General features: G+C 48.2%; 1 protein-coding gene across 1 annotated transcript; it reads right to left on the bottom strand.

The window, feature by feature from the left end:
* Positions 1–3,454: 3,454 nt before the first annotated feature.
* On the bottom strand, positions 3,455–28,068 carry LOC100766448 (maestro heat-like repeat family member 5). Its single transcript, XM_027404300.2, has 24 exons — positions 27,979–28,068; positions 26,879–26,968; positions 26,580–26,696; positions 26,228–26,347; positions 24,969–25,091; positions 24,802–24,878; positions 24,163–24,298; positions 20,326–20,421; positions 19,389–19,493; positions 14,213–14,348; positions 13,972–14,066; positions 12,803–12,952; positions 12,231–12,385; positions 11,213–11,357; positions 9,840–10,024; positions 9,489–9,626; positions 9,219–9,330; positions 8,865–9,008; positions 8,145–8,321; positions 6,613–6,768; positions 5,493–5,615; positions 4,010–4,112; positions 3,745–3,819; positions 3,455–3,555 (listed from the first exon to the last, which is right to left on the bottom strand). The coding sequence occupies exons 1-24, from the start codon at positions 28,066–28,068 to the stop codon at positions 3,455–3,457; spliced, it is 2,949 nt and encodes a 982-aa protein (XP_027260101.1).
* Positions 28,069–71,478: the final 43,410 nt, after the last annotated feature.

Consider the following 71,478-nt stretch of genomic DNA (forward strand, 5'->3'; position numbering starts at 1 on the left):
ATTTCAAACACAGTCTCACCAGCGTTCCTGTTGGGACACATCCTCACACGGGCCATCTGTGGCCTGGTGTGAGAACTTGCTGGCCAACTGTGTTATGTGGTCTTCATCAGGTCACATGGCATCAGGCTGTACTCCAATTGTCCCCTGAAGTGCACCACAGCCTCGCCTACACCAGGCATCAGCTGTCTGACTTGCCAAATAAGCCTGGAAGGCTTTGGGGCCTTGTTCCAGGCACATCTCCCCTCATTATTCTCAAACTTCTGTTTCTTTCCCTGTATTCACAGGCCGAGTCTTCCATCCCAGACTCTGTTGGAGTTGCTTCTTGTACTGGCTTGTCCTTAGGTTCTGTAAGTCACCTATATTATTAGTTACTTCTCTCCTTGCTGTGACAAAAAGATGACTTCATCCATGTATCTGTCGGTGAACACACGGCCAGCATGCTTCCCAGGACATTGTGAAGTCAATGAGTCACCTTCTTTGCTTTGGTTGTTTCCCCATAGCTTTTCATTTTAATTTAAATGAAGCCATGTAGCTCAGGCTGCCTGAAACTTGTGATCCTCCTGCCTCAGCCTTCTGAGTGCTAGGATGTTTTGTGCTTTTTGAAGTTTGCCCCCTACATTCTTTTTCCCCCAGAGGTGACAGCAATCCTCTCTACCTTGGAAGCTGTTCTTCATGCAGCCCATCTTATCCTGGTGCTGGCTTTTGTGTAGAGCTCCTAGAGAAAAGGCCAGTTAGATTTTCTGCATGCGGAGAGCCAATCGATCCCTTTCTAAAGGGACACTCAGGTAATTTTTTCTGTCTCCATTGCTTTTGCCTTTCTGCTTGGACATTAGTTTGGATTTATACTCCTGGGCAGCAGCTAAGAAATGCCACTGGCTGGGCAGTGGTGGCTCACGCCTTTAGTTCCAGCACTTGGGAGGCAGAGGCAGGCAGATCTCTGTGAGTTCAAAACCAGCCTGGTCTACAAAGGGCTAGTTCTAGGATAGCCTCTAAAGTCACAGAGAAACCCTGTCTCAAAAAAAAAAAGATAAAAAGAAATGTCACTGCACTCTCTTTCAGTGACATGTGACATTACTGCTGCTCAAAAGCTGTTATTCCTGAGGGTGGGAATGTCTCTTCCTTTCTAGCCATTTTTGAGACTTTGACTTCTTTACATTGTTCTCTGTTACATGGTATATATTGCTCTCTTAAGATTAAGGATTTTGGGCCGGGTGGCGCACGCCTTTAATCCCAGCACTCGGGAGGTAGAGGCAGGTGGATCTCTGTGAGTTCCAGACCAGCAGGGTCTACAAGAGCCAGATCCAGGACAGCCTCCAAAAAAATACAGAGAAACCCTGTCTCAAAAAACAAAAATCAAACAAATAAACAAAAAGATTAAGGATTTTGGGCTGCAGAGATGGCTCAGAGGTTAGGCTGTTCTCCCAGAAGGCCCGGCTTCAAATCCCAGCACCCACATGGTGGCTCACAACCATCTATAATGAGATTTTGTGCCCTTTTCTGGCATGTAGGTAGAATACTGTATACATACATAATAAAAAATATTATGGATTTCTTTTGTTTGAGAGAATTTCTCAGAATTTAATCTCATTCTCTTTAGCTCTTCCTGTTGTGCTATTTTTTGTCCTGATCTAATGTTTCATGCATGGGTGTTTTGACTGCTCTACCTGAAGTTCCTGGGAACTGAAGTCTACTGAGACCTTTCTGGCAGCTCCCATGGCAAGGCCTCTGTCTTTGGGCATCTGTCAGGGGTCCATTTGTGGTTTAACCCAGTCATCTGTATTAAGAGGACATATTGCAGGAGCACCTTACTGCAGGGAAACTCTGTCCCTGCCTCTTGGAATGGGTGGATGCTATTGTCCTGAAAACTCCTTGGAGTCCTGACCTAGTTTAGCCTGGGTTCAATTCCATTCCTGTAGGAGCCAGGGCCTATCTTCTAACCCTAGCCCCATGTTCTCATCAGTCCACAGTGATCGTGGGTTTCCCAGTGCCTTTCCTCACCATTCTTGTATCATCTCACTGTTTGCAGGTCTTAACTGTTCTTGAGCCTTTAGAATTTCCCACCAACACTTAAAATACAGTTATTGTAATGTGCCCAAGATGGGGCCATATTGTTCTCTTTTAGTGGGAGCATCTATCACACACACTGTTAAAGCTGGGGATCCCCCAACTCATGTCCCTAGTACTCTGGAGGGACATGGCCTTCCCCTTCCTCAGCTCAGCCTCTCATGGGCATCCCAGACAGTGGACTGACTGCCTTTTTTATGCTCTCTCTACTCTCAGCTCCCATGGCACACCCAGCCTCCAGCTTCGTTTTCCTGCTCTGGCTGCTTATTGTTGAGTGTTGTTTGTGGAGTCATTCTGTTCCAGCCACACTGAGATTTGTAGTTTGATGTCCACTATTGAAAATAAAGATGTAGCCCTGGCCTCCACCTGCTAGCAAGGGTCAGGAGCTGGGTGGTCTTTCTCTGTACTTAGGACTGACTGGGAAATTCTGGTCCTAGAGGGCATCCAGAGCCTCCTCAGCTCCTTCCCGCTTCTTATTCCTCCTCAATCCTGCTGCCTCCACTTTGAGGACATGGCTGGCAGGTGGGAGTGCCTATTGATTTCTGGACATCTGATATGACCCAGCACCTCCACTCTGAATAGTCACAATCCATCTGAGCATCTCTTAGGAGGCTATATGCCCTTGAAGAGCCACATCCAGGCACTGACTGTATCTACATTTGATTTCCCGTCACTGTCTAGTGGCTATGATCCAGGAATACCTTGAGTCTACCCTGGTAGCCTCCACAATATCCTAATGCCACTGTGGTAGGCAAGGACACTGGGCATGGCTGAAGGACCTGGATGGGCTTGGAGACGGTGACTTTGCTAGAGAGAATGGGTATCCACAGTAGAACCACCCAACAGCAGAGAAGCAGCCTGGCTGAGTGTGGGAAGGGTATCCCCCAAAAGCTAGATGTCCCCCCGCAAGTCCTGGGTATCAACTAAGCAAAGGTCCTGACCAAGTATGAAAGGTTCAGTGACCACAAGAGAGAGGTAGGTGATTAAGCAGGTTCACATAAGACCTCCCTGAGGGCAGGATGGATACACACAGGCAGATGAATAGGGTAGGCAATGGGTCAAGTGGGCACCTGGGACAGCCAAGGCCTGGTTGAGGACAAACGGGTTGGGGGAGGGGCTGCTGAGGGTGGATCCTGGGCTCTAAGGCTCTTGCTTGGGTACAACAACACCTGTTCTGAAGTCTCCAGCTCTTGCTGCCTAGTGGAACACTGTAGTAACTTCTGGAGCTCTGAGTCATGCTCCCTTCCCACCCCACAGCCTGTGGAGATGAGTTTAAGAGGAACACTAGCCTGGCCTGTTGCACTCATGTCTGGGAAGAGGCCAGAGATAACTCTGTGGCATTTAATAAAGATAGAACTCAACAAAGACAAAAATAAGGATGAGTGCAGGCTCAGCGCATCACGTAGTGGGACAGCTCCACAACGTCGTCCCAGTAGTTCAGGTAGAACTTTCGGGTCCTGGAGTCTGTGTCATGGCTGAGGGCCTCCAGATCTGCAGGAGAGGCCACAGGTCCCATTCAGGAGCTTTTTGTGGAGCTGAGGGGCCCGGTGTACCCACAGTCAGGAGAGGAATGTGGGCCCTACCCCCACCGGGAGAGGCATCCTTCACCAGAAAGCTCCCTCAGTGTCTGGGAAGGCAGGCCTCAGTTGCCCCGGGGGTGCAGAGGCTCCACTCACTCACAGTTCTTTAGGATGATCACATCGTCCTTTGTCAAGTAGAAACAGAGGTCATTGAAGTAGTCCTGAAGCAGTCCCCCTGGGGCAGTCAAGGAGGCGGTGGCAATGGCAACCCTTGCCCACTGAGAGCACTAGCCAGCAGGAACATCCCACCCCCCTCACTGACATAGAGCCACTGACCCTCGGGACATGTGAACCTGACCATCCACTGTGGCAGCCCAGGTGATGAGACATAGGGGTGGGGTTGAGGCTGCTGAGCCAGTACCTACCAATGAACTTCATAGCTGCAAGCTTCAAGGTCTTGTGGGGGCTGTCCAGATACATCAAGGCCTGACTGAGAAGCTGTTGGTAGTTGCCAAGGTTGCTTTCTATCTGAGGAGAGAAGAGAGGACCTGTGGCCACACTGAGGGTTGGTGTGGCACCTCACTTTAGAGACAAGGCTTTCCTGAGGCACCCCCAGCACTGAACTCCTCTTCCACTGCCTAGGGCCTGGAAGAGAGGAGGGAAGATACCAGAGTCCCATGGGAGATGTAGAGGGGTAGCCAGTGGTGATGGTCCAGTTCCTTCATTTGGTCCAATGACAGGAGCCCATGCCAAGGATCAGGGAGCACCCATATTTGTGGCCTTTGCCAGTTATCACTCTGGAGACCATCCAGCATGCCTCTGCCCATCCCTGACTGGTTGTCATCTCACCACAAACCAAAAGCAAATGTCCTACAGCTCCAAGCCACCAAGGTCTCCTACAAGGCCCATGTCATGAAGAGGGAGAGGCAGGCTCACCACTGGCAACTTCTGTACCCCTGCTGCTTCTCTGCTATTGAGGAAGCAAAGTTGCCTTGGGGGTTTTGGGCACTTGCCTTGGGGTGTGGCTATCATGCATAGCAGACATGGCACAAGAGCCTGCATCATATATGGGCTCTCCTGCTCTGTGTCCTTCAATGGCCTCTCCATTCCTAAGTGCCCTGTTCCCTGTCCTCCCTATTGTGCTTTATTCTTTAAACCTTGGACCCTGATGGCACCTGATACTTAAAGTCAGGACCGTGGTCGAATAGCTGAAGGCTGCAAACCTGGGTCTCTCAAGGGCCATGCTTCTATTGTTACTGTTATCAAGATGCACGTGGTACCACTGCATGGGATGGGTAAGCAGGCCAGGAGCTCAGTGCCCCCACCCTGTCCAAACATCACTTTGAGATCTTCACAGCTATAGTTCTAGGCCTGTGCCTAGTGGCCGAACCAGGATCCAGTGAGGTCTGAAGACTGAAGACACACCTGTCCTGCCTTGCCCATGTGACTCTGATCCTGTTTAAGAGTCTGGGAGTGTCACCCTGACTGCCTAGACCCAGTAAAGCAGAAGAACCTGGGGCCAAAGATTAAAGTGACTGCTGGGTGGCAAGGGGTGGCATTTACTACTGGTTTCCCACAGGTAGGCCCTGAAATGTCTGGATAGGGCTCAGCTGCCTTCAATCTGTACTGGAATGTCAGTGGGCACTCTGTCCTCAGAGGCCCCACTAAAGTGGCCTTGGGTACACTGTAGGCACATGGTGGAGTCTCTGTCAAGTTTTCCTGGACAGCCCATTTCAGAGATTACCCCAGCCCAGTTATGAAAGGAAAATGCTCCCCTACAGAGCCTCAGTACTTAAACACCCCAGGACTGCCTCCACCATCCCCATACCCCACCCTCAAGGCAGTCTGGGGTGACTTGACCACTTCTCTGGCCCCCAGACCTCCCCCTGAAATGTACTCACACCTTACCATATAGACAAAAATGTCATTTGCAGCGCCTAGCCCTTGGCCCCATGCCAGCTTGCCGAACAGCTCCTTCCGGAACTCCCATTTTAGCAAAATGGCACAGCGCAGGAAGGTGAACTTGGCCTTCTGTAAGTGGAGAACAGATTCCCTCTGCTTTCACCCGTCACCACCCCCTCATCCCAGACAGACCCCAAGGACAAGTTTCTGTAGCAGTACCATTGTTGGACTTCTGGATACCTGGGCCATGCAGTAGGCAGGGGGACTAGAAGGGAATGTATCACCACAGGAAGGGGTGACCCACTCCCCAAGTCCAGGGTGCCCTGCTCTAATTAACACAGACTTTGCAGAAAGGCTGCCCAGGCTTCCTTCTGAGGAACCAGCTCAGAATACCAGCCTCAGAGGGGTGGGGACTTATTCTAAGTTTGGGAAGAGATCTAACTTCCCACAGTTGATATGGGCCTGGGCCAGGTTTGTTGGACATGAGGCCTTACTCTCAGAAGCCTGGGACAGCTTGTTTCCAAGGCCAGCAGAGGCCAAGTTTGGTCTTTGAGTAGTAAATAGATGCCAGACTAGCTCCATGGAGAAGCTAAGTTAGAGGATAGCCTCCAAAACCCAAGGCCCTCGTGGCATGTCTAAGTGTTTCAGGGCCACCCCAGGGAGAGTTGTACAAGGTCTCTCCAGTGGTGGGGCTGGGGTGGAGGGTCATGGCACTAGGCAGGCAGGGTACAAGTAGGTGTTTCATTGCAGTCCATGATCACACCACTGGCTGGGGAGGGGAAGAAGAGGTAGAAAGATCCTGAATGCCAGACTCTTGCAACTGATTTTAGATGGCAAAGTAGAGGTCTTCAGCCAGAAGAGGCTGCACAGGGGCCTGGAGTGAGGGGTGGATGGGAGGGAGAAGTCTGATGCAGGTAGCTGAGGAAATACCACCAGGATGGATCCCACTTCTTTTCTCTGGCTACTGGGTTGGGCTACAGATGCAAACTGAGCCCAGATAGGCTCTCTAGAGCACTCGCCTCACTCTGGTCTCCACTTGTGAGAGCTGAGCCCTCCAAGTCCACCGCCTGGGTCCTCCTTTGGTCTTGCTTTCCTAGATGCCCCAGCTGAGCTGGAGCACACTCACCATGGCCACTTCTGGGCAGGGGTCAGCCATATGGAAGAGCAGGGGCACTGCAGCCTGGAAAGCCAGACTCTTGAGGCTCTGCCGTAACTTCTTTCCACCATAGTGAATGACATCTCCGAATAGGAAAATGGCATATTCTCGTACCTTTGCCCTTTCCTGGGAGAGATGGAATTCACAGGCACAAGACAGGCCAGACTTCTCCCATGACTTCTGGTTGCTTCACTTTGTCCTTGCTCAGCCCAGGGACAACCTACGTTGTCCCTAGCCCCATAGGCCAATGTCCACTCAGACCCCGAGTCTGTTGATGTCTCCTGTCCCATGGTGTGGTGGTTTGAAAGAAAATGGTCCCCAAAAGGAATGGCACTATTAAGAGGTATGGCCTTATTGGAAGAAGTGTGTCATTGTGGGAGTGGACTTTGAGGTCATTTTTGCTCAAGCTTCCAACAGTGTGACAGTCAACTTCCTGTTGCCTGCACAATGTAGACTCTCAGCTATTCCTCCAGCACCACCTCTCCCTACATGCCATCATGCTCCCCACCATTATGATAAAGGGCTGAGCCTCTGAAACTATAAGTGAGCCCCCTCAATTAAATGTTTTCCTTATAAGAGTTGCTGTGGTCATAGTGTCTCTTCACAGCAATACAAACTCCAACTAAGACACATGGCCTACTCATGTTCTCCATCTCCTCAGCTCCACTCACGATCCCCTTCGTCCTCTGGCAGCCTTCTCTGACTTATTCATTATTCCTGGTTTCTCACCTCTGGGTTTCTCTGCACATCCCTAGGGTAACAGCAATCATACCTCCACTCCTAGGCAGACCTGACTATTGAATCTGTGACATTCTAGCTCCATGACCTTGGGTGAGGATCCTTCCTTACACTGTTTTACCTTCTGTAAACAGTGTCTAACAACAGTGCCTTTGTCCTTGGGTTGAGGTGGGTACAGAACCCAGTATCTAAGGGGGTGACTGCTAATTCTCCAGTATTGCTCCTTCTACTAACTCCTATCCATGAAAGCAGAGCCATCTTCTGCCCCAAACTGCCTTCTCCTTGATTTCAAATGCACTGTGGCCACTGGCTGCCTACCTATCCCAGTTGGGTCTTATCCTAGCTCTCATCTCCCCGGTTCTATATTTATGGTTGTGAGCCTAGCCTTTAATGGCTAAGCCATCTCTCCAGCCCTTCTCCCTGGTGGTTCTAATCCGTCTCAGGGACATGTTGTGGTGGTCTTCCTGGGACTGTCCATGCCAAGTTCAAGCCTTCCTCATTCCCAACCTCAACCCCCTGAAATAACTTGGCCCTATTCTACCATAGGAGTTCATGTTCAAATGGAACTGTTGGTTCAGATGTCCAGGGAACAAGACTCAGTGCCATCACAGACTTCAACTACCACTAGACTACAGGGTCTGTAATCTCAGTGGAGTCTGGGCTTGGTACAGGTAGCAGATGCTAAGTGATACTGGCTTCTGATTGTTGTCTGCAACACTTCCCTGCCCTCTTCTGCCACCCACCCCACCCCCTGCCCCACTCACATCTGTGAACAGGTTGAGAAGGTGCTGAGCAATATCGAAGCTGACAGTACCAGTGCCCTGGACACCCAGATGGTGCAGGAGGTGGCCCATGATCTCCATCAGGCCCACAGGGTCCTTGATCTCAGGCTGTACAAACTTGTCCAATAGCTCCATCAACTTACTTCTCAGCACAGTTACCTGCAGGGAGACCACCACCCTCCAGTGGGACATTTGACCAGTTTTGCCAGCTGCCCCAGTGAGGCAGGTCATAGCTCCAGGCAGGTACTGGGGCTCCTGGCCTTCTCACAAGGTTAAGTATCTGCCCATGTCTGAGTCAGTGCCCATAGGGAGGAGGTCTGAGTGCTGAAGCTGACTGTTCCCAGGTCTACTCTCCAACTCCCCTACAGGTTGGACAGAAAAACAGACAAAACCACACCATGTATCTGGCACAGGCCAAATTTGCAGCTGCATTCCAGCACTGTCATGAGGGCCATGTCAGAATAGCCCTGCTATGGGGGGCTCAAAAGGGAGGTTATCATATGAGGGGCTCCTATCTAGAGGAGACAAAGGGTCCATTAGAGCCCCATCTGAAGCAATTCAGCAGGGCCAACCAGGCCTGACAGGTGCTCTCTACCACTCCTTGCAAGGACATAGCCTTCAGGACACTTCCTTTGTACTCAGCCCTCCCCATAACTCTGCTGGGATGGCAGAGGGCATCTCTCTCAAGCTCCTGCCCCTCACCTTCTTAGGATGAATCAGGGTGCTGCCTAGCCCCTTCAGGCTCATAGCTCTCACTGTTTGGTTGTGGTTGGAAAGGCCCATGTTCAGGCAGTTGTCCATGGCCTTCAGAGACACATACTGGGAGACATCTGGGCTGTTGAGAAACTGGGCAGGGGTCGGCACCATCAGCCCACCTGTTAACCACAGCTGCCAAGGAATCGGTCTACCCCCTACCATGGTAATGAGTTAGACCTAAAGAAGCACTTTCAACAGCTAGCACACCTGACACATGAGTTAGATGTATACTTTTTTTTTTTTTTTGTCAGAGACCTGGAAGGGACTTCCGTCCACTGTGGAGTCTGGGGAAAGGCTGACCTCAGTGATGATGCAGATGCCCACGATGTTGTCTCGCTCCTCAGTGCTCTTCAGGGAGATGTGCGCCTGCCCCAAGACAGCCTTGACCTCACAGTCATAGTGAACCATGGCCCTATCACATGTAAGAGGCACACACAAAGTCCATGAGGGCTCCATCCTCCAGCCAGGCCTCAGCACTGGCCAGATTGCTGGGTTTGGGATGCAGGGTCCAGAGCAGGGAGGCTGGACTGCTAACCTCCCAGGCAGAGGGTGTCTGCGCTGCGGGCTCACCTGGCCAGAAGGGTCACTCCCTTTGGGAAGGTTTCCAAGTGCCCAAAGAGCTCCCAGCCCTGGATCAGCTTCATGTCGGCAAACACTTCCCAGTACTGGTTGGTCCAAAAGAGGCCCTTGAGTGCTTCTAGGCAGGTCCTGGGCAGAGAGAAACAAGACAAGTGCCTAAAACCTACCCGCTGCCACCTACCAGGCTCCCCTTGCTCAGGAGTCTCTGTACTGGCCAGGTTGTATACTCTATCTATCCCACCCCTATCACACTTCCATCCAAAATCCTTTCCTTCTTGGGTCCTCCAGAATCAGCATGGTTCAGTGGGTACAAGGAGGGGGACAACAGGCAGCTTGGCTCACCTGCAGGGCCCGAGGGGCTTAGAGGCTAGATTGTCTTCCTGGTAGTCTGAGATGCCCTGCACCAGGCCCACTTCCAGCAGGTAGTAGAGCTCTGTGAGGAGGCCCAGAAGGATGCCTGCGAAAGCCCAGCGGACCGTGCCCCTGTACTCCGGGGTGTAGAGGAGCTCATAAATGGTGCCCAGTGCCTGCAGTGGGTGACAGCAGAGCCTGGAGGAGACCCCTGAGTACAAGAGTGGGGACAACAGCTACAAAGCCACTTTAGTCCAGGCCTCACTGCCTTCATCTGGCCTGCTGCTGCTCACCATGGAGACCCCTTGGATAAATCTCTGAAGATCCCTGTGGTATATCCCTGAGGATAAACCAGGATCCATTACAGTCTCTGGGGCTGGGCCCTGACTTCCTGGCTTTGTTCAGGCCCCAGGAACGCCTGGCTTCCACACTGCTGATGGTGCTTTTCCTGGTTTGGCTCCACCTTCTGATGAGTCGGATCTCTCCAAGTGCCCATCCTCCATCAGATCCTCCTTGATGAAGACCTCTCCTGGTCCCATTGTCTTTTGTCCCTATCCCTGAGTTTCTGGTGGCTGGCCACATCCAGCCCTGTTTCTTTGGGGTTGGGCTATGTATCGCCATAGAGTCCCCTGGCTTTTTCCCTAAACCATCTCCTAGCCAGACCTCGGGTACCACACCCACGGCCCCATGTGGTCTTCCCATGAATTGAAAGGTCTCATTTCAAGGGGCAGAAATAAATGGGTCACTGATAAGTCAGGCCCTTCCAAACCTTGGGAAAAGTCCAGGTGCTGGCCTCAACTCCCTACCAGTGCTGGCAATCTTCACCCCCACCCCTGCCCTGCTTTCTGCTCAGGGATCCCTCTGCCTTCCCTAGACCCTTCTGGAGGCATCTCATCACTCCTCCATCTCTCTCCACTATTCTTGTTCCCACAGCCAACCATGGCCCAGTGCATGGTCACCGTGTCTCTGAGTCTTGTTAGGGCAGCCAAGACTTTCTCCTACTTCTCATTGTGTCTAGGAACCACTTGCTGAGAGCACGTGGATTTTTAGTTCTGTTATGGTCTATGATGGGGCATCCCCATGGAGAAACAAGTGCTAATAGCAGCAGGGGTCTTCAGCCAGGTGGCCGGTCCATCAGTGGGTACCTCAGACACACAGCGGGGCCATGCATGCAGGGTGGGAGATTCATGAGCAGGTGAAATACATTGGCCACCTTCACAAATAACCACAAACTATGATAAAGGCCTGAAGGTGGGGCCCTTGGAGGCAGCACAGTGTCCTCGTGAGAATCCCACTGAAGCCCTGGATACTGCTACTGTCAGTGAGGAGACCATGCTGGTGGCAAGGCAAAGGGTGCTACTCACCGTCAGGGAGACCAGACGGGCTCGATATGTGGCCTGGAGGAGCCTCCTGGGTGGCCTCAATTTTAACTTTACGTAGAGCAGGGTTATGACATCACGAGGTAAACGGTAGTTGGTAGCCAGAGCCTTCCACAACAGTAGGATCCACCTGATGAGACAGGATCTAGGCCACCACTGGGAACACCACTGCAGAGAAGCCTCCCATAAATGCTGGCCGTTAGCAGGATGTGAGAAAATGAGCCACTTGGGAGCAGCAGGCAAGGGGCCCTGAGGTCCGTGTTCTGTGCTGCTTCATTGGGCATCTGCATGAGCCCCAGCCTTGCAACCCCTCTCTCCAGGACCCTGAGCAAATAGCAAACCCCTCATATGGTCTGAAGAGAAGAGGGAGCCAGCAGAGCTCATGAATCCCCAGTTTCTCTTGGCTCCCTGTGTGCTCTGAGATCAGCCACCGTCCTTGCCACCTCCCTCAGGGTCGACTATATGTATATTCATGAGATGCAGAATATGGCTGGCCACTTAAAAACTGACAAGCTTACAAGTCCTGACAGACTTACGGCTATGCTGCTTTTGCCAGCCCACAGCTATGCTCTGAATTAGTAAGGCTTTATTGTCAACACACTGCCTCTCAGAAGACCCAGGGATAGCTAGTGTGGTAGCTGGAAACAGAACCCACCAGGGCTCTGGACCACAGGGCACCTATGGATGAATGGAGGGTGTCACTGAGTATTTCATAGCCTCTGACTGGTCTCTACCTAGAGACTTACAGATTGGCCTCTGGTGACTGTGAATCTAAAATGGTGTCTATGCTGACCTGAGACTGCTGGAGCCTTGTTTAATCCCCAAACACCTTCAGAGGCCCTCTGGCCACAGGTCCAGAGTCAGGAAAAAGACAGAATCCTTGAGAGCTTATTCCTGCCTAATGTGTTCAGTAAGTAACTAAAGACCAGGCTGGATGACCACCACATGCCTGGATGATGTCCCTCCCATATTGGGGTGCCTGACCAAGGGAAGACCTACCTACCTATCTGAGGGATGACATAGGGACAAGACCACCTCCACCACCTCCTGAGTATGCTGGATCCCCAGAGCCTTGGTGACCTTATTTATGGTCTGCTGGACACTCAGAGAGTGGATCTTTGGCAGTTGCTGGAACAGGTCTTGCAAGATCTCAGCCACCTGCAAGGTGGAATGCAGCTTCAGACAGGGCAAGACCCTATGAGTTCCTGGTAGGACTTAGCTTTGTGGCTCAACTCCCATGCTCCATCTCTGTCTTAAGGAAGGTGAGGCGAACAAGGCAAGAGGGGGGCTGCGGTTGACCTGTAAGGGCACCAAGTGGATGGGACCTGGCATTCCCTAAGGGTGAATCTTCAATTTAGTTGGCCAAACTGAATTGGAGGGCAGATAGATCTGTCCTCTTCCCCAGGCCACCATGAGGCAGCAGATGGTGGTCCAGGAATCTGTTGGGCAAAGACAGCTGTCCAGGAGGCTTCTTAGGCTCATTGTCTCTGTGTACAGGTGAATGAATGTAGATAGTTTCATGCTCACATAGGCAGGTACACATAGCCTGAAGGGAGCCACACCCACCCACCTAACCTGTTCCTTCCTGCAGCTATGCTCCTCACAGATCATCAGTAGAAGCTGGGCAGCAAGGTCGGAGCGGAGGTAGTTACAACTGCCTAGGTTGCGCACCAATGTGAGGATCAGTTGTGTATGCTGTGCCACCGTCAGGTTGTCCCTGAAAACCTGTACAGAGTCAAAAGTTGGGGAGGGGGTAGGGGTAACCTCTGGCCAGCAGTGGCTCAGGCCAGGAAGCAATCTAGGGAATGAAGGTTGTGTGCACAGTCTTGTAAGTGCTATGAACCACAGACTTGCAGGACCCCAAAGGGCCTATTCTGCCCTTGTCTCAGGCTGCTATGACCTGTAGTTCCTCCACCCTGGGTCCATGGCTGAGTGGCTGCAAGTGTGCTGGCCATAAGCACAGCTGCCTCTGAAGACACTCTCTAAGGACAATGGCAGCAAATAACCTTGCAAAGACTCACAGCACCCAGTTCCTGCTGGGTCAGAATGATGAATAACTCTTGCCCAGCCATAGCCTTACTTCCCTCTCCTACTGCCCCAGAACAAAGGGACCAAAATTGCCATCTACTGTCTCTAAGGAGAGGCTACTAGGACAACAGACTCAGCCTCATCCATGACTCAGAAGACATGAGATACTGGAAGGTGTCACTGCCTCTGACCCAGCCTATCTCAGAAGCTGAACCCTCACTTGGAAGGTCAGAAAACTGAGGCTCAGCAAGATGGGAGGCCCACCCAACCAGTCATGGAGCTCGGACACAGACCCTGTCCCTCTCTTCTCTATCCTATGTAACAGGCAGGGCAGGCCTTAGAGGAACATAGGAAGGGTATGTCATGAAAGGTCAGAAGAAGTGCACCCCCTCCCTCTGGAGGGGCAGTGCTAAGAACAGAGTGTCCCAGGAGAGCAAGGTAGGCTGGCTGCCCCTGTCCCCAGAGGGAGGTACACAAGCGAGAACCTCTGACCCATGGGTTCAAAGGCTCTATCCAAGCTGAGGCTGGAAGGAGAGGTACAGATAATTTTCATGGAAAGAGCAAAAAATCCATCCCATCCTGTTTCTGCCCAACCTGCTTGCCTGGGAGGGACCCTTTGGCCCCATCTCTTCAGGGCTGGGAATGCAGAGGACAGACCATATAACCGCTGTGCTCTGGGGCCATGAGAGGCCCGGGACCAGCCTGAGCAACCTCACCTGCACCATGTGGTAGAGCTTCCCCTCCAAATGTCCAGACTTGATGGCTTCAAGGTGCCTCGTCTTGCTCAACTGTGTAGACTCCACCAACTTCCCTGTGTATGGATGTGTTCAGGAGGGCTGCCGGGCCTGGAGGTGGCCACTTTCCTCCAACACTGTTGTCCCAGCTCACAGCGAGGCCAGAATAGAGCTGGCCCTGAGCCACTCTGAGCCTCCCCTTCTCCAACCCTGCCCCACTCACCTTTCTGCTGGGACAAAAGCTGCATGAGGAGGGAGACACAGTGGTGAGAATGCTCTTGTGTTGACTCGTCTTTATCCCGCCACAGCAGAGTCAGAAGGCCTATCTGGTGGCCCAGCATGGATGGCACGGCCTCTTTCTGGGAAGAGGGGAGCAGTGAGCAAAGCCAGGCTAGCTTCCTTGTGTCACTTCTTCCCTCCATTCCTGTTCTCAGCTTCTTGTAGGAGATACACTGGCTGGGGTTTGAGAAGGGCTCCTGTCCCACCCAAGGGAACACTTCACCTCTCTGACCTGTCTTCTCACTGGGAAAAGGCATTTCTGTTTTTAACAGTAAGAGGCTGGGTATGCCTATCACTCCCTTCAGGCATGTGTGTGGGTAGGTGTGCCTGTCGATATGTATATGTGCCTGCATGCTTGTGTATACATATGCATGCAGGCATGTCAGTGTGTGTACATATATACCTGCATGCTTGTGTGCGTGTGTGTGTGTGTGTGTGTGTGTGTGTGTGTGTGTGTGTGTTAGTGTGTACATCTGAATGCAGGCATGCCAGTGTGTGTGCATATGTACCTGAATGTTATATGCATGTTATGTGTGCCTGTGTGTGTATGCATGCATGACTATGTGAATGTGTGTGTGCCTGTGTATGCACGTGTGCTTGTGTGTGTACATGCATGCCTGTATATGTATACATATGTACGCCCATGTAAATGCATGTATGTTGGTGAGTGCATCATCTCTCTTGGCTGCTTTAAGGTTTTCCTGTCTTTGCCTGGTCTTTAAGAATTTGGGCTGTGGTGTGTTCGCCTGTGTTTTCCTTTGTGCGTGTCCTGCTTGAGATTCCTTGACATTCTCATCTTTAGGTGTGTGTTTTTTTCCACCATCGTGGTGCCACCCACTCTGCCCTGATTGTCTCACTTCTCCTGGGAGTCAGTCTGCTTCCACACCACGTTGTTCCACGCCCACTGGGCTTTCATTCTTTTCCTCGGGGCCTTCTTTTCTCTTTGGTCTCAGTAGGTTCCTTTGTCCTGGATCCAATTCTGATTTCTTCTGTGGTGGCTGAACTGCTGGTTAATGGACCCAGTGCCTTTTCATGCAGATCTGTTTTGTTTGCAGTTCTAAAATGTCCTTCCAACTCTTGTGGTCACCACATTTACCCCGTAGCTCTTAGTATCACATTTTTCCCTTTAGTTGTGTATCCCTTTAAATTCCTGAACACAGCCGCACACTGTGTACCATTTCATCAGCTCCTTTTACCATATGCAAATCGGTACAGAAGAATATTGATGGAGGCCTCCTGCAATCCTCAGGGGGATGATAGGGAGGACATTCGCAGTCTCCACTCAATGTCAATCCTCTGAGATCTGGAGGAGCGAGCACATGGTTACAGCTTGACTTTGGTGATTCTCCTGTGCCCATGGAGGTTGAACCTGAACAAATGCCCTCTCCTCCTCCACCGGCTGAGCTGCTCTATACTGGCGATGAGTCTGTGGGGCTGGAAAGCAGCCTGATGACAAGAGTTTGGGTGTCCCGATCTGCAGAGGCTCTTTCTTCCTGCATGGGCCATACTGCTGTCCTCTCAAAGTGAGGCTTCTGCTCCAGGCTTGCAGGAAGACAGCCCCGAACACCCTGCTCATTTGCTGTCAGCTTAGAACCTTTTGTATCATTCACGAATCCATTGCTCTGTGAAGCCCATGTCGGATGCTTTTTCTGAAGTCTCCAGGCTGAGCCTCTCAGCTCCCTACCAGATCCTGACACCCAGACCAGCACGGTGGCCTGAGTGTGTAGCAGCCATCCACCCACCTAGCCAGCCCACCTCACCTGGAAGCACACCTCAGTGCAGACTCACAAGACACTTCAGTTGGTGACAGGTGCCACTGCTCCTGCCAACCCCAGCCTGGAACCCCAAAGCCAACTTTGCAAGACCCAACTCACAAACTTTCCAGTGACGCCTTCATCCATCTCAAACCTTGCTTAGTTCTAACTGCTCTGTGAGGACCCTCACAGACATTTTATTTTCAATGTTGTAGCTTTAACTTCAAGCATATGGAAGAATAGATCAGAATTCCTGTGTCCTTTAGCCACTGTTTCCTCTTAGTTACACTCTGCTCTGTTTGGTTCCCTTTGGCCTTCTCCCTTCTTCTGACTGGAGACACAAGACATTTGATCTCAAACACTCCATTGTCTATTTCATAAGAATGAGGACATTTATTCACAAATGCACAGTGCAACAGTCACTGTCACAAAAATGTTATTCAACATCAATACCGTTATCTAATCCTCAGTCCGTATCCAGACTCCATCGGCTGTCCTAATACAGTCATACTTCACATACAACACTAAACACACACACAGCACTCCTCACATTTCCAACACTCACACAAAACATTCTTCACATATACAATACTCCTACCATATCTATAACACTACAGAGAGAGAGAGAGAGAGAGAGAGAGAGAGAGAGAGAGAGCACTCCTCACACAACACTACACACACAGTCACACACATAACACTAAACACACACAGCACTCCTCACTCACACAACACTAAACACAGAGAGAACTCCTTACACAACAATGCATACAAACACACACACACAACACTAAACACACACACACAGCATTTGTCACTCACACAACACTAAACACAGAGAGAACTCCTTACACACACAACACTACACACACACAGAGCACTCCTCTCACACAACACTGCATACAAACACACACACACACACACACACACACACACACACACACACACACACAGAGCACTCCTCACACACATAACACTAAACACACATAGAGCACTCCTCACTCACACAACACTATACACACACACATTCTTTAAACACACAATATTTCTCACATGCATAACACTGCTCACACACGCGACACACATATAACATACATACATTACATTTACAACATACCTCATGTGCATACCTCACATGCATACACCTCGATACACAAACCTTACAACCGCACCATACAGAGCTCGATGAATGCTGAAATACATATCTACACCCACTTGTATTAAGAGAATCACATGTTCACCAGCCGCAGCTCTAGTACAGAGCCACGCTCTGTTTCTCTCTGATGGAAATCCTGGTCCATTTGCAGGAGACTTCCTGCTTCCAGACCCTCCATTTCTGTCATTTGTTTCTGAAAAATTTTATTTAGAATACTCCACAGAATCAAATTTCAAACCAATATTACTGCAAAAACCAAACCACAGAATTGCTATCAGTTTTATGGTAATTTTTATTTAAGATTTCAGTTACAGAGAAGTTACAAATATTAAGTGCAAAATTCAATCGCTTTGAAAATTTCAATAGATTCTTGTGTCTGTTTCCTCTTTCTGCTGCTGTGTGCAGCTGAGGCTGGGTGATTGATAATCAAGTTTGTTTAGCTCACAGTTCTTGACACTAGGAAGCTCAGCCTCAGGTAGTGGCTTCTGGGGAGGGCCTCTCACTGCATCGCTTTGTGTTGGATGACACTGGGCAGGGGTGCATGTCACAACAGTGTGTGGATGCCAGAGGAGACATCCAGTCTCTCAAGGGCTAACCGACTCCTGAGAGAGTTCAGTTTTAAGATAAAACCATAATTTCCTCTGGCAGGACTCACCTCCCAACACCTCCATTAATTTCCACACTCCAACACACCATGAAATGCACCCTCCCCATTCTCCCTGTGCCTGTGAGAACACACTCTCCATTGTGTTTCCTGGGGCCTCACAGCCAGTCCTGCCTGCCAAGGCAATCGCTCTCCTCAAGGTTCCTCTTCTCTGCTCTATCCTTGTGGTTCACACCTATGGTTGATGTGTGAATGGCTGAATGGATGTTGCCACATGTTGTTTGCCTGCTCTTATTGATGACATCTCTGCAGGGCTCCCAGGTTGGCTCCAGTATGAACAAAACCATATAGGTATTCTTGCAATATATATATATATATATATATATATATATTATATATATATATATCCTATTGGATAAATACCTAGGATCATCCTGTATGGTTAGGGGATAAGTATGTGTTTAACTTTCAAAGAAACTGCCAGAAGTTCTGCTAGGCAGTTTTAACATCCTACACTCCCAGCAGCTATGTGAGACATTTCCGGGACTCCATACCTTGGCCAACACTTGCTGTTAATTTTACCCTTCCAGTAGGTGGATGGCGGTACCTCATCATGGTTTTATTTACATTTTTTTTATGACCAGTTATGTCACTGACTTGGGGGTCTAGCCTCCCCAGATCCACTCCAGGGTAATAAAGAGAAAACCTCAGGGTAGAGGGAAAGATTCTTATCTGAGGGTTACTAGACTTTTCTAACTGAGGAGAAAATAAGCAAGCACACACTTTCCTGATGGTGACCTTCTCTTTTACTTCAACTTAAATGGACTCTCTTTCCAGACTCTCTTTCTCTTTATATACAAACATCTCTCTCTTGCCCAGTTACATATTTTTATATTCACTTACAGATCTCCACACAGCCATAGCTAACATCTCATTATACAGACCCTCACCGTGCACAGCACTTTAGACAGTTTCTAGGCACAGCTTCTCTGTGGCAGCATCTCTTTTGCACAGCTCTCTCTCATACTCACTCACACATACATACCTTTTTTACATTCATTCATTCATTCATTCATTCATTCTCTCCTGCTTCTTCAGCTCTCACACTTCTCTCTCCCATAGCAGTCTTCCCTTGCATGTCTCTGCCCTCTGCCTCTGCTGCCCCACCACTCTCTGCCTCACACCCCTCTCTCTTGCCTCTCCTCTGCTCTCCCTCTCGGCCTTCTGCCCCTGCTTCTCTCTCAGTCAGACTCTGGACAATTACAGGTTATTTTTTTAGGGCCCAGCCCATACTCATAACACAAGTCACATAGTTTCTCTCAGTCTGGGACTATCAGTGAGCAAGTGGCCTTGCATGTAGCTCTAAGTTGGTGAGTGTTGGAAGACAGTAAACAGTTGGCTGATTCTTTCAGGGCCCCTACTCTTCCACACTGCTTCAGTCTCTGCTCTCTGTTGGTTGTGGTCTTGGCTTAGGGATTTCCTCAGGTTGTCCTTTCTAAGTTGTAGCCACAGTCCCCAGCCTATGGCAAGACTCCACCATGCTCCCGGATGCTAACCTCTCTTACCCCCATCAGATAATCCCCAAGGCTTTAGGGTGTAGGGAACTCACAGCGAGCTTCAAAGAGTCCACCACATACTGCAGCAGCAGGAAGATGGACTGCACTGCCCTACAGCGCTCATGCCTCTGGTCAGAATTCAACCAGGTCTCTGTGTGCTGGGAGGAGTAGAGGAGAGCATGAGAACCTATGCCCACAGACCCCCATCACACCCAGCTCAAGATCAGCCAGAGTCTGGCCACCGATAAGGACGACAGCTACCCATCTAGATCACTGGCCTCTTAAAAGTGCCTGTCCATCAATCCACTCCTTCAGCTCTGGGGTGCCTTACAGCTTTGGGCCATCTGAGACATAGGGACAACCCAAGTGACCTTCTTATTCTTACACAGCCAGTATGATTCTTCTAACACCAGCCAAACAATCCTATGATAGACACCAGTGGGTATCCTTCAACTCAACTAAACTTCAATGCTGTCTACCTGGAAGCTGCATCAGATCCCATAGGTTAAGGACTCTCAAGAGTTTCCTGATTCTGGAGCCAGTTCCCGGCCCCAAATAGAACTGGCTCCATGTTTAAGTCCAACCCACTATAAAGTATGTCTGTCCATCTTTCATTACTATAATAAAGTACCCAAAGCAGACTATGGTGGTGCATAGCTCTGGAGGTCTTAGAGTGGTGATTAACCTTCTTATTGACAGTCCTTGGGTATTAAGAGGCACCACATCATAGAAACAGGAAACACATGTGCCCGTGTCATCCAGTCTCCCTCCACTTCTCATAAAGGCTTGGGGGTATGGCTTAGCGTTAGAGCACTTACCTAGAGTGTTGAAGGTCTGTGTATAAGGGCCTCTTTCAGTCCTTACCTAATATGCAGGCAGGAAGGCAGGCGCACACACACACACACACACACACACACACACACACTCACCCTCTCTCTAGTAGTTCAGGCTGGGGCTGGAATTTCTACTCTGCAGGTTCACAGGCCTTACCTGCAGGAGAAAGCAGATCTCATCCATGCTTGGGTTTTCAGAGATGAAGTTATGAAGGAGCAGGTCCAGGGCACGAATTGTCTTCTTGTACAGCACCTGGCAAGGGACAGGGACAGCTGGCATCACACAGCCAGGTCACCTCATGGTCTCCCCAGCTCCTCCATAAGGGTGCAGATGTGTTTGCTTCCCAGGGCCCAACTCTGGCAGGTGAGACTAACCATGTCATTTGTGATGGCTGGGATAGTGAGACCAGCCTCCAGACTTTTCACAGAGGAACGCTGGTGCGAGCATACAAGTCCCTTTAGCTGCTCAGGAATGCCCCCTCCAGCTCTGCTCATGGCCTCTTCTGCAGCCACTGACAATGCCTGCTGCTCTACTCTTTCCCGCTGACCTGCTGTTTTCCCAAGAGGGACTTTTGGCTAATGTTTCAATCATTGAAAACATAGCAGATACAAATGAAACACTTGTTTGTTTATTGGTTTTTTTTTTTTTTGAGATAGGGTCTCACTGTGTAGCCCTGGCTGTCCTGAAACTCATTCTGTAGACCAGGCTGGCCTTGAACTCAGAGCTGTCTGCCTTCACCTCCTGAGTGCTGGGATTAAAGGGGTGTGCCATCACCAACTGGCTTTTTTTTTCATATTTTTGATAAAGATTAAAAGACAAAGGAAATGGTTCTAGATTAAAAGAATCTTTAGATCATAATCTTGTCTCAAAGTGAAGAATGGTTCCAAAATGGAAATAAAACCAGAAAATATAAACATAAACACATCTGGAAGGCCCAAGCACATCTCTGAAAGGAATCAAGAATCCCAGCACAGCTAACACCATCCACTGGGAAAGCTTCTCACATGGAGGTGATACTCTTACATGGAGATATTTCAAATAAAGATACTAAAATAGCAATGATCACACTTAAGGCTGAGCAGATCTGAGGATGCCTTACTCCTTTCCCAAATGTAAACATATAATTTTCTAGGAATCTCAGAAGCAAGATAGGAGACTCCATTTAAGTGAAAGATACAGCTTGGGCCCTAGCAACCATGATCTCACCCTATCAGACTGCAGTCCTACCCACTTCCAGAAGCACCTCAGAATCTTATTTACCCTTTGAGATGGAGCTTGAAAGCCACGAGTGTCATTTGTGTGCCCATAGCTAGGATATTTGAGCCTGACTTTTTCCCACTTGGGTGTGTCTTATCCTTTCTTTGAGTGCCTCTATTTCTATCAACACCGTGCTAAGTCTATGTTAAACTCTCTTCCTAATAAAATCCAACTCTGCTTCAAACTGCACTTGAAATTCTTTTCTGCACAAAGTCATAAATCTTGGTTTTCCCTGAGTACGTGTCTATGCAAGGAATTCCTCAGGTCTCTGAAGGCAGCAGCACAGGGCTGTCTCTCTCCCAGGCCTCACTGCTACTGATGAGCAACAGCAACATTTACTTTGTTAGAGTACCCAAATACCCAACATAAGCAACTTCAAGATTTGTTTGGGCTCATAGCTCAGCCCATACAGTATATAGCTATGGGAAGGCATGATGACCCTAGCTGCTTGGGCTGTGGTGGAAGGAGCTTGCAGCACACCTTCTCACATGGCTCAGAGAAAAGAGATTGTTCAGGTTGAAAGCAGGGACAGACTCACCACAGTGACCCACTTTCTCCATCTAGGCCCCCCAAAAGCAATGCCACCAGCTGGAGACTCAGTATTCAGACACATGGGCTTGTGGGGGATGTCTGACATTCAAACCTTGTCCTTACAGCCTCCAGAGCTGTGGGTAGTACTGTTCTGCTCTTTCCAGCTAGGGTGCTTCCTTTCAGCTGCAGCCACAAAATATAAAGCTGAACCCACAAAATGCAAAACTTCCATTAGAAAACCCAGACAATCTTTGTGGCCCCGGAGCCAAGCAAACTTCCTAGACATCATGCACACAGCACAGACTATGTAAACAAATATCAGTAGGAGTTTTCTGTCCAGTAGCAATTTCTTTAGAAGCCACAACCCAGAGAATTCAAAAATGTCCCAACTCAGAGAAAAGATTTTCAAGTGCAGACTATAGGCTTACATCCATTATGTAAGAGGAGTTTTAAAAACTGCACAGTAGGACTGGCAAGATGGCTCAGGGGAGTAAAGGCCCTTGCTGTCAAACCTGGAGACCTGAGTTCAATCCCTAGGACCAACATGGTGGAAGGAGAGTAATAATTTCCACAAGTTCTCCTCTGATCTCCACATGTGCACCACAGTACACACAGTACACACAGACAGACAGACAGACAGACAGACAGACAGACACACACACACACACACACACACACACACACACACACACACATAGACACATTCACACAGATTCATAAAGACACACATAGACACACACAGAAGCTCATACAGACACACACACAGAGAGAAACACATACACACCGGCTCAAACAGAGACACACACAGAGAGACACATATACACAGACACACAGAGACACACATACACACAAAGAGACACAGACACACACACACACATAAACACAGGCTCACACAGACGCACCGAGACACATAGGCAGAAACATACACAGAGGCTCACATAGACACACATACAGACACATACACACAGACACATATACACAGGCTCACACAGATACACACACACACACACAGGCACACATGCATGTGCACAGGCACATACACACCACATACACTATAGACACAGACACAAGCACACACAGAGACACACCCAAACTCACACAGAGACACATAAACATAGACACACACGCACATACACACAAACACAAAAAGTAGTTTTTAAAAACCTACATAGTAGTCCATTTCAAAGTTAGATGTGAGAGCTGAACAGACATTTCACCAAAGTTGAGCGCATGACAAAATACTCCTCCCAGTGGTCAGCATAAAGGTGACAATGAATCAAAACTATAGCCAACTACAGGAAATCAATTGGTGCAGTGGCAGATGGCCCCAGTAAACTACACATAGGAATGGCTGCTGCCTCCCTTTTGACCATGTGGAGGTAAGCTTTCCCTGGGACTCTCTGTCTTCCTCAGTTCCCTGGGCTCTCCTAGTATGGTTCTAGGCCATCCACAAAGCAATGCCTCATGTGTGCTCTGGGAGCCTAGCACAAGACCACAGTCCAGCTCCCTGTGTCCACCTGTCCTCTCTGGCTAACCTGGTTTGTTTCCAGGGCCAGGAAACAAAACTTGAGAGGCTTTATTCTTGCCTTGCTTTTTCTGCTGAACAGAACTTAGCTACCCTCAGAGCCATGCCAGCAGGTGGCTTCTTTCCTAAGCTGGCCTCCTCCCAGCAAACTGTATCTCCCTTTAACTTCCTGTGGACAGATCTGGCTTGGCCGCCTTTGGATATGGCCTCCATACATACATAGGTCTTGGAATGGGGTATGGCCTAGCTGTGTGCCAGCAAGAGTGATCAGAGACATATGAGTGACATCCAGCCTTGTCCCCGTTTCAACTCTCCAGGAAACTGGGTCTGGGGCAAGACAGCCTGAGATAGCAGGGTAGGCCTGCAAAGCCAAGGACCAGGATGCATCCCAGCCCTTTGAGGACATTTGTCAGCTCACTTACAGTCAGTGAATATGAGGTATAAAAGGCACACTTCAGAGAACGCTACCAGAGAAGCACTGAGACCAGCGTCTCCTTTACGTAGAAAACCCTGAAGGTCCTGGGCTTTCTAAGGATGAAGGGAGACTGTGCTCCAGGAGAGATGGATCTAAACCCAGACAGAGCTCCTGTTTCTGCCAATTACCAAATGAGGCCAACCCCTGACCTAGCACTAGGAACCCACATCCCTGGAAGAGAGACATGCCAAGCCTAGGGCATCACCGTGACATCTGGGGCTGGTTCCAACGAAGGTGAGCCACTTCTCAAGGCTTCAGTAGAGGGAAGCTTATACACACTGTGCAGGCAAGTCTGCAGGACCTGGGACTTGAGCAGGGGTTTGAGTCTGGGCCGCAGGTTACTGCAAGAGAACAAAGTGATGGGCTGGGGAGCAAGGCTGGCCCAAGGGGCTCCTGCAAGGACACACCAGCACAATTAGAATATGAAAGTAGACATTGTCTTCTTGGCTCAGAGGAATGAGAAGGGCCAACACAATAGGGGCTGTGGTGAGCTGAGGGAAACCTAGACAATTTCCAGGGTCAGAGTCAAAGCTATGAATAGGTCAGGTCAGAACATAGAGTGAGATCAGGGCCCGAGGGAGAAAAGCTAGGCTTCATGTATAACTAGGTTAGGGCCCAGTCTACGCTCAGGACTGTGGTCCAGTGTGTGACTGTGGACAGGCCTTAGCTTTTGCCAGCACTAACAATCGATCTTGGCCATGAAAAAGAAAGCGTAATCTCTTAGGCGAATAGCACATCCAATGTTCTGGTGTCCCCTCAGGCCCCAGCCCCTTCCTCACACACAGACTGCCACCACAAACACAGGACCTTCCCTGTCTTCCTTCCTGTGCCCCAGGAGATTTACCTCAGGCCCACGATGACCAGGATGACTTTCTGCCGTAAGTAGGTGTTCAAGAAGTTGGGCTCCTTCTGGAGGATGCCCTGGAGGGCAGAGGAGGGGCAAGGGTGACAGTCTCTGGCCAGCACCCACTGTGGACAGAGAGCACCCACTGTGGACTGCATGTCACTTACCAGGAGACACTGGATGAGCTCTGGTATCTGAGTGAACTTGTACTTCTGGGAGCCATACTCTTCCCGCAGGGATCTAGTGAGCAGGATGGTGGCAGACAGGAAGCTTGACTTCAGGATCTCATCCTGTCCCCCACAGATGGGCCAAAGGTCAAATCCTGTTGCATAACCCAAACAGCCACCTTGCTCAGGGGACCAGCAGAGTGTGTATCTCACATACAACACACACACACACACACACACACACACACACACACACACACACACACACACACCTCATACACACAGGACACAGAGTCACAGGACACACACTTGTACATACAATGTCTCTGCCAATCAAGGAAACTGAATACAGGGTTCCCTTTTCCCTAGGCCAGCCTCACTACCTTGGACTGACAGCCTTATTCAGCCACCTGTAGACAGAACACTGGACCCAGGAGCACAGAGAGCAGACCCTCAGTGGGCTTGGTTCCTTAGACCCCTCAGGGATGTCCTGTGAGTACTGCTTCAGTGACTGCCCTATCCTTCTATGGAGAGGTGGGGAGGGCCTCACACAGGGGCCACAGGAGAAGTAGTACACCATTCTCGAGGCGATGTTGTCCACCCAGGGCAGGATCTGCTCCTTGGTATTCTTGGCTATCTGCCCATAGCACAGCAGAGAGGTGCTGCTGACCCATTTCCATCGAAGGTTGTTGTCTGATGGCTGTGGACAGGTGAGAGCTAGGCTCAAGGGCTCCGGGATCTCAGCCCTCCCAGCCCCCACCTCCCTCCTGCCAATGAGAAAGTTGTAGCCTCTGTAATGAGAGTAGAGACCAGCAATACCCCTCCTCCACAGGGCCAGGCCTAGGGCTACCACTAGCCCTCCTATCTAGGAAGCCCCGTTAGCTGGTTCCCCAGGCAAGCCTTCTCTTCGAGGTTCTCTTGTAGACTCTTTCTGGGGTTAGAACTGGCCAGGAAAGCAGAGCTGCTCGTTTATCTACTGGGATCAGGGCAAGTGAGAACTTGAGACCTGAGCCTGGCATAGCTCTCAAAGTCCTAGAGGTTCCCTGGCCCCAAATCCTGTGCTCACTTGTCTCCATTCCTGGGGTACTGGGGAGGGGACTCTACGAAGTACTTCATCTATCCTGTGTCCCCCATACCAGCCCCTAAGAAAAATGGGTCAGGCAGGGTCCCCTGTGTCATCAATGGGCATGTGGAGGCTGGCGCTCTCTCTATCCAATGCTGCCCTAGTCAACATGCTCTAGTACTCGGTGCCACCATACCTGGCTGTCTGGGGACACGGTGACTGAACGCAGGAACTTGGTGCGGCCCAGGTGCTCCAGCAGAGCCCATACCGCCTCCAAGTGTTTGGTGGAGGCCAGGCCCACAGCCAGTGCAATGCCCTGCGTACCAGAGGACCCTGTGAGGCAGCCCACAAGTGACAGGGCAGGTCATTGTCCAGCTCTCTGGGACCTGTCCTTCCACCAGGGCTGCCTCCCAGGGACCAGGCTGGTGACAAGCTGGCAGTGTCTCATGCACTGAGAGCCACATGAGACCACAGTGATGTCGAATGGGGCATGAGGATTGGGAACTGATAGGGAGGCAAAAGGCAATAGCCTGAGGACTCTGACCCACCTCCCGCTGGCTGGAGTGCTGGTGGGACAGCTCCAAGAGGCTGGCCAGGTGCCACTGAACCTGCTCCACATTGGGACACTCACGCAGGAACAGCCCATAGAGGTGGAAGAGGAAGGCCTGGGGCAGGACAGGGTGGAGAGTAGGCTAATGCTGTTCAGAAATCCACCCATCTTAGCATGGCAGGACTGTGTGGTCACACATACAGTGACCTTCCCCAAGAGGGAGCCCTTTCTCCTCCCACTGTGTGGGACAATGCATGGGAGGTCGCCCTCCTGAAGCATTTCCTGTGGGGTACTGACCTTATCGGTAGCCTGCGTGGGGTCCAGGCTGAGGAACTTTAGGAGCTTCTGCACAGAGGAATCCCTGTGTGGCACCTGCTTTTCCCAGAGCTGTGGGCAGACTGTTACTCAGGCCCTGCCTGTCCCTACCCAACCACCACGGCAAGACAGATTCTAGAGCCAACAGGACAGTTTTAGCCCTCCCAGGACCCTGAGTGGGTGGAGGGCAGCTTGTTCTCAGATCAGTGAAAAAAAGGAAAGGAAAGTCCCTTCAGGATGTACAGCCTCAATCCTAAGTAAATCTGGCTGTGTTCACCTCTGCTATAGTGCCCCGTGATCCTTGGGACAGAGGCTGACATTTCTAGTAGATACAGTCAATCCCGTGGGCATTTGGGCATGCTGCCTGCTTATTGTTGGTTCCTTGGGCCTTTGCCCATCCTGTTCTGAACAAATGGTTGCCCTTCCCCACTTTACCTTAGGTTCTCAGTCCCCATGCCCAGCTGTGAGTGCTTGGGTAGCCTCTCTCTGTAAGCACACAGGCCTGCTGCAGCCCTCAAAGAATGTGTCACTTTGATTGGCCCAGAGGAGTGGGCAGCAGATGTGGGAGATTGGACATAAAGATTAAAGTGCATAAATTTTTGTTTTGTTTTGTTTCATGTCAAGGTATCTCTGTGTATCCCTGGCTGTCCTGGTCCAGCCTGGCCTCGAACTCAGAAAGATCTGCCTGCCTCTGCCTCCTGGTGTCATCTCTGGCCTTCAAGATGGCATTATAGGACAGGGAACTTCCAGATAGACAGGCCTGAAGCACCTTGCCATAAAGGTGTTCAGAGCAGTCATGGGCCTGGGAGTACATTGGCCATCCCTGGTAGAAGGAGACCTTGGGTGGACTCTGTGGGAACCAGTAGGTGGAAAGTAAGGCATCCAGTCCAACTCCCTGAAATCCTCCAGCACCTATCCATAGAGGGTTAGGAGCTTCAGGGATGGCCAAAACCCATGGGAGTCTAGGTTGGTTGATGAGTTCAATGTGATGGCTTGGGACAGGTCCTGGAGGGGGCCTTGACTTCTTCCCAGGCCCCATGAATCTCCCACCCAGTGGGGAGCATTAGTCTCTCTGATCCTACCTGGCTGTGCTCCTCTAGGAAATGGCAAATGGTGTCCAGTGCCAGGCCCTGTTCCGTAACCATCATGTTCTTGATCTTAATGACTGCCATGTCCTCCCAGGATGGGTGGATATTCAAGTACTCTCCCAAGAGTCCCAAATTCAAGTTATCTGTGGAGATCCCAGAAGCAGAGGGGCAGCACAAGCCCCAACCAACAATCCCCCAAGACCTAAGAACCAAGAACCTTCATGAGCTGGGTGAGGAGAAGGACTCTTCTGGAGACCCCAAACCCACCCAGAACCTGCCCTGTCAGGTGGCCCTGCTTGGTACACTGAAAAGGACAGACTGGGCAGGCAGACTTGCCTCCACCAACACAGACACACCAAGGCGGCCTGGTAACCAGCTCAGAGTAGCGTCAGTGTACAGCTAGTTGACTTGGGAACAGATACCACACCAAGGCCAGGACTATGACCACAACTCCTGGTCATTTGGAGCAATGTGTTGATATGGCTCCTGCCTAGTCCCAGTAGCAGAACAGCCAGCACTTTTTTTGTTGTTTAAATCACAAAGCTGAAAGGAAGCATCTGTTTGTCATCTATAAGTCCAAGCAGGACTCCAAAGAGCAGACACTTTCACAGTGAACAGGCACAGACATCCGGGACCTAACTACTACACTGAGAAGAACTGCAAAGGAGCTGGCTACATCTGTGACAGGAGCCATGAAGACACATGAAGGTTTCTTCCTAAGCAGCCAGTCAGGGCTCCCACTGCCATAAACACATCCAAAAGAACTGCGCTCACTGTCAGGGGCTTGGAAAGGTGCCTCCAAGAGCTGCAATTTGCCATCTACTCGTGAGACAAGGACAAGAATGTGACAGTGCATCCTACAGATGTGTAGCTGGGGAGTGAGTCTTTCTCTGAAAAACCCCTCAGTAGCAATCTCCAAGTACAAATGGGGAGGCATGTTTACAGTCACACTGCTATGGTTTCCATGTATGGAAATCCTGGTCCACACAGATGACAAGGTCGTGAGAGAGCTGGGCCAGTCAATGACCTCATCTACCACTGATGAGGTCATAAGATGATGCTATTATTGGGAAATGAGGCCTGAAGAGAGCAAGTAGGACACTGGAGGGTGTCTTCTTGGCCCCTCCTGTTTTCCTGCTTCCTGGTCACCAACTGGTGAGAAGCTTTGCCAGTCTGGCCCTTCTACCATACTATTAGGCTTACCTTAGGCTCATGGCCACAGAAACAGCCCACTGTGCACCAGATATTCTCCATGAGCCAAAAAGTATCTTTCCCCCTTTGCTTATGACATCACCATGAAAAGCTAGCATATACATGTATAAAGAGTCCCTTCCTCACCATCAGGGAAACCCCAGAGGTTTTATGATGGCTGTATGTAATTTCTACATTGTCTAACATTTTTACAACCATGATATACAAAGTTCTAAATGGCTGCAAAGCCAGATAAAGTACAACTGAGTCACACACATGGACTGCCTTATCACAGGGCTCTTTTCACTCAACCTTTACAAACTTGTAGGACCTGGCACCCGAAGTACTATGTGTGATCCTCACCTGAGCCTCAGCCTTGGCCCAATGCAATTCTGGCAGAAAGGAGCCTGCTATTGGTGTCTAAGGGCATCACTCACCCAGTCCTGAGCTGGTAGCCAATACACTGCACAACCCACTGAAAATTATCATTAATTCACTATTGCACACATTTGATCATGCAGTAGAAACTTCTACCCATCTACCTGCCAGGCACTGTCCCCGAGTAAGCACAGATGTTTCTTAATAGTCTTTGGATAACCCAGGCCACCCCTTATGTCCCCAGATCCACAAGGATGACAAAAGTGAAGCTGTGAGGTCCCTGCTTAGCAGGGTGGCAATGGTACCTAGTCTGCCCCACCTGACATCTTGGATATAGGGATTTTAGTACCATTTCAGCTGTCCTTCCTGCAGACAGAGACAGGGGATGAGTGGGCTCTGCCTAAGGTCCTGTCTGCACAATGCCGTACTTCAGGAAATTAGAGTCTGACTGTCCCCCTGCTCATCCTAACACTCCTCAGCAGTGTGCTCACCCATTTGATGTGCACCCTACTTACTGAGCTCCAGCTCTTGCTCCTGCCTGGGTAATGAGTGCTTGGCTTTCCCATGGGCTGAGGGGGTTGAATCTTTTTGTGGATCCAAAGAAGCCATCGCCAAGCATAGCCAAAATGGGTCCAGTGATTCTTTGGGAGGACAGCACCTGGCAAGGACAGGATATCCATGTTTCTTACCTACCTGGAGACAGAGCAAGGACACAGCAACTCTCAACCACCCCAAGCCTTCTCATCCCCTCCCTTAGTCACCTTAAGCCTCTCCTTGCCCCCCCATTCACTCCAGAGATACCACAGTTGGTCCTGTAGGCAGTGTGACATCCAGGAGGCCTTGGCCCAGCCTTTTCTGCTCAGCTACTGTGGAGGTTTGAATAAGAATGTCCCCACAGGTTCATATATTTGAGTGCTTAGTCATCAGGGAGGGGCACTATTTGAGAAGGATTAGAAGGTGTGGCCTTGTTGGAGTAGGTGTGGCTTTGTTAGAGGAAATGTCACTGGGGGTGGGCTGTAAGTTTTCAAAAGCTCACACCAGGCCCAGTGTCTCCCTCTTTCTCTTTCTACTTACAGATCAGGATGAAGCTCTCAGTTACTGCTCCAGAGCCTGCTTGGTGGCACCATGCTTGCCACCATGCTTCTTCCTGCGGTGACGATAAGCTAGCCTCCAATAAAATGCTTTCTTTTATAAGCATGGTCTTGGTCGTGGTGTCTCTTCACACCAATAGAACAGTGACTAAGACAGCTACTTAACATGGGGTGTGGTGGTGACTCCGAGGCCACTCTGCCATCTTTACCCTGACAATCCTTTCTTCTGGCATCCTCTGGCTTGGCTTCAGCCCTTTCTTCTCCATGGCTGAACCATCCTACCCACATATAGGCTTCAGAGGTTCTCCTTGGACCTGTCAAAATGGTGCAGGGATCTGGGGACCTTATGCCTTACGTGTCACCGCGGCCGCGTGGAGGCCCACAGTTCAGTGCACCTGGTCTCATGTGTTGTCTACAGATTCACCCCATATTTGGAATATCTTCTCAGAATCCTGAGCAGATGCTCCAACTGCCCAGTCTTGTCAAGTTGGGGGTGCATACCAGACCCTTAGGCAGCAGGCTAACCACTTGCCTCAATTAGCCCATCTCACTGCTCTCCATCCACAATCCATACCCCTTCCTAGTATGGGACCCTGACGAGTGTCCTGAGATCCACTCTCCATCTCTTTCCCTTGTCTTACAACTCTAATGTGAAATTTTCACCTCAGGCTCCCTACCCCACCGTCACTGTCAACTTAAATGGATTTAGAAGTACCTAGAAGATGAGCCAAGCACACGTCTGGGTATGTCTATAAGGACGCTTCCAGAAGGAATCAGTTGAGAGAAGACCTGGCCCAAATGTTGGATGGCACCATTCCATAGGCTGGGGTCCCAGATGGAATAAAAGCAGGAGAGGAGAATGTGACTAGCATGTCAGCTTCTACAGTGTCCTCACCTGCCATGATCTGAGCTGTTCCTCTCTGCCATGCCTTCCTCTCCATGGTAGATTGAGACCCCAAAGCTGTGAGTTAAAATTAGCTTTCCTCCTTTGCTTCTGTTGAGTCTTTGTCATGCAATTAACCCACAGCCTACTTCCTCACACCCCAAGGCTCTTTGCTCTGGACACTCTGATCCTCCCTACCCTCCTATCTGCAGCCCCTTGTAAACCCTGCTGGCTCAAGCCTGCCTGAGGCTTCTTTATGCCCTTTGTCTTTAGCCTCCATGTGGCCTCTTCCACTAACACTATTGCACTGGAGACCTTCTGGGTACTGCCTATCTTGAAAAGAAAGCTCTGTTTGCCTTAAGACTTAAGCTCAACAGGCCTGGCACCATGGGCACTTGCTGTCCCAGGGAGGAACAGATACTATGGGATAAGCAATGTGTGGCCATGGGTGAGGGGTGAAATGGAGTGAACAAGCTAGGGGTATGAGAATGAGTGAGTGGCTGGGCGAGCATGTCCATGAATGGGGAGGAGTATGAGGGGCTGCCTGCTAGCCAAGGGGAGCACCTCTAGTGAGGCTCTGGCCCATTTGCCTTTTTTATGCCCTGTCCTGCCCCCGTGCTGGAGGCTGAGTCAGGCCCAGGTAATGTTGGTGACCTTAACATCGCACCATTTTGAGAAGCCTATTGCCCACCTGGGTCCCCAAGGTCCTATCTGGTAACCCAGTGCCTGGCCTTACCATGACCCTTGCTAGGGCCCCTCCCATCTGCTTTTAGCTATTGTCCACCCCAGTTAGAGCTGGCTCTGGGTTTCCAAGCCACAATGGCCACGCCATTGCCTGGAGGTCCCAGCTGGCCTTGTTCCTTCTGGCTGTCCTGTCCTGAATTCTTTCCACTACCTAGTGCTTTTAGTAGCCCCACTCACCAAGCTAGATTGAGGTCTCCACAGACCTGGAAAATGCTCCAGAAAAGTTGAACCTCTTCTTTGCAAATTGGCCCCCTTACAATCTTTTCATGGAAGCCACAAAAGTCATTCTCAAGTGACTGTCCCCAAGCCTGTGGTAGAAGTGAAGGGAAACAGAATCAGAAAGGCTGCATGGAAGAGATTGGCCCAGGCAAGGAGAGCAAAGGAATGTTCAAACAGCAACCCAAGATGAGGGAGTTACTGAGTCCAAAGGGGGTCAGTGTAGGTAGGGATGGCAGATAAGGTCTGTAAAAGAGGCTTGCAGAGAATAGAGGAGACATTGATCTCTGTTCCACACACACTTCCCCTCCTATCCTTTGCTTGCTGGCCTCCCCCATGCAGCCATGGCCTTCCTCTTTGACCTAATCCAGCCAGCTTGCACCCAGATGGGCTACCCAAGGAACCTGGATATTAGCTTTTGAGATCCATCTAGGTCCCACTCTTCTCATCCCCTTATTCTCACGACACCTCCAAGTCCCCAGTCCCATAGGCCCTGAAGTGTCTGCACAGCCCCTGCAGCAGCCTGGTTTCCCTGGCTAGGCTCTTGTGGTCAGCCACAGCCCTGTCTCCATGAAGCCACTATCCTCTTTAGTTCTTTGAAGGGAGGTACAAGGGTCCCATCACCAGCTGTATATAAACTGTCTTATCACCTGGACGGTTCTTGATTGCCTACTCGCCCCTCACTCCTTCATTTTGTCACCTGTCTGTCCCTCTGCTGTGGCCTCTCCCACCTGAGCTTTCCTCCAGCTGTGTCCTTATATTGTGGTAGATGTTGTTTGGCTCCCGAGGGCCAATGGGAGGTCAGCGGCCAGCCTGTGTACTCTGCAACTGCCTTGGTGAGCACCGACTTGGATAGAGGAAGAATGACACTCCACGTGCTGAAAGACAGAGGTGACCTCCAAGCTAATCAAGAAAACACATGGACAAGACCTGTTACCCACACGTGCACATGGCTTGGCAAATCACACGGAGGAACCAGCACCAAGAGCCACAGAGAACCCCACTGGTCACCTACACCTATACAGGTCACTTGCTGTCAAAGATTCCCTTATCCAGGGGCATGGCCTGCGCGTCCTTGAATCCCACTTTCAGGAATTTAATCCATGGTGGAACATTAGAAAGGTGTAAAAATTCACTATTTAAGGATTCTTCCTGAGACTTGAGTAGCTACAAGGGTAAAAGGAGCAGCCCAGTTGGCAACTCAGGAAGCCTGCTCTCCATGCATCCTGACCACATGGATATTGCCTGGCTCCAGGGCAAAGTCCCAGAATCCTAAAGATCCACCTTCCCAGACATTGTTTTCTTTTCTGAATCCTCTTTCAAAATTTCTGGGTGGTGGGGGGGGTGCAAAGGAGCATCCTTTACTATTATCAGGAGAACAAAAGAAAAAAAATACTACTCAAAACTCAAAAAGCTATGGGGTTTTTTGTTTTGTTTTCTTGTTTGGTGTTTGCTTGTTTGTTTGTTTTGAAAGGCAAACAGAAGACATTCTGTAAAACCATACCTCTGGCTTTGGGGACAGAAACTGTGAGGCAGGAGCTGGCCCAGAGCTCTGTCACCTCCTGAAAGTCCTGAGCCTGGTGGCCTTGGGCAGCCTGAGGAGAAGAAAGGACACTGTGACTGGGGACTGCCTGCACCTAGCCATCGGTAACTTGCTATAGACTTTAGGCTCTGCCTGTGCCGAGGTTCAGTGAAGAGTGAAATGAGGCTAATTTAGCCAAACGTAGAGGAACTGTCTTGGGACTCCCAACAGCTTCCTGAAGTGAGGGAGGCTTTGCAAAGCTTTGCAGGGGACAGACAGTAACTGGCTCCCACCAGCTGTTCACCCCCTCCCCAATTCCTGAGAAGTTCATTGATTCTTTGATGTCACCTGGCTATACAGAGAGGACCCTGAGCTGGGGAGACAGCAGTTGAATACAAAATAGGCAAGGTGTGCAAAACTTGAAAACAGCAGGGAGGGGCAGGGATGAAGAGTGAGAGGGTCTTTCTCAAGGAAGTCCCAAGCCCCCACTGTGGGATTCAGTTCTCAGGGGCAGGGGACAGACTTCGAAGGTACTCCAAGATGACAAAACTGGACTAATCCCCAATTGGGTCAACTGTGGGGCTGAATTAAGAAGAAACGCCTCCCCAAAAGACAGACCTGTCTTTGGGCTACTATCCCCCAAGGCTCAGTGGGGATTGTGTACTAATAATAATCCAACCAGAAGCCCCAGGGGACTTGAATGACAAGTTCCCAACAGCCACTGCCTGGAGGTCAGGAGGGAGCCTCACCCCTGAGGATTCCATCCTAACTGACACGGGGGGGGGGGGCAGTTGAGGAGCACTGGCAACTGGGGCCACCATGTCCAGAGACAGGCATTATCCAAGCCTGTGGCAGTCAGACTTTGTGTCATTTGAAAAGCCAGAAGGGCTGCTGGGAATAGTTCCACCAGGGCTTTAAGGAGGGACAACTCATATAAAGCTTTTGCCCATCTGACAGTCCTAGGAAGAGACTTTGTCCCCTAAGAGGCTTGAACACCATGTGTGGCTGCTTGGCAGAGTCTGCTTCATGGTTTGGACAGGCTTTGCCAACTGGTTAGGATCCTCCCTAGAGCCCCTGTGATATCTGCAGCTCTGCTTCTAGTCTGTGATGCCCCCACTAAGCTCCAAGTCTGACTGATGACCTGATGGCCAAAGAATGAGCGTTGTCCAGATGTTTTTGAGGCATAGCTCTGTGGACTCATCTAGGCACTATTTTGCTCTTAGATTTGCAATGTCCCTCAGAATGACAGTTGGAGGGGTGTGGCTAAGCCAACTGCCACCTGTAGATCTGAAAGATCACCAGTAACCCCCATCCCAGGGTGACAGACAGGCAATGGCTATGTAGGCTGAAAGTGGAAAGGCTAGCTAGAGAAACACACAGTCCCATGAGCACCCTAGCACTGCTCCCACTTGCCCTCTAGAATGACCCCTGGTCTGGAATCGAGCCTTGTTTAAACAGGTGGTAACCTATCCATGACAAGCTTTTCTATTGCTCATTTTCTGTGTTTTCTTCCTCTATGAGAGATGTTGAGTTCCTAAGTGGGCTTCTAGAAGTCGGGGCCTGTTCACAGTTGGGCTTTGGGGACTTTTGAGGGAATTCTGATGAACAGTGTGACTCTGTGAGTTCAGGCAGAGAAAGGCCAGCAGATGGAAGCTTTGTGGGCAGAAAAGAGTCTCCCTGATGCAAATCTACTCCGGGGAGGACAAAAGTCTGCTCAGCTAAGGTGGGTCAGGCTGGCACACATAGGAGGCTGCTAAGAACAGTTGCCACCATCAATGGCTGAGGGTCCATCAGGGTCCCTCTGAGAAGAACTCAGGCCTAGGGCTTGAAACCAGTCTCAGGTCCCCCAGAAAATTCCTGGATGAGAAACCCCAAGGCAGCTGCTGTGTCTGCTTCAGGCCCTCGTGAGAGGCCTCCTTCCTTTCCAGAAAACCCTCCAAAGTTGTCACTGTACCCTTCTCACTGCCCCTCCCTGGCCTGTCATTCCTGAGGAACTTTGCGGTATAGCCCTTCCTTCTGAGCCCACTTCTGTGAAATAAGGGAATTGCTCAAGGGTCACTATTAAACATGTTAAGCAGGTAGCCTGAGATAAGTTTGGGGATCTTTAGGGAACATGTCAGTCTGTCTGTGCCCTGAGAAATGATAGTTTTGGGCTTTATGGTTTCTCATCTACAACAAAAGGCACCTGGCAGTCAGGAATGCAAGATCTGAAGGAGATTATGGCCCTCGTAGCCCTGGTTGAAACTAGGTTAGATTTGGGGCAGATTTTTTTTTTAACTGCCCCAAATCTATATGAGAGAATGGAGTCTTCTATAACATAGTTCTAAGTTGTCACCTATAAAATTTTGATGGTACAAGTCTGGATTCGACCTGGCATGCCAGCATAAAAAATGTCATGATGTATTTTCTGGCACACTACCCTTCCTACTCTGCCAACGATGATGGGGCAAGCCAGAAACTCTGACCACGGCTGAGGAGGACCCAGGATTTGGGTACTAGTTTGAAATAGACTCTCATTTTATCTGTGAGACAGTGACAATGACTGCAGCCTTTTGGGTAGTGGTTGTGTTTAGAATATTCCTCCTGTTAGGACAAACAAAGGTCCCACCAGGCCATTAATCGCTGCCCCACTAGTTCAGCCACACTCTTTGTTCTGCTTTTGAAAACTTATATTGATACATCCTTAGAGCCATGGTAGCACTGAGCAGACATGTGGCTTAGGGGTCTGGATTGACTCTGACCACAAAACCACAGCCCACAAATTCCCTTGGACTTAAAACCTTAGTTATCTACCACAGAAGGGTCCCCATACTGTTTTAAGGGTCCCCTAAGAACATGGAGACTCACCTAGGCTCAAGCTTGTGGAAGCTGTATTTGAGGTCAGGGCCCCTGGACATCCATACTGTTTTTAATTTTAAGTTTTTTGAGCAGCCAGGACTATTCTATCTACATGCTTTCTATATGCTGTGTGTATGTACTAGGGAGGACTCCCCTTAATCCCTCCTGCCTTAGCTTTTCATTTCTTTTTGTGCCTTCTCAAACTGGAGCCCATGTGAGCCCATTGCTGTCTTAACCTTTAGAATGTAATGACAACCTAGGACATCTATGATACTACACAAAAGATTATTGAGGCTATTAATACACCCAGTGCCAACCCCTGAGCCCACAGAACTACTATGGAGATAGAAAACATCTGTTTCCCCAGAGGCCAGGAGCCAACAGAGCCATCTGAGCCGAACTTCCTAGTTAGATGTGAACTTCCTAGTTAGATGTTTGGCCGGGACTGGGTGCAGGGGAGGTTCACCATCCCCTGTGCATAGGCCTCAAGGTTGTACAGGAGCAATCCCATGGTTAATGCAGCAAAGCAGACAAAACCAAGGGGACCTTTTCTTTTTTAACCCCTAGGCCCTAGCACTGTGACTTTTTATTCCTGGAACATGTCATCATCATCCCTCCACCCCCATTTTAAAACTGAAGTAAAAGATAATAGGTAGCTTTCAATCTGCCCAATCAGATGCTCATACAGATCATACAGGAAAAGGAACTGGGCGAGCAAAGCTTCCAGGGAATAGATACAGGATGCCTCTAGGTCAGGCACCCCCAACAGACAGAGAAATAGATTTGAACCAGACCAGCTCCTAAATACACACATCCTTGCTGAGCAGGTTCCCACCACCTTCATTTGGCCAAACCAGGAAGCATTGCCTGGCTTCTGCAGCAGGGTCCTGTAACCCTCCCTGCACTGTGCCCTGGTAGCAACCAGACTCTACATGACAAGTAGAATCCATCACCAAAGTCTATGTCAAGGACATGGCAGCACTTCTTGCCTCCCAGGAATCCCTGAGCCAAGCTGAGTCTGGTCTCTGTGCTTCTCCAACAGGATGATCAGTGGGCAGGTGTCAAGAACAATTCCCAGCCAGGGAAGGTCCCATCTGGACCACCAGTGATTTGTAATAGGGATTGACTGAGACTGTTTCTTGATGGGGAGTAAAACAGAACAATGACGGCAGATGTCATGCAAAGATTGGCAGAAAATGAGAACTTGAAACTCAGCTCCAAAATCATGGTTAGCTGCAGAGAGGAATTGGGTGCTCAGGCAGGGAGAGGTGACAGCATCTCCAGAGGCTGAAGGATCCTTCCCATGTGCCACCTAACCACTTGGTCCTCGGTACTCAGCATGTAACAGGAAGGAGGACCCAGTCCCTCCCTGGCCGGGAATTTCAGTGTTAGAATGAAGTTAGCTCTTCGGTGCCTGGAGTGTGCTCACGGACCATCTGCTGACATCTCCAAGGACATTTGTTAGAAAAATGAGTATCCTGGATTTCACACTAAAGAGCATGTAGTCTGCATGCTCTCTCGGACCGCCCATCTGCCAAGAGGCTGGGGTGGAGGCTCCCCAGAAGGTCTTGTGCTGGCTGCCATGTCCCTCTTTGTCACCCCTTGGGGTGGAGTCTAAAGAATCTATTGTTTGAAAAGAGCACCGGTGCAGTGTGGGAGATGTTTTGTCACTGACAAATACTTGATGAAACAAGAGGTCGGATTATTTTGGCTCGTAGTTTCAATTGTTTTATCCTATGGGTGACTGAATCCATTGTTTAGTGTGTGAAGACAGAGTAAACTACTTACTCCCTAATGGCCAGGACACAGAACACAAATGTCCTTCAGCAATATTCCCCCAGTGAACCACTTTGAGCAAGATCCCACCTCCTAAATGCCACCAAATTATGGCTCCAGCAACGGATTAATCCATTGGTGAGGTCAGAGTCCAGTCACCTCTCAGTGACATGAAGACGTCAACTCTTCCGCCTTTTGGAGACATTTCACATCCAAACCACACGGGGTCACCCTCACCCTAACAGGGACCTGAAGAAAAAGCCCTGTCCCAAGGTCTGGGCTGTGTGAACCCTGGGGCACTTGAGACTGCTTCCTTCCTTTATGGGCACAGGGTGGGGCTTGCCTTACGAGGGGCTTTTGATTGTACTATGTTTTGTTGACTTGCATTTGTCTCCATTGCCTATGGAGGAGGGGGGAGGAAGGAATTGGGGCACCAGGCTACAGGACCAGGCAGTGTGGGCCAGTATTGGCAGGTGGCTCCCATGTTTGCAGAGAGAGATGCAGGGTTGTGGGGCTCTTCTTGGCTTCCCAGTCCATGGTGGCCACAGCTAACCCCCCCCCAGGCTCCCTGTACAGCTTCTACCATTATTCTGGGTAGAATAATTAAGCACCCAGGATATCCTGTCCTCTGTCACATGGGAAAAGGAGGAGGCAAAGCCTAAAAGCCAGCAGGGAAAACAGACTTTTGAAAGCACAGTCGTGCAATAGGGCAAATGAGCAGAGGAGGGGCATTTGTGCTTGGAGAATGGGTGCAGGCCTCACTGAGGAAGCAGGGATGGGAGCTGGGGCTTAAAACACATGGAGACAGTTTCTGGGTGGTTGGGAGGGAAACGACCACATAGAAGCAGGAAGGGTGAGCACAGGGACCCACAGCAAGAAGGATGCAGCAGGCTGGACACTGAAGATGCTGGGCAGGGTTTGTCCTCATGATGGCCAGCCTGGCCAACATAGCAGGAGGAGGAAGTGGGCTGGTACCCATGGCAGAGTTACTTTAAAGTGAAAGGTGTCTTATGAGATTTGAAGGGTGTGGACTGAAGGCAGGGAACAGCTCTGGGCCTTTTCAAGAGGAAAGGCTCATTGAGGAGGAGGAGGAGGAGGAGGAGGAGGAGGAGGAGGAGGAGGAGGAGGAGGAGGAGGAGGAGTAGCCACCCTACTTGCTTCCACCCATCTGAGCTGTCATGTCACTCAGCAGGGACTGGTCAATGTCAAGTGGCTCAGAATGGGAGCCAGGTCATCCAGTCACAGGAAAACAGTCTGACTTTTCAGGGATTTTCCTCCATCTCTGGGCTATAGCAGAGAGATTCCCATGATTGCCACCTCAGTTGTCCCAAGAGAGTGTCCCTCGTCTTTGAATCTGAGTCCCAGATGGGAACTAGAGTTCAGGGAGGACTCCTGGGATCCTCAGGGTGGTCTGAGGGTGAGGTGAGAATTCAGAAGGCACCTTGATCAGACTCTGCTGAACACAACACAGCCTTCACACCACCAGCCTCTCCCCTAATCCCATATGGCGAGGCCAGAGGTAGGTGTCCGCTCTAAGCTCCTGTAGAAGGAAGTTTGGAACCTTCACTAGGGGTGTACGGTCTTGTTACTGAGCCTGGACCTCTTTCTCCTTAGTGCCCAGTGGCAGATACTCCAGCAGACCTGAGGACCCTCAGGAAACTGCATCAGTGTCCTGTGAATGAAAGGGAGGGGGACCTTTAGAAGCAGCTTCTCAGGAAAGGCTGAAGCCTGAGTTTTTGTTCCAGGAGAGAGTTGTGAGGGTGTGGTGTGCACACTATCTGCTATTGCCAGAGCTTTTCTAGGAAAGGCGGTCTTCAGAGACCAGGTGCTATCTCCTTCCTACCCTAATTTGGTTGGATCTGTTATGGAGATGGTGGGTGTCTTTTACAATGAGATGATAATGAGCCCAAGATAGTCTGGAGTGGCAGTGGCAGTGTCTGGGGGATAACTAGGTGGTCGGGTGGCTGTTACCCCAGCAAGTGAGAGTGCCTGGGAGACAGCACCAGGCCCTGCCTGGGGTCTGAGGATAAGCTCTGGAAAGATCCCCGAGCCGCTTTGCCTACGCACCTTTTGCATGAGGCTGTGATGAAGGCTCATCAAGTGTTTGTCAAGCTTGGGCAGAGCCAGTCCCCAAAACAGTGCACTGTAGGTGCTATGTTGTTGGGGGACATTGCATAATGTGGCCTGGATTGTGACTGGGTAGGTAGGGCTGTGAGGGTGGTAGGCACATCCCTCAGGCCAGGGGGGCTGGGGAAATAGGGGTGGCATAGAGAGCCGGACAGAGGCCTGGGACGGTAACATCTATGTCCAAGGAGGAGCCAGGAGTGCTGGAAGGAAAGTGGGGGCCACAGATGATCCAAGGCCACTCTGTAGATGGTTTCTACCCCTCACTTCTACTTTCTGTCCATCTGACATATGGCTGGCATGGGTCCAGGCTGCAGGCTGGACACTGGGTTAGATGAGTACAGTGGACAACAGAGTAAGCAAAGCATAGCCCTCTCCCTACTGTAAGCTTCAAGGGACACAGAGTTAAGATAAAGGCTATATCACACACACACAGTGGGTGTTCAGTGGGCTCATAACTCAAACTGGGCAGAGCTGCAGCCTGAATAGGCTGAGGAGGAAGCCTGGCCTCATAAGACCTCTTCCAGTATAGGATGTTTCCCCATACCCCAGGGGAGAGAAGCTGGGGTGGAGTCCTGAGGAACTGAGACCCACTTATCCCCAGAAATCTGCCCTCACGTTGGGCGTCATCCTTTAAGGGTCAATCTGAGAATGGAATATGAAGTGAGCCTGAGTCACTGTCACATCCACACACTGAGTCTCTCCCTACCCACACAGATTCAGTCTTCTTAACTGACTGATGTGCTGCAGAGGTGAGCTCTGGGTTCTACAGGCCCTCAGCTCTTGTCTGTTGAAAGATTACTGTTGTGTACAGAAAGTACCTGTGAAGCCTGGTCACAACATAAAGTTTCCAGAACCAAAGAACAAATGAAAGGCAAACGATTGGACCCTCTTTCCTTGACGTCTCTTGGAGAAGCACAGGAAATGAGTAGTCTGCCTCCTTCCACTCAGGAGCTGCAGGCCCTTTCCCGGCATCATCCTGTCCCCCAAGAAGTCTTAAACCTGGGTTGAAATGATCCTGCCTAACTTCTCTGGCACTGACACTCTATGCTGAATGTGTGAGTGAGTGAGTGAGTGAGTGAGTGAGTGAGTGAGTGAGTGAGTGAAGAGAGGTGGTATGGACAGAGGAGGTACAGGGCCCATTGGAGCCAAGAATGGACCAGCTGAGGATAGACATCCCTCAGAGGCTTCAGCTGCAGCGTGTTTCCCTGGGGGCACATAGGTGTAGAAGGGAGCCTTTCCCAGACATTCCCTGAGAAGAGCTGGGGTAGGCATTGGCAGCCTCACCAGTCTCAGGGAGTGTGCAGAGGGAGGCTGAGATGGCCAGTGTTGTCCCGGCTTACCCACAGAGGTGGGCAGAAGGTGGGTCTGCTCAGAACTTAGAGCAGCAACAGCAAAGAGTAAGGCCCACAGCTTCAACACCCCTCGCCATCCAGGGGCCCTCATGAATGGGCTGTCTATTCTTGTAATCCTCCAGGGCATACAGCCAGGGCCATCAGGGATGCAATTGGGGAGTCCCAGGTTTCCCAGCACCCACTCAGTAGCTGTCCTTCACTAAGCAGGCAGAACTGGGCATGAATACCTGTGTTTTCTGTTTCATTCTCTGCATGCCTCTGAGTCCTGCGTCAAGCCAACCACCCTCTGCCATTGCAGCTGTCCAGTAGGCCCTGAACATGGGTAGTCAAATTCCTTCCCAGACAAGTTTTAGGGTGACCTTGTCTTTCACGCTGTCTCTGATTTCAAGAGTTAGGTAAAACCCACTCTGCAAAGGAAGTGGGGTATCATATCCTGCTTCTGGAGCAGACTACAGAGTTGGTGTACTCCTCAAGACATGGGAAAGGGCTATCTCTATCTAGCAAAGAGTTCTTTCGGGGGGTCCTCTAAATTGAGAGCCAGTTTCATCTCACTGGTTCCCACATTCATAAATGAATGATGAAATAAGCCCTGATCAGAGTCACGTGATTTTGAATGGATCAATTCTGATTTTGAAACCTTTGTTCTTCAAATATCTCTTCAGTCAGTGAGACCAGAGATGAATGATTCTGGCATAGATGATTAGACTCTAGGAGGGCAGGAATGCTGGGCTGAGAGGCTGAGGTCATGAGTAGCTTGAGGGCCTATAGGGCTGGGCTAGATGCTGCCCCTTCCCAGGCCAGAGGGGCTTCTCAGATGCTACAAACACCCTATTCTGCTGTCTCCTGTGCCCAGTACCTACCGTACCCAGATGGAAATCCACTCCTCCTCCCATCTGTAAAAGCTATGGGGCATCCTGGGTGGCAGGAGTGCTAAGGGTCGTGATAGATTATGTCCAAAAGTGCAAAGCAGAATTCTTGGAAAGCTGGTTAGTCTGTCCAGGTGAGGGGAGGACAAGGATGAGATCTTGTTTTCCCTGTCTCCTCCAGGTATCCTTGGCTTAGGATCCCAAATACAGGGTCCTGTGGGCCTTGGATCTACCTTCTAGAAAGTTCTCCTGTCCAATGAGAGCTAGGCAGAGGGACAGCGACCTGGGCCCTCCCTGCTGCTGGGGCACCTGGCCACATCTCAGTGTGTACTCCCTGGCCTGGAAACTGTGAAGCTAATCTGTGATAGTGACTACTTATGCCCCTCAGGGTAAAAGGTATGAGATACTGCTGAACCTCTGGGGCCAGAGGCCATCAAGCTATGTGTCTCCCTCATGTGCCTTTCCAGGCAGGTTCCCAAAGAGAGCAGAGAATTAAAAGGCTCTGGCCTTGTGCTACCCAAGTGGCCTTTTCTTCCAGAGCAGCCACTGTCCTGTAGGGCCCTGAGACACTGGAGACTTGGTGTTTGGCTTGGTAGGCTTTGGTCATGTACCATCCCTACCTCTATCCTTGGCATCTTGCCTAGGCCTTAGATGCTATGCCAGGGAGGGTAATTCTGTCCTGAGATATCTGTCTAGTAGAGGAAAGACCACATTTGTCCATGTGTAGAAGTGGACTCAGCTGAAGTCAGGCTCTGAGAAGCAAACAGTAACATGCTCTTCTAGGATGGAGCCACTAGCTCAGACCACAGCTGCTAACAATTACGATGCTAATAGTAATAGCATCTCCTCTGCCATCTTGGACATAACAGGTCTCAGGCTGTGTCCTGCTCTAAGTCACTTCACATTGTATGAACAGTGGCTTTGGGGCTGAGCCCTTGTCCCGGAACTCTTTCGAGTGCTCATGCTGCTCAGAATGGCTCTGTACCTCATTGTTCACACAGGCACCACCTGTCTAGCACCATCCACGTGATACAGACCAATAAATAACTTACTTCTAAAGTAAAAAGTCACAAGATATAAACATATCAAAGAAGATAAGAACACGGGTATAGTACAAGAGTATATTGAAACTGGAGCAGAAAAATAGGAACCGAGACTATATCTTGTGATGGGGGTCTAGGGTGAGGGGTGGTTGTCAGGGGGTACTACCAAGTTTATTCTGTGGGATAGACAAAGAGCTGTACATTCTGGAAGGAAGACCTGCATAGTGAAAATGACTGTGGGAGCCAACTGTGCGCACTCTAGTCAGAGGTCTCTGTCATGATTTCTAATCAGTCATAATGACCTTTGGTGGAGGTCTTCAAATTCTTTAAATCCTGGACAAGCCCCTACAACTGTTCCAGGGATCTGGATGTGAGATGGCCATGTAGGGGTACCACCAAGTTCATTCTATAGGATGGACAAGGAACGCCACACCCTGGGAAGAAGACCAATGTAGGGACAGCAAAAGTGACAGTCTCAATTGATATGACAATTGAAAGGGGAGCGACCACAGGAGAAAGAAGAAACCCCTCTTAAAGGGGCCCATCTCTGATTTCTCAAGTAGGCTAAGTTGCCATGGCCCTACTTCAGTCTCCTTTCTCGGAAACTGGCACTGACTGCCATCAGGAATGGAGCCAGTGACTGCTCTAACTGGTTCCTGCTGAGGAGGTGGTATTTTTTTTTTTTTGTGCTGCCAACCAGAGAAAGGGTTCCCTTGGGGGATGGGTCTCAGGGCTGACCCAGGAGGGCTTCAACAGCCACTCAGACTCAGAGTAAAGAACAGCTAAACTGATGATAGTGTCTGTCCTTACGTTGTGCAAGTAAGGCAACATCTTTCATATAAGAGGTAAAACTGTTAGAATAACTATAACCACTATTGAAAATGTGATTAAAAACAGTTGGACCAGCTTTGCCATTTTTAGAGGAGGAGAACCAGCAAAAAAAAAAAAAAAAAAAAAAAAAAAAAAAAAAAAAAAAAAAAAAAAGCCATCCCCAAAGCCCTCAAGCTTTGCCATGGGCATCAATGACACTGATGATTTCCTTGATCATTAGCCCACTGGGAGGTGTGGATTAAAGAAAAGGCCACTGGCTTGACTTGAGCTCAAGAAGCCTCCCAACAATCACCTCAAGTTCAGGTGTCTCTCCTGTCACCATCACATGAGGAACAGTAGGAGGCAAGGTTAATGAAGAGAACTCTTCAATATCATAGTTAATTTGTCTTGTTCAGTGAGATGAACTGCAACCATGCAATAGGCTGAACCATACTCCAGAGCCCCAAAGATGGGAAAGGTCAGAGAAACAGTCCTCTAGGTTTGACATATCTAAGTGTGGCTGTGTACAAGAGCTTGTACATCAGACTCCTGCATGATGAAGTGAATTCCTCAAAACTTGTAGTCATTTAAAGTATCTGTTTCATTGGCAGTGTCCTCCTAGCATTTGATACCCTGACCCATGCACCAGATGTAATAATACCTGGTGAGGGTTGACACATGGGCCAAACCTGAATGGAGTCTGTATTCTATTCTTGTTGAAAGCACAGCCAGGCATCTAACTGATACTCCAAAAGGAATATAAACCCACTGGGACTTGTAAGGTTTCCTTATGCTACCCCATGGGTAACATCCTGGTATCCTGAACAATTTACCCCGAATCTGTGAAGTTGTCAGTAGGGTATCTGATATAATTAGGGAACATGGGTGCTTAGGGCACAGAATGGCGTGTTACAACTGGGACAGTTAGTCTTCTCCAGAAAGAATCTCCTGTAGTTGGTAAATGTATTCTTAAATTTAGCCTCGGCACTTGAGAAATTGTCCATGGGTCTGTGTTTCTCAGCTTCAGGTAGACACTGCAGGATTGAATTGTGCCAAGGTAATGAGGTCCATGTTTGGCAGCAAGAAGAAAATCATTAGTGTGAAATCATTATCTAAATGACATCTCATATGGTTAAGCCTACTGTCCAGAGGCTTTAATAGACATATCATTCATTTGGTTACACTTTGCTTTTGGGTGTTTAAGAACATGTGGGTTGGCAGAGCTGGCTCCTTGCTTCCTCCTTTTACCACTTCTTCCATCTATGTGAGATTAAATCAAAGGCTATCCTTGACCATGACTTTGCTTGAACATATGGAGGGAATCTTCCATCTGTGTTGTTCCTCCTCTTTGTAGATGGGGAACTAGTTAGGGCTCCCTTGTAAGTGGAGTCTCTGTGGCCTCCCTGAACAAGAGAACAGATGACTCCCCACATTTACAGACATTTTGAGAGACGTTCCATGGTCCCCTTGGACCTAGTTGACCTTGGAGGGCAGAGGGCAAAATACTGTCCTTTTTAAGCCTCTGTCCACATTAGTGTAGCCTCCAAGTGTGTTTATTGAACGCTCAGAAGGCCAAGTGCACCAGTCTGGCACTTTTAACTACTGTGTAGTATTTGGACAAGGGTTATTTAAAAACAAACTAACAAGCAAACAAACACTTAAACTTTTATCAAACATACATTTATCAAGCCAGTCCCTGCAATGGTTAAATGGAACAGACCAATTAACTCTGTTGATGTAAGCAGAAGTTTGCCATCAACATATGGGACTTTGGTCTTAAAATTTTAAGAGTCAGGGCTGGAGAGATAGCTCAGAGATTAAGAGCATTGGCTGAGTTCACTTCCCAGCAACCACATGGTGGCTCACAGCCACCTGAATGAGATCTGGTGCCCTCTTCTGGCCTGCAGAAATACATGCAGACAGAACATTGTATACGTAATAAATAAATAAATAAATAAATAAATAAATAAATCTTTAAAGAAAAAAAAATTAAGAGCTGGAGAGATAGTTCCAGTTAAGAACAATGGTTTGATTCCCAGCAATCACATGGCAGCAGTCAGTAACTAGTTCCAGGTGATCTGATGTCCCCTCTGGCCTCTGTGGGTACTGCATGCACATGGTACACAGAAATACAGATAGGCAAAACACACATATATGTAAAATAAAAATAAATTATACAGGGATTTTATTATTTTAATATATAACTTTATGTTCATTGGTATTTTGCCTGCATGTATGTCTGTGTGAGGGTGTCAGAAGCCTGGGCCTGGAGTTACAGACAGCTGTGAGCAGCAATGTGGATGCTGGGAATTGAACCCAGAACCTCTGGAAGAGCAGCCAGTGCTCTTAACTGCTGAGTCATCTCTCCAGCCTCATGGAACATAATACCATGTACATAAGTCATCTCCAGAGATCACCCTTTATCTACCTGAAATCACTTACTCAGACCTTCAACAACGGCATGAACTTTGTGGTTTTCTTTTCCCATTCTAGAAACATCCAGTCATCCTAACCCTTTTCCCACCATTTCCTACCCAGCCCTTTGTGTCAATCCTTTTCAGCAGCCTTCCCTTCCCTACACTGCTTTCTTTGCCTTCGTATCTTTACTTTTACCCTTCTGTGTTCTTCATTCTGGTCTTCATGTAGCCCTGTTCCCTACTCTCTCTACCCTCAACTCTCCTCCTTTTGTTCCAGTCCTTTGTTTTCTCTTAACTAGCAGAACAGTTTCCCCCCACAGCTGGTGCTATATCAACCCTGTCCTAGGCCTCCTGTAGCTCAGAAGATAACATACATCTTCTTGGACTGTCTGACAGGTGCCCCCATATGGTCAGTGATCCCCTGGCTTCTTCCAGTTATATAAAAGGAACATTGAGATGAAATCGATAGTCCCAAGGTAGGGGCCCAAATAAGTCCCCCCTTGACTTGAACTCAGGTTCCCATACCACAGGGTCTGCGGACATTGTTGTGTCTCCATAAATAGTTGGCTGAGGAACCTGGCCAGCATATCCAGGAGCCCAGATCCTACAGAAGCCTGCTACCCTTGGGGGAAGTCCTCTAAACAGTCTAAGGGAGTGTATAGATTAGGATAGGATGAACTCATGCAAGCCTCAGGCTACATTTTCCCCTCTAATATCATCCCCAAGTAGGTAACTCAGACTGTCATAGTTGAGTGTTTCCTGAAAGATCCTATGTCCCCTGGGAAATGTCCTTCTCAGATATCCCGCAATGTAGCAAATACTTGACATCATGGAGTGAGTTAGAATTGGGTCTTAACCAGTCTCTGAGGCCCTGGACTAAGGCCAATTCAAATAAGTGGTAACTGTCTCTGAATTCCTTAGATAGAACCATCCAAGTGACTTTTATGAGTCAGATATTTGAAGGCAAATAGGAGCTGTCAGGATGCAGGGAATACAAAAGAAGATGTCCTTCAAATTAAAGAACAGTACATTGTCCAAGGCAGGGTCTAAGTCAGGAGGATGTAGGGGTGGGGGACCACAGGTCAAGGGAGACAATAGCCTCATTGATTAGCCAGAGGTCTTGCCCTAACCCCATTTTATTCAATCCAGTCTTACTTGTTTTTTTCTTTTTTGTGAGATGGTCTCTCTGTGTGGCCCTGGCTGTCCTAGAACTCGTTTTGTAGACCTAGCTGGTCTCAAATTCACAGATCCACCTGCCTTTGCCTCCTGCTTGCTAGAATTAAAGGTGTATGACACCATGGCAAACGTTTTTACTTTTTAATTACTGCAACAAAGCATGATGAAGGCAACTTAAGAAAGTGTTTTATTTGGGCCTTGTGGATTCAGAGCATTAGAGTGCATGAACATCGTGGTAGGGAGCAGAGCAGCAGGCAGGCAGGCACTGCACTGGGGTGTTAGTTGAGAGCTCACATCTTAATCCATAAGCACAAGGCAGAGATAACTGGGAATGACAAGGGCTTATGAAACTTCAAAGCCCATCCTCAGGGACATATCCTGCAACAAGGCCACATCTCCTAACCCTTCTCAAACAGTTCCATCAACTGGGAACCAAGTATTCAAAAGCCTATGGGGGCTACACTCATTCAATCTACCACATTCCACTCCCTGGCTCCCATAGACTAGTGGTCATATTAAAACACAAAATGCACATAGTACAACTTCAAAAGTCCCCCATAGACTTTTACAGTCTCAACACAGTTTAAAAATCCAAAGTTTCTTCTTAATTGTAATCCCCTGTATAATCAGAAAAGAAATTTACACACTTCTAGCATATAATGACACAGAATATATATTACCATTCAAAAATGAAGCAAAGGAAGGATAGTGAGGAAATACTCGACCAAGCAAGACCAAAACCCAGCAAGGCAAATTCCAAATCCCATTGCTGTGTGTCTGACATCAAAGGGATTGGATGGTTCTCCCCATAGAACTTTGATGCCTGCAGCACACTTCCCTCTCTTGGGCTGATTACACTCCCTGTCTGCAGCTTTATTCTGGCTGATATTTCACTGCTCTGTCTCTCCATCATCTTGGGGTCTTTAAAGCAATTCATGTTTTATTTTCTCTCTCCAGGCCTCCATGTTGGGCCTCCCCTGCTACATGCCCTGCCTCAGTGTTTTTTGTTGTTGGTTTTGTTTTGGTTTGGTTTGGTTTTGTCTTGTTTTTTTTTTTTTTTCCACAGAGAAAGATTTCACAACTCCTTTACTCATGTATCCTTCTTGATTCTAAAGGCAGAACCACTTGGCCAAGGCTCCATGTTGGCTGCCTGATTAAGGTGGAACCCAGCCTTCTCTGTGGAATATTATTTTAAGGTGTGTTACATTTGGTTATGCTGTGAAACATTTGTTTAATGATGCAAAGATGTGTTGCATTCTTTTATATTGCATTTGTTTAACTCTGTGAAGCTGTGTTTTTGTGCTTGTCTAAAATACCTGATTGTCTAATAAAGAGCTGAATGGCCAGTAGCAAGGCAGTAGAAAGGATAGGTGGGGCTGGCAGGCAGAGAGAATAAATAGGAGAAAAAGAGGGCTTGGGAAGCAAGAGAGAATCAATTAGAGAGGAAAGAAGGGGGCGGCCACCCAGCCACATAGACAGACCCCAAGTAAGAAGGGAAGAAAAGATATACAGAAATAGAGAAAGGTAGAATCCTAGAGGCAAAAGGCAGAGGGTATAATTTAAGAAAAGCTGGCAAGATAGGACTGAACTAGGCCACCTGAATACAGATGACAATGGTGTAACTTGGGCAGTATGAGGCAGTGGGACCAAGATTTAACTCTAATGCATAAACTGACTTAGTGGAGCACATTCTATATGGAGAGATACCTTGCTCACCCTAGGCACAGGGTGGAGGTGTGTTGGTCCTGCCTCAATGAGGTGATGGGACAGACTTAGTTGACTTCTTAGGGGAGGCCTTACCCCTCTCTGAGGAGAAGATGGGAGGTGGGGTGGGGAAAAGGTGAGGGGAGCTGAAGGAGAGGAGGGAGGGAGAACTGGGATTGGAATGTAATTAATTAATTTTTTAAAAAGCTGGCAAGGAACAAGCCAAGCTAAGGCTGGGAATTCATAAGTAAGAATTAAGTCTCTGTGTGTGATTTTTTTGGGAGCTAGGTAGTGGACTCCCCAAAGAGCAAAAAGAGTAAAAAGGAAAACATGCCTGCCTCCTTGATTTAAATTTGCATACACTTTGATGTGTTGTTTCTTTTTAGGAAGAGAAAATACCTTAGGCCTTTTCATTTCACAAGTTTCAGGGTTACCTGGATGGGATCTTGCCTCGAGGGCACCTCTCTCTTTATTCCATTTCCCAGGCCTCCCCTTATCTCTTTCAGGACAAGCCAAGGCTCCACCATTACATTTCCTGGTGCTCTTTTTCTCCTCAAACTGTATGTTTTGAATTTCCTTTTGCCCTGCTTTCTCTTTTTCAGTGTAGAGCTGCATAAGAGTGATCGCTAATAACCTGCAACAGAGTCAGTATTAGGCTGTCTTAACATCTTCTCTGCCAACAAAATTATTGCAAAACTTTTCAGTTCAGCCTCAGGCAGATTCTTAGGACAAGGGCTAAGAACAACCACATTCTTTGCCAAAATATCGCAAGAATGGTTTCTAGCCCAGGTACTAATATTATTCCCCTCTGAAACCCCTTGAGTTGGGCCTCCTTATTCTATGTTGCTCTCAGCACTATTCTCTTCCAAGGTTCCTATTAGAATGACCCATTAAGCTCCATTTAGAGCATTCAACCACTTTCCTTACCCAAAGTCCCAAAGTCTTCCACATTCCTCAAAAACAAAAACAAACGAACAAACAAACCCAGCCAACATGGTCATGCCTGTCACAGCAATGGCCAGCCCACTTCTTGGTACCAATTTCTGTCTTAGTCACTGTCATTGTTAGGGTTTTATTGCTGTGAAGAGACACCATGACCATGGCAACTCTTATAAAGGAAAACATTTAATTGGGGCTGGCTTACAGTTCAGAGGTTTAGTCCATTGTCATCATGGTGGTGGCATGGAGGTAGACCTGGTGCTGGAGAAGGAGCTGACAGTTCTACATCTGGATCCACAGGCAGTAGGAAGTGACAGTGACACACTGCTCAGACTTGAGCTTTCTGAGACCTCAAAGCCTACCCTCTAATGACAAATTTCCTCCAACAAGCCACACCTCCTATTATTGTCACTTGTATGATCCTGTGAAGGCAATTTTTATTCAAACCACCACAGTTACCTTTCAATTGCTGTAACAAAACATGACAGTTTATAAAAGAAAACATTTAATTTGAATTCCAGAAGGTTAGAGTCCATGACCATTGTGGCAGAGAGCCTAGCAGCAGGCAAGCAGGTCATGGTGCTGGAGCAGTAGCTGAGAACTTACATTTGATTCACAAGCACAAGGCAGAGAGATCTAACTTGGGAAGGCAAAGGCTTTTGAAACCTCAGAGTGTGCCACCAATGGCTCATCTCCTCCAACAAGGCCACACCTCCTAATCCTTCCCAAATAGTTCTATCAACTGGAGGCCAAGTATTTGAATACAAAAGTCTATAGGGGCCATTCTCATTAAAACCACCCCAGATCCCTTCTGAAGTTCCCAAATAGGGGAGTTTTAGGGGCTGGGATATTCTCTCAAGAACCTCTGCCTTTTAAGGCTAGGGTGATGGGTTGTAGTCCCCTTCTTATCTCCGGTTTGAGTGGGTGCTGTGTTGACTGGGAAAATATATACAATCCTTAAAATGTGTCAGGACTGGTGAAGCAGTTGTAGCCCAGCTTTATAGTTCCCCAATCCATCCCTTTTTATTCTCTATCAGAAGTAAACATGAGTTTTACCCTTTATGGGAAGAACTAACTATACCTGGCAATGGGAGAAGATATGTATGCCTAATAGAGGGAGCAGTCTCAGGTACTATGAGGAAGGAGTATTGGAAAAGGAGGCCCCATACCCATTTTTCAGGTAAGAGATGGTTACTTTACATAGCATTTTTGAAATTGGTCAGATAGTCCCCCAAAAGGTTGAGCCAGGAGAGAAAGATAATATGGAGAATCAGGCTCCCATATCTACAAAGTTGACCATATAGTATTCTGTTTGTAGGGTCTCCTGGGGCACCACAGGTTGGTCTGATATGATAGGAACCTGGAGAGGGTACCCTGGTACCTGCCAGTGTTCAAATGAGGGAGGTGGTCTTGGGCTTTGGGGGCTCTTGGGACATATGGCTTCCCAGTGACTGCTTCTGCAGTTAAAACAAGGTCTGGGGAAGGGTTAAGAACATTTCCCTTATGGCCCTCCTCTTTGCGGGGGGGGGGGGGTCCCTGCCAGAAATACCCCAGCTATCCACAGAGAAAACAATCCCTAGACAAGCCTTTTGCGATGGCCCTTCCCTGGGTGACTCAAGATCACCAATAGGTCTGTATTCCTTTCACTTTGTTTCCAGGTCTAATTTGAAATGATGTGGCCCTTCAGATCAGCTGGTTCAAGCTTGGCCCTTCGGATCAGTTGGTTCAAGCTCTTGCCTGATTCAGCCACCAGTCTTTTCAGTTTTCTGCGGCTATCAGGGGGCAGATTGAGTCAGGAGATTGTCTCTCAGGAGATCCCCTCGTTCAAAGGCCCTGGGACTATGCTAGTGAGTTTCCTGATTGTTTCCTTGCATCTCCAGAGTAATAGAGTAAAAGGAGGTGATTGTTTCCTTGCTTCCATAGAATAATAGAGTAATAGGAGGTCCCATCTCCCTTTGCAGACAGTAGCCAGCTGGGAAAAGCTGGAGGACTTTATCCTTTTTTCCATCTCAGCATCTCCATCACACAATAGATAGTTGCTTCCCATACCAGGCTTCCACCGGAGCAGAAGAATTCTAAGAGTACTGCTTATGCACCAGTGGGGTCATGGCCATGGGACATATGGAAGGCATTGGTCATGTCAGTTACCTTCTCTACTACCCTCTGTTCCTCCACTGAGGTTAGGCTCTGTTCTGGAACCAGCATAACAGCCCTCCAAGTTAAGTCACAGAAGGTGTTTGGTTGCTAGCAGGCCTGTAAATACTGGTCTGGATATCCAATGAAGCACCAAGTTTCTTTTTTACATGCTTTATTCCAGAAAGCACTAAGACAAAGTTGGGGCAGTCCACTCTAGTTCTAACCCCCTATAAAGGGAGTATCCTTGGTACCTCAAGACAGGGTCTAGAAGGATCTGGATGAACCTCTGAGGCCTCCTAGAATGTGAGGGACAAATCTGTGAAGGAGGTGAGGTGAGATATGGGGGTTCAGAGGACTGAGAATAATAGGAGGGGGGATGGATGTAGGAACCAGGGGTGATAATAGGGAAGGACCCTTGATCTTTAAAGAAGAAAGACTCATCCTGCAGAACACAGTCAACATAGCATGTCTGGAATTTCCTGACCAATTCAGGTTGATCTGAAGTCAAAGGTCAATTGCATGTAAAGCACCACTTTCTTTCCCTTTTGTTCTTGGAGGGTGGTGATATAATTAGGGTTCTCCTGGAGTGGTGTTCTGGCTAGTTTTTTGTCAACTTGACACCATCTAGAGTCATTTGGGAAGAGGAAGCCTCAAGTGAGAGTTCTCCCATCAGATTGGCCTGACGACAATATTTGGTACGTTTTTTATTTACTTGTGATTGATATGGGAGGACCTTGTTCACTGTGTACAGTGCCAGCCCCCCCCCCCACTGTTGGTTCTGAGTACTGTAAGAAAACAAGCTAAACAAGCCAAGAGGAGCAAGCTACTAAGCAGCGCTCCTCCATGGCCTCTACATCAGCTCCTGCTTCTAAGTTCCTGTCCTGACTTCCCTCAGCAATGGAGTGTGACCTGGGCATTGTAAACTGAAATGAACCCTTTCCTCCCCAAGTTTGTTTATGGTCATGATGTTTTATCACAGCAATAAAAATCCTAATAAAACAGATGGCTATTTCTCATTATCCACCAGGGAGCCTTGAAACCGGGCTCCTTAGGGGAAAACAAAAAGACTCCTTTGCTTGAAGTTTGGGGGATGAAGTGCTACCCACTGTTTAAGAAGGCAGCAGAGTGGAAATCTCAAAAGAATCTTAGGATAGTTTGTCTGATCTGCGGTGATGGAAGAGGGAAGAGAGAACAGCCCTGGGTAGAGGTTGTCCCCTCCCTACCCACATCCCCTCACGAATGGCAGCTCCAGGCTATACCAGGGAACAACTAGTGCAGTGCAGTCTAGACTGTCCCAGAAAAAAGGTCAAGGCAAGCGGCAGGGCTTCCACAGCTATCCATGGCTCTGCTCCCGTCATCTGATTGACTCCTTTTTCTATCCATGGGGCTCCTGTTTGCAGAGCTCTGGTCCCTGGTCTCCCATAATTCCTCAAATATCTCTAATAGTACCATCCCTAAAAACAAAATATTTGTTATCTGATATTTGGAGGGAGGTCTCCATGAGGCAACAGAAGCCGATCACCCCTAAGTTTGTAAGAATTTGACTGGAAAAAAGTCAGTTTGGGAAAAATGCTGTGCCAGTTAGTTTCTTTCAACTGTCAGGTGAGAGTCATCTGGGAAAAGGAAGCCTGAGCTGAGAAAATGCCTCCATTATGTTGGCCTATAGACAAGTCTGTGGGGCATGATTGAGGACTGATGGGGGAGGGCCCGCCTACTATGGCAGTGCCATCTCTAGGCAGTTGGTCCTGGGCTGTATAAAAAAAATGAACTGAGCCGGGTGGCCATAGAATATCTCAGAGGAGTTCTGGGGAGGATCCAGTGAGGATGGTGTACCAGAAACCAGTGACTCATCGCAATGAACATGTGACAGTCAAACTGATTGGACAAAGGGGTATACTGTATGACACACCGAAGCCCCCAATGCCACTAGGAGGAATGAAGAGAAGCAAAGAGATTTGTTTTTTTGTTTTGTTTTGTTTTGTTTTGTTTTTGTTTTTGTTTCCTTGCTTGCTTGTTTGCTATGTTTTGTTGTCTTTGTTTTTTTTTATTTGAATTAGAAACAAGATTGTTTTACATGTCAATCCCACTTCCCACTCCCTCCATCCTCTCCTACCAACCCCCCCCCACTAAAACCCTACCAATCACATATCCTTTCTGCTCCCCAGGGAGGGTGAAGCCTTCCATAGGGGGGTCATCAGAGTCTATCATTCCCTTTGGGATAGGGCCTAGGCACCCCCCCACCCGTGTGTCTTGGTTCAGGGAGTATCTCTGTATGTGGATTGGGCTCCCAAAGTCCACACCTATGCTAGGGATAAGTACTGAACTTCTACAGGAGGTCCCATAGATTTCTGAGGTCTCTTCATTGAAACCCAAGTTCCTGGGGTCTGGATTAGTCCCATGCTGGTATCCCAGCTATCCCAGTCTGGAGACCAAGAGCTCCCAGTTGTTCAGGGCAGCTGTTTCTGTGGGTTTCATCAGCCTGGTCTGGACCACTTTGCCCATCATTTACTCTTCTCTGCAACTGGATTCCAGTTCAGTTCAGTGATTAGTTGTGGGTGTCTGCTTCTACTGCCACCAGCTGCTGGATGAAGGCTATAGGATGGCATATAAATCAGTCATCAATCTCATTATCAGGGGAGGGCATTTAAGGCAGCCTCTCCTCTGTTGCTTAGATTGTTAGCTGGTGTCATCTTTGTAGATCTCCAGACCTTTCCCTAGTGCCTGATTTCTCTGTAAACCTAAAATGTCTCCCTCTATTATGATATCTCCTTTCTTGTTTTCTTCTATTCTTCTCCCGACTCAACCTTTCTGCTCCCTCATGTCCTCCTCACCCCTCATCTTCTCCCCTTCTCATTCTCCTAGCTCCCTGCCCACTCCTCCCTTGCTCCCAATTTGCTCAGGAGATCTTGACCCTTTCCCCTTCTCCAGCAGACCATGTCTGTCTCCCTCCTTGTTTACTAGCTTCTCTGGCAGTGTGGATTGTAGGCTGGTAATCCTTTATTCTATGTCTAAAATCCACATATGAGCGAGTACATACCACGTTTGTCTTTTTGTGATTGGGTTACCTCGCTCAGAATGGTTTCTTCTACTTCCATCCATTTCCCTGTAAATTTTAAGATTCCATTGTTCTTTTTCTGCTGAATAGCAGTCCATTGTGTAAATGTACCACATTTTCTCTATCCATTCTTCAGTTGAGGGGCATCTATGTTGCTTCCAGGTTCTGGCTATTACAAACAATGCTGCTATGAACATGATTGAACAGATGCCCTTATATGAATGTGCTTCCTTTGGGTGTATGCCTAAAAGTGGAATTGCTGGATCCTGTGGTAGACTGATTCCCATTTTCCTGAGGAGTCACCATACTGATTTCCAAAGTGGCTGCACAAGTTGGCACTCCCACCAGCAGTGGAGGAGTGTTCCCCTTTCTCCATATCCTCTCCAGCATAAACTATCATTGGTGTTTTTTATTTTGGCCATTCTGACAGGAGTAAGATGGTATCTCAGAGTTGTTTTGATTCGCATTTCCCTGTTGGCTAAGGATGTTGAACACTTTCTTATGTGTCTTTCAGTCATTTTAGATTCCTCTATTGAGAATTGTCTATTTAGTTCTGTACCCCACTTTTTAATTGTATCGTTTGGTGTTTTGGAGTCTCGATTCTTGAATTCTTTGTATACTTTGGAGATCAGCCCTCTGTCAAATGTGGGGTTGGTGGATATCTTTTTCCCAGTCGGTGGGCTGCCGTTTTGTCTTACTGACTGTGTCTTAGCCTTACAGAAGCTTCTCAGTTTTAGTAGGTCCCATTTATCAATTGTTGATATCAGTGTCTTGCTACCAGTATAATGTTCAGGAAGTGGACTTTTGTACCAATTAATTCAAGGGTATTTCCCACTTTTTCTTCTAATAGGTTCATTGTGGCTGGATTTATGTTTAGGCCTTTGATCCATTTGTACTTAAGTTTTGTGCATGGCGATAGATATGGACCTATCTGCAATCTTCTATATGTTCAAATCCAGTTATGCCAACACCATTTGTTGAAGATGCTTTCTTTCTTCCATTGTATAATTTTAGTTTCTTTGTCAAAAATCAGGTGTTCATAGGTGTGTGGGCTAATATCGGGGTTTTCAACTCTATTCCATTGGTCTACCTGTCTATTTTTGTGCCAATACCAAGGTGTTTTCAGGACTATAGCTCTGTAATAGAGCTTGAAGTCAGGGATGGTGATACCTCCAGAAGTTCCTTTATTGTACAGGGTTGTTTTGCCTATCTTGGGTCTTTTGTTTTTCCATATAAAGTTGAGAACTGTTCTTTCAAGGTCTGTGAAGAATTGTGTTGGGATTTTGATGAGGATTGCACTGAATCTGTAGATTGCTTTTGGCAAGATTGTCATTTTTACTATGTTGATCCTACCTATCCAAGAACATGGGAGATCCTTCCATTTTCTAGTATCTTCTTTAATTTCTTTCTTTAGAGACTCAAAATACTTACGATACAGGTCTTTCACTTTTTTGGTTAGTGTTACCCCAAGGTATTTTATGTTGTTTGTGGCAATTGTAAAGGGTGATGTTTCTCTGATTTCTTTCTCCACGAATGTATCATCTGTATATAGTAGGGCTACAGGTTTTTTTTTTTTAGATAATCTTGTATCCTGCCACTTTGCTGAAAGTGTTTATCAGCTATAGGAGTTCCCTGGTAGATTTTTCGGGTCACTTATGTAGACTATCATATCATCTGCAAATAGTGAAAGTTTGACTTCTTCCTTTCCAATTTGTATCCCCTTGATCTCCTTTTGTTTCTTATTGCTCTAGCTAGAACTTCAAGGACAATATTGAAGAGATATGGAGAGAGTGGACAGCCTTGTCTTGTCCCTGATTTTAGAGGAATTGCATTAAGTTTCTCTCCATTTAATTTGATGTTGGCTGTCGGCTTGCTGTATATTGCTTTTATTATGTTTAGGTATGTTCCTGTTATCCCTGATCTCTCCAAGACCTTTATCATGAAGGGGTGTTGGATTTTGTCAAAGGCTTTTTCAGCATCTGATGAGATGATCATGTGGTTTTTTTTCCTCAGTCTGTTTATATGGTGGATTACATTGACGGATTTTCGTATGTTGAACCATCCTTGAATCCCTGGGATGAAGCCTACTTGATCATGGTGGATGATTTCTCTGATGTGTTCTTGGATTCGATTTGCCAGTATTTTATTGAATATTTTTGCATCAATGTTCATGAGGGATATTGGTCTGTAGTTCTCTTTCTTAGTTGTGTCTTTGTGTGGCTTGGGTATCAAGGTTATTGAAGCCTCGTAAAAAGAGTTTGGCAATGACCCTTCTGCTTCTATTGTGTGGAATACTTTAAAGAGAATTGGTGTTAGCTGTTCCTTGAATTTCTGGTAGAATTCTTCAGTGAAGCCATCTGGTCCTGAGATTTTTTTGGTTGGGAGACTTTTGATGACTGCTTCTATTTCATTAGGGGTTATAGGCCTATTTAAGTTGCTTATCTGTTCTTGATTTAATTTTAGTAAGTGAAATCTATCCAGAAAATTGTCCATTTCCTTTAGATTTTCGCACTTTGAGGAATACAGGTTTTCGAAGTATGACCTGATGATTCTCTGGATTTCCTCTGTGTCTGTTGTTATGTACCAGTTTTCATTCCTGATTTTATTAAGTTTCATGATCACTCTCTACTGTTTGGTAAGTTTAGATAAAGGTTTGTCTGTCTTGTTGATCTTCTCAAAGAACCAACTCTTTGTTTCATTGATTCTTTGTATTGTTCTCCTAGTTTCCACTTTATTGATTTCAGCCCTCAATTTGATTATTTCCTGGCATCTCCTCCTCCGGGGTGTATTGGATTCTTTGTGTTCTAGAGCTTTCAGTTGTGCTGCTAATTCTCTAGTGTGATCATTCTCCTGTTTCTTCATGTGGGCATTTAGCTCTATGAACTTTCCTCTTAGCACTGCTTTCAAAGTGTCCCATAAGTTTGGGTATGTTGTGTCCCCATTCTTATTGAATTCTAGGAAATCTTTAATTTCTTTTTTATTTCTTCCTCAACCCAGGAATTGTGCAATTGGGTGTTGCTTAATTTCCATGAGTTTGTAGCTTTTCTGCAATTCGTGTTGTTGTTGAATTCTAACTTTAAATCATGGTGGTCTGATATGATACAAGTGGTTATTTTAATTTTTTGTACCTGTTGAGGTTTGCTTTGTTGCCAAGTATGTGGTCGATTTTAGAGAAGGTTCCATGTGGTGCTGAGACGAAGGTATATTGTTTTGTATTTGGATGGAATGTTCTATAGATGTCTGTTAAGCCCATTTGGGCCATGACTTCTATTAGTTCCTTTGTTTCTTTGTTAAGTTTCTGCCTGGTGTTCCTGTCCAGTGGTGAGAGTGGGGTGTTGAAGTCTCCCACTATAAGTGTGTGCAGTTTTATGTGTGATTTGAGTTTTAGTAATGTTTTTTTATGAACCTGGATGCCTTTGTATTTGGGGCATAAATGTTCAGAAATGAAACTTCATCCTGATGGATTTCTCCTGTGTTGAATAGGAAGAGACCTCCTTCATCTCTTTTGATTGATTTTAAAGTCAAATTTGTTGGATATTAGGATTGCTACACCCATTTGTTTCTTGGGTCCATTTGATTGGAAAATTTTTTCCCAACCTTTAATTCTTAGGTACCAGCTGTCTATGAAGTTGAGGTATGTTTCTTGTATGCAGCAGAAGGGTGGATTCTGTCTTCTTATCCATTCTGCTAACCTGTATCTTTTTATGGGCGAGTTAAGACCATTAATATTGATGGATATTAATGACCATTGATTGTTCATTCTTGTTTGTTTTGGATTTGGTGGTGGTGGTGAAATTATGTATGTGTTTCCATCCCTTTTTTCTTTGGCTGTTGGTAAAGTGGGATTATCTATTGCCTATATTTTTCTGGTTGTAGTTAACTTCCTTGGGTTGCAGTTTTCCTTCCAGAACTTTCTGTATGGCTGGATTGGTGGATGTGTATTGTTTGAATCTGGTTTTGTCATGGAATATCTTGTTTTCTCCATTTATATTGATTGAAAGATTTTCTAGTTATAGTATTCTGGGCTGGCATCCATGGCCTCTTAATGTAGGTAGAATATCTATCCAGGACCCTCTGGCTTTCAGAGTTTCCATGGAAAAGTCAGGTGTAATTCTGATAGGTTTGCCTTTATATGTTACTTGACCTTTTTCCTTTGCTGCTCTTAATAGTTTCTCTTTATTCTATATGTTTGGGGGTTTGATTATTATGTGGTAAGGAGACCTTTTTTTTGGTCCAGTCTATTTGTTGTTTTGTAGGCTTCTTGTATTTTCATTGGCATGTCTTTCTTTAGGTTGGGAAAGTTTTCTTCTATGATTTTGTTGAATATGTTTTCTGTGCCTTTGAATTGGATTTCTTCACCTTCTTCTATACCTATTATTCTTAGGTTTTGTCTTTTCATGGTATCCTATATTTCCTGGATATTTTGTGTTAGGGATTTGTTGGACTTTTCTTTGGCTGATGAGTCTATTTCTCCTAGTGTATCTTCAACTTTTGAGATTCTGTCTTCCATCTCTTGTATTCTGTTGGTTATGCTTGCATCTGTAGTTCCCTGATCGTTTATCCTGCTTTTCTATTCCCAGCATTGATGGGGAATGTCCTTCTGTGTATATTCCTCTTCTTAATTGTTGAATAAAGTACTGTTTGGCCAATGAGGCAGCAAGTTAGATGGGCTAGGAGTCAAGGAGGATTCTGGGAAATGTAGTAAAGAAGTGGTGATCCAGGCAGGAAGTGGCATAGCAGGGAGACTCATATTTAAAACAAGGACAAGCAGGAAGGGGGTCCCTTCACCTTTGCTCTTCCTCTTGCTCTCTTCTTGGAGCCACCATGTGATCCCGGGATGAGGACACCAGTGTCCGATAAGATAAGTCTTATAAAATATATAGATTTATGATAATTAAGACTGAGCTAGCAGATGAGAAATCCTAGTCATTGGCCAAGCAACATTTGTACCTAATATAAGTCTCTATGTTATTGGAACCTTAATGTGGTGGCAGGCAGAACTTGGGCAGCTTGGTGGGAAGTGCCCATGTGGAAGCAAGGCTTGGGCAGCTTAATGGGAACACTTATTGTAACACAGCATTCCCTCAGATTGTGCTTTCTTTATTGTCTCTATTTCAGTTTTTAGGTCGTGAAGTGTTTCCTTGAAAGATTTGTTAATATCTTGTATTTTTGGTTTTGTTTTTTCTTCCATTTCTTTAAGGAATTTTTTCATATCCTCTTTGAGGCCCTCTATCATTTTCATGAAGATGTTTTTAAGGTCATTCTCTTCTGCTTCATCTGCTTTGTGATGTTCTTGTCTTGCTGGTGTATGGTCCCTAGTCTCAGGTGGTGTCATATTGGTTTTTCTGTTGTTGAATGTGCTTTTTTTTTGTTTTTTTGAGACAGGGTTTCTCTGTGTAGCTTTGGAGCCTATCCTGGCACTTGCTCTGGAGAACAGGCTGGCCTCGAACACACAGAAATCCACTTGTCTATACCTCCCGAGTGCTGGGATTAAAGGTGTGCGCCACCAACACCCAGCCTGTTGAATGTGCTTTTATATTGTCTTCTTCCCATCCTTTCTTCCAGTGGGTTTTGTTTGTGTTGGGGGGGGGACACAACAGGGGTGAGGGGAAGGATGGGGGGACCAGGAGGTGAGCAGAATTGGGGTGCATTGTGTGAAACTCCCAAAGAGTCAATAAAGAAGTTACATTTTAAATAATGAACTGAGCAAGCCACAGGAACAAGGCAGAAAGCAGCACTTCTCTGCAGCCTGTATCCCTAGGAGCCTCCAGGTTCCTGCCTTGACTTTCCTTAGTGAAGAACTTTTAAAGCTTTAAAGATGAAACAAACCCTTTCCTCTTAAGTTGTTTTGGTCATAGTGTTTATCATAGCAATAGAAAACAAACTAGACCAGGCATGGTGGCACACAGCTTAAAATCCACTGGAGGCACAGACAGGAGGATCTGTGAGTTCTAGGCCAGGGTGGTCTACATAGTTGGTTCCATGAGAACCAGGGCTACACAGAAAGAAAGACCCTGTCTCAAAAAAATGAGGAGGATAAGGAGGAAAGAGAAAAGAAGAAGAGAAAAAGAAAGCAAACTAGACAAAATTCCTTGTTCCTAGGAACCATCAGATATAACCGCCCCTGACAGATCTGATGAGCATTTGCCAGAGCACTATCAGCTACACTAATGACAGTATCTGTAACACAAATAAATAAATGAACCAGAGACTAATATTGGACTTCAGCCTTTAAGCTGAATATCAGAAAAGCAAAGCAGCTGGCCACTAGCTCTCACCTGTAGCTCAGGCTGAAAGGGCTGGTCCATGCACGAGCTCTTCCCCAAGTCTCAAACTGTAAGCTCTCCTCAGTGTGGCTAGAGAATGAAAACTCCTACCTTCATGTGTCTGGAAAATGAATGCTTCTATCCTCAGTGTGTCTGGAGAACAAACATGCCCTCTGAGACCTTGCTTCTGTCTTATACATTTCACTAATGTTGGGGTTAAAGGTGTGAGCTATAATTCTCTTTTAGACTGATTCACTCTTGTGTAGATCTGGGTAGCCTTGGACTCACAGAGATCTGCCCACCCACCACCTTCTAGCTTCTGGCTGTTGGGATTAAAGTTGTGTGCCTGGCTCCTATGGCCTGTGGCTGACTTTGCTTTCTGGATCCTTGGGCAAGCTTTGATAAATCACAAAACACATATCACCACAAATATCCTCAAGCCTTAATTCCTTTAGTCATACTAAAAAGGAGTAAGGCTGGTAAAGCAGGCGATGATTGAGTAAACACATCAAGAGAAAGGATAGCAGAGTGGGGTGCAGCAGGTGGTCTCGACAGGGTACTAGAAGAGTTCAACTAAAGGGTGTACATCTCTCATGGATCTTGCCCAGGCTTCCATAATCAAGTCACCTTAATGTTACTGAGACAGCTCAACTGGACAGTTTAGGGTTAGGATAAAAGCTCTTCTGGGGGACGGTATTTAAGGATGGCAAGCAGTAACTCTTAGTCTAGGAATATTGGTATGAGCCCACCCCTGGTTTAAATCTCTGTTTAGTTGTATGAGATCAGAACATTTATTCTCCAAAGATTAGTCAGTTACTCTTCCTAGTCACCAAAGAAAATGGGGGTGGGGTGGCAAACTGGGGAAGTCCAGAAGGTCCTGCCACTTTGTGAGGTTGCTTGAGGCACCAGATGATCACTGTCATCCCTGAATCCTGTTGTAATTTTCAGTCAGGTATACCAACCTTGAGGTCTTCAAATTCCAGTAAGGTGGGGGTGGGGGTGGTGGTGGGGGGAGGTGATCTTTGAATCCTAAACAAGCCGCCATAACTGTTACAAGGGGCCTGGGCTGAGGATCCTTTGAAATAAAGAGCAAATGCCACAGGACTGGAACCTGATAGTGACCACTGCCTGGGTGCAAGGGTATCTTAGCAATCGAGAGCCAAGAAATACCACAAAGTCACACCATGCAACAAACCTCCCATAAGAGACTTACTGGGGGGGGGGGCTGGAGAGATGACTCAGATTAAGAGCACTGGCTGCTCTTCCAGAGGTCCTGAGTTCAATTCCCAGCAACCACATGGTGGTTCACAACCATCTGTAATGAGATCTTGTGCCCTCTTCTGGCAGAAAGGAGTACATGCAGATGGAGCTCTCTGATAAATACATAAAATCTTTTTTAAAAATTTATTGGGGAGAAACACAGAATGATGGCTGCCTCTGAGCAGGAACAGAGACAGCATGGGCTGGTGGGGGACGTTTTAGGGGGTTTGGAGCATACACAGTGAGCTAGTGGAAAGGGATAGGCAGGGGCAGGATGATTTCCCACTGGTCTATCACCCTAAACTGGGGAAGGGGAGAGTGACACTAGAGGGACCACACACACTTTTCCTGACTCCACCCCTTATTCCCCATTGGTTTCTCCCAGGCTCTTTCTACTAGGGGATTTTTTTTTTCTTCCAGATGGCAAAGTCCTTGTGAGAACAAAGAAACCCTGGAGCAGAAAACAGTCTCTGCTTTCCAGGTCGGGCTATCTCCCCTGCTCCTCCTTTAACCTGACACTTCAAACAGATGGACAGATAGAGGGTACAACAGCCTCATCTTGACTCCAGAAGGGGGTAATATCTAACACTGTGATGCAATGGCCTCCACACACCTGACCATCCAGTGTGTGCCTCAAGAGGCCAACAGGCAGAAAACTCTGGACTGTCCCCAGGACTTTAGTTCAAATTTCTGTCCTGTCTTATGCCAGGTCCTCATTTCTATGGCCCTGAACCTCTGCATCTCTCCTGCCCTTCCCCCTGCCTCTTGGCTCTGAGTTCTCAGTAGCTCTCCAGCAGAGCTCCTAACATCTTTCCTAACCCACTAGAGAGACTGTAAAGAACCAGCCTGCCTCCATCTTAGCCTTAAAAGCCATCTTACAGTAAAGACAAACAATTTAAGCCTTTGTTTCTCAAGGATTGGGCTATGTCCCACCTGTAACTTTCACTACAAATGGTCCTGTACTGCCTGTCCCAGGAAAGGAAATCATGTCTTTGTTTCAAAAGTTAATAACCATCTTGCAGCCCTACCTTTGTTTCATAAGGGTTGTTATGGCTATTTTGTGTATGATTGCCTGTTGTTATGCCCACCTTGCAATCATGTCTTCATTTTAGGAGGTTGCTATGACTAACTTGCTATGCTTATGTTCTGATCTTGCAATCCCACCTATTTTGTCTACTATTTAGAGACTCCCTGTTCCTGAACTATAAAAACCTTGTTTTCTACATTCAAGGATGACCTCTTGAACCAGCCTCCTTAGGGGAGGCAACCCATGTACATGAGTAAACAAGTTTGCTTTAATTAATTTGACCATGATGATTTTGGTTGGTGATCTTTCTCCTCCTGTCTTTGTGACTTAGAACTGCACCTCCATCAACTCTCTTCCTCTGTCTCCAGGAAGGCTCTTTAAATTCTGTCAGCCTTGCTGTAGGCTTTAAAAACTTTGTCATTCTATAATGAGTGTGTGTGTGTGTTTCACTGTGTGATATATGATCTGAGAATTAATATTCATAATCAATGAAATAAAAGAACCTGTTTGCTTCCACGTGCCATCAAAGGAAATCAGGACTACTTGGTAAATTGCAGCTAGAAAAACAGAGCCTGCAAAGTTAGTGTTATTCAATAAATTCTACTTTGTACTTTGTCGAACAATATAAATGTGGCTGTCCATCTATGTTTCCAGCAGAACAGGTTCATGACAGAGCCTGTGGGGCACTCATTCTGCCTGGAGCCACTTGTTACACCAGACCCCCAGGAAGTCTAGAAGAGCAGCCTGGGCTCCATCCTCTGAGGTTCACCTATGTTAGTCACAACTCTTGTATTGGTCAGGAAAGCCAGTCTTCCCTGGCCTCCTTCCCCTTTTCCTGTTGGCTTCCTTGATGAGGGTGTGGGCGCTGCCCTGTTCAGCACCACGGACAGAGATGCACCGTGAGTCACTACCATGACTTAGCATTTTCTGTTAGCCATGGGGAAAAATGAGAGTGGTGAATTTAATTTTACTTCTATATTTTATCCTACCTAGTATGTTCAAGGTATCTCACCAAGTGTGAAGGATTTAATAGGTTGACCAGATGAGTCCTGTGGCCAGTGAGAGCTGAAAAGAGAGTCTGTCTGGGATGCCTGCTGGCACTCTTGGCTTACCTGTCCTGGGGCTCTGTCTGAAAGGGAGGCTGGGCTTGGCTCTGGAAACCAGGGGCTTTTGAGGCTCAGGACCCCAAGTAGAAGGAATCTTCCTCCACCCTGTGACTCCTAGAGCCTTTCACTAGCTAAGCTGGGGGAGGGCAGGAGGTAGAGGAAGGAAGATTGCAGTATTAAAGCCCAGCCCCAAGGCTCTCCTCCTGCCTACACAGCTCTTTGGGACTCCAGGCACGGAGCTCCCCAGCTCCTGGTAGGCGGAAGCAGTGACAGGCGTGGGCTGCTGTTAGCGGGAGAACCGCTCCAGGCTGTACACAGAGACATACCACCGCCACCTACAGAGCTAGTGCTGGCTGTCCAGGTCCCCTACAGTCACCAGTAGGTGGCCACAGACTGTAGAGGGCGAGAGAGGAGGAGGCAAGAGCAAACACTGTGAAGCAGGGGACACAAGTTAGGAGGAAGGGACCCCATTTTGAGAATTCACAGGAGACACCCTCATGTCACCGAGTGAGGTCATGTGCACAGCCTGCACTTCTGCTGGTCCATTGCTGAGAAAGCCAAGGATGGCAGAGTGAGGAGGAGGGGATCAGAAAAAGTTCAAGGACAGTCTAAGGACAGACAGTGTGGAGGAAGCTGAGATCTCTGTGACCAAGACCAGTGATGGTGAGGAGTGACTGAGAAGAAAGGTGAGAGGCTGTATCCTGTTTGGGGGCATTGCATGCACGGCAAGAAGATGGCTTCAAACACCCCACCACACACACACACACACACACACACACACACACACACACACACACACACTTCTAATCATAGATCTCCCAGTCACAGTTCTTCAACCCACAGCCCCCAATCTATGTATAAATGCCCACACATGCACACACCTGCTGGGTCTGAGACCTATCCATCAGGGATGCTGTGGTTACCTTAGCTTGGTTCCCATAGCAATGCCTAGAGGGTGGGGGAGGGGCAGAGGTGGAAACACAGAGAAGGTAAATAAAGAGCAACAGCTTCAAAATCTGAGCAGCTAGGAGCAGCCGAGAGATCAGCTGCCCTCCCCTCGCTAAGGCTGCAGCCCAATAAGCAGCTCGGTCCTCACTGTTTTCATCCTATGGCAGGCTCACAAGCTGCTCTTTCAGACCCAGGTTCAGGTCCAGGCCATGTGACCAGTCTCTGACATCCCAGCTGTGCCCTGGGGCTCACTCTCAATGGTGGTGGCCTTGCCATTCAGTGTGTGACCAGTAGCCACAGCCAGCACTTGCTAACACCTTTCCATGGCATTTCACATGCATGGTGTCGGGCCCCAACAGCAGCCACAAGAGCTGACATCATCGTGACCTTATTGACAGGTAAGGAGACACAGAGGGGGATGGTGGCCACAGTGAGGATGGGAAGGGCCTGCAGTACTCTACTGCTGCTGAGGCAGAAATAATACTGGTCCCACAATTCTATGAGCCTCATCCCTGGGTGTCACAGCTGTCCTTTAGAATGTGCTGGAGAGAACCTTGGGCAGGCTCTGGGGTTACCATACCTCAGGGCTCTTGACATACCCCTGGTCTTTGAAGCCAGCCCCAGCAGTGAATCCTCCCAGCTCTCCCTCTGCCTTCCTGTGGTACTCTCTGACACCTTGTGATGACACTAGACCTACCTTCATTCCAAAATCAACAAGGCTGCTGTCTCGTGGTCCATACTGGGTAATCTAACATGAAGGGTCCAGTGTGCCCACCATAAAAGTGATTGGTGGACCAGGAGGCCTTGCCAAGTGGAGGGGTCACAGTGGCAAGGTCATGATAACCACGGCCACAGGTTTGGTTGGTTAATCTGGCCCTTGATGGGGAGGTAGGCTGAGGTCATTGTTGTGACAATGAGGGCTTGCCTGAGCCACAGAAAGGCCTGCTGGAGGAAAGAGCCACTCTCCATTCCCTGCAGAGGACAGAGGATTGCACTGGGGACTGGGAAGCAATTGGTAAAGCAAGGCATGGCTGAGAAAAGCTGCTGGAGTCCCAACCCAAGACTCCAGGCCCAAGGAGAAAAACCATTCCTGCTGCCTCCCAGAGGGGAGCAATCAGTGATGGGTTCTAGAGCAGAGGGGTCTGCGACCCAACAACCTCACAAGGCAGACATGGGCATAGTCTTGTAGCCCAGAGCAGGCACACATAGGACCTGGTCTCAGGGGAATCTCTTCTCTTCTCTGGCTCAAAAACTTGCTTCATCCCAGGTCCTCTTCCTGCACATGCCAACTGGCAGCCCAAGGGAGACACACACAATCCCCAGCCTACACCCCATCTGCTCTTATAAGGAAGCCCTTTGTAGCAAGGGTTTCACCTGAGAGGTCTGGAGAGAACAAATGCCAATGAGGCTGCCTCCCAGGTTCTGGGTATAATGGGAGCCACAAGATTCCTTGCCATGGGTGTAACTCCAAGACATACAAAGGTCTGGGTGAACCACCGGCCTCTTGTTTCATCCCAGAATCAGTGTTGGGCTGATAGAAGCCAAGTCTATTTCCAGGGCTCTGGAGAGAAAAGTAAGCCACCTTCCAAAGCCTCCAACCTCCCTTGCCAGGAAATTAAGTGTCAGGGCCTCTCTAAAGTCTCCACAATGTGAGGTGAATGGAACAGAGCCTCTGGGAGGAGGAAGAAGATAAAAATGGAAGAGGCTCTTGACCATCGTCACTGTCCCTGACTCTGGCTTACAAGGGCACCATCCCCTCATTCCCAGCCACCCTAAGCATTAAGAGACAACTGGCATTTTCCACAGGGACTGGACCAGGTGCCTGGGCCAAGCAGATGAGATAATTACAGGGGCTAACAGAGACTAAAAATAGCTTCTTTCACAGTGGTGCTCCTGGCAGGGAAGACACCAGACTGCCAGCAGCCTCAGCCTGGGCCCTGAGTTCTGGAGAAAGGATCACCTGTAAACAGGACCCAGTCCACCTCTGGGAGCTTTGGGGGGGGCTATCTTGGGGCTGATGCACAGAGGGTCTGTTCTGGTGGAATAGCAGACAAGTGCCAAGGCAGAGGGGATGCCCATGGCACAGCTCAGAGACTTTGTGGGGTAGCAAGTGCCTATGGAGAGATGTGACAGCGGGATGCTAGTAGGTATGCAGGAGTCTACATACAGAGATCTCACAAGACCCCCGCCTGGCCTTACCTCCACACTGAAGAAGCCTCTGAGTCATCCTAGCAGGGACACACACATTTGAGGAAGGAAGGATTACATCTCCCTCAGGTGGTAGTTGCCAGGCAGGACTTTGCCTCCCTTGGAACTCTCTTGGCCCACTAGCATCCTAACACATTTTGCACAGGGTGGGCTTGGAGAGGACACAGAAGCAGCTTCTTGGCGGACACATTCACCTGCTCCCTGCCCCACCCTTCCTAGGGCTATGCCTCTGGAAAGAGAACAGGTCAAGAAAGAAGCACACTGCTGGTGAGACACTGGGTGGACATAGATGACCATCATGAAGCAACTGGTGAGAGCCAGGCAGTATAAGGAGTAGAATGGCCCCCTTGTAGAATGAGAGTTGGAGGGGCTCTAGCCTGCCCGAGCACGGCAGACATGGCTCTGGCAGGCCTTTCCCTACTTCCCCACTCACTCTGCCTTCCTAAAAAACAAAAGACCTCCCCCCCAAAAAAAAAAACACCATTAGATTTCATTCCTAAAGCTAGCCACCAAGGTCTCTTCCTTATTTGACCACTCCTGAGGATGATTGCCAAGGTCCAGCTATCAAAGTATTGAAGTGCAGCAGTCAAAATCCCTCTTTGGCTCACCTAATTACCATGCCCAATTAAAATTAAACACCTCATCCTAACACAGGGTTTCCCCCTTTACCTTTATAAACTGTCATTGGCCTATTTAGCATGCCTGTTTCCTCTCTATTCAGAATCAGCCCTTTGTCACCTCCCAACTCCCTGGGACAAATATCCTTTCCCCCTTTCCCTTGTTCCCTTCCCCCTCTCCCTTGTTCCCTTCCCCTTCTCCCTTGTCTTCTGTCTCCTGTCTTTGTCTCTTATTCCCTGCCCTCCCTCCCTCTGGAGCAAGTAAATCTGTGTGCTGAGAACTTGGCCTTAGGGGTTCTGAGCTGATACCTAATTCCTTACAGGGGTGAAGGCAGAGGGCCTGGGGAGATGGGGAGGGGTTAGGGAAAGAAGGTGGGGAGATGGAAAGGAAGAGAAGTCGGGAGACAAAGCCAGGGAAAGAAACACAAAGAGAAGAAGAGGCAGGAGAAGAGGCGAAGACAAGGGGACACAGAGACGATGGAGACAGGCTAACATAAGGAGGGAGAGACAAAGACAGAAATGAGAGACAGACAAGGAATCAGAAATGGGGAAGATGCAGGCAGAGAGAGATGGGAGATAAGAGATGGAGATATACAGGGAAACAGAGGAGACAAAGGAGGAAGGAGATGTGTGACGATGGGAACCAGACTGGTCCCCAGTCCTCTAGGTCTCTCTGATGGCCGGACCCTGGGGTAGGAGAGGTCATCTAGAGGCATGGTGCATAGGATGAGGAAAGACAGACATGAGGAGGCTGTGTGGTTCTCCTGATGACTCCTTGTCTCTATTGGGTCTCAGAAGATGACTAGCCAACATTCTTGTTGAAAGATCTTTTTCTGCCTAGGGACAGTGTTGTGTCTGAGTGTCCCGTAGAGCTCTACATCTGGTGTGAATCAGCACAGATGGGAGCCTGGGCATGGAGGGGCCCAGAAAGAGACTTCTGAAAAGTGCCTGGTGAGAGGCCAGAGTAGCTGCCAGGTCTCAGTCTTGAGGTCCTTTATAGCCCAAGGTGAGGAAGGGGTTTCATCTTCTGGTTGCTGAGCGTGTATGCTGTATTTCAGAAGAGATGCTGCACTACCTGCACAGGTGTAGTTCTTTGTGGGACATAAATAGATGATCAGTTTGTGTTTCCTAACATGCTAGCAGATGGAGGCTGTTTACTGTGTCAGCAAGATGGGGTACAGTCCTTAAAATGGAGGAACTCATCCAAGCTTTGGATGAGTTCCCCCATAGAGTCCAAACCAGCAGCCCCTCTGGGCCTACTCCAGAATGATCCCTGCCTAGAGCTTTCATGAACAGAGTATCCTGAGCCAGGCACAGTCTGAAGCCACTGCTCTTACCTGAATGAGTAACCGAAGCAGGTGACAAAGAAGTACCCAGGGCATCTGTGACTATGGATCATCAGACAGGGTGGGAAGGCCTAGGAAACCTACAATGGAGCTCTCAAGAGCTGGATTTTGGTGAAAAAAGCCCCACTATGCAAACACGGTGCCCATGACAGCATAGGCTAGCCAGTTTCTAGAATGGCCATGATACCTCTACCAATACTTAGGCCAGGCTTTCCCTAGTAAGGTCTCAGGGAGTGGCTAGGGTAAGCACTAGGGTTTCCTGTGGTGGTCTAGGCAGGGATCATTCTGGAGTAGGCCCAGAGGGGCTGCTGGTTTGGACTCTATGGGGCAGGAGGGACAGGAGCTTTAAGGTAGGACCTGGGGGAGGACAGACAGGAGGATGCCCTGTAGTTCACTGGTTTACTCTTTACCTGTCTTTGGCCTCTGTTTCCCCACCTACACAAGGAGTAGAC

The sequence above is a fragment of the Cricetulus griseus genome, chromosome 2, assembly GCF_003668045.3.
Source record: "Cricetulus griseus strain 17A/GY chromosome 2, alternate assembly CriGri-PICRH-1.0, whole genome shotgun sequence".
Taxonomy (NCBI): Eukaryota; Metazoa; Chordata; class Mammalia; order Rodentia; family Cricetidae; genus Cricetulus; species Cricetulus griseus.

Bases quoted from the DNA above. Each gene is read 5' to 3' on its own strand.
- LOC100766448 (XM_027404300.2), bottom strand. From the start codon at position 28,068: ATGGCAGTCATTAAGATCAAGAACATGATGGTTACGGAACAGGGCCTG. The intron at 3,820-4,009 runs GTAGGTACTGGC...TGACTGCCCCAG, and splicing joins TGCAGCTATGAAGTTCATTG to GGGGACTGCTTCAGGACTAC. The intron at 3,556-3,744 runs GTGAGTGAGTGG...CCTCTCCTGCAG, and splicing joins TGTGATCATCCTAAAGAACT to ATCTGGAGGCCCTCAGCCAT.